This window comes from Calonectris borealis, chromosome 1 (genome assembly GCF_964195595.1).
Source record: "Calonectris borealis chromosome 1, bCalBor7.hap1.2, whole genome shotgun sequence".
Taxonomy (NCBI): domain Eukaryota; kingdom Metazoa; phylum Chordata; class Aves; order Procellariiformes; family Procellariidae; genus Calonectris; species Calonectris borealis.
The window spans coordinates 97,806,903-97,878,991 of NC_134312.1; the positions used below are offsets into that span (position 1 = coordinate 97,806,903).

The 72,089-nt window shown below is 39.1% G+C and overlaps 2 protein-coding genes across 3 annotated transcripts; one reads left to right on the forward strand and one right to left on the reverse strand.

Moving 5' to 3' along the window:
• Positions 1-24,011: 24,011 nt before the first annotated feature.
• TRAT1 (T cell receptor associated transmembrane adaptor 1) lies at positions 24,012-33,188 on the forward strand. 2 transcript variants are annotated; one of them, XM_075172066.1, is made up of 7 exons: positions 24,012-24,152; positions 24,681-24,815; positions 26,508-26,618; positions 28,251-28,287; positions 29,623-29,684; positions 30,959-31,017; positions 32,223-33,188. In XM_075172066.1, exons 3-7 carry the CDS (start codon positions 26,516-26,518, stop codon positions 32,487-32,489), a joined length of 528 nt encoding a protein of 175 aa, XP_075028167.1. In that variant the 5' UTR covers positions 24,012-24,152; positions 24,681-24,815; positions 26,508-26,515; the 3' UTR covers positions 32,490-33,188. The 2 variants fall into 2 exon arrangements, with proteins under 2 accessions (XP_075028167.1, XP_075028094.1); XM_075171993.1 differs by lacking the exon at positions 24,681-24,815.
• A 2,653-nt stretch (positions 33,189-35,841) lies between these two features.
• HJURP (Holliday junction recognition protein) lies at positions 35,842-59,513 on the reverse strand. The gene is made up of 13 exons (XM_075168968.1): positions 59,338-59,513; positions 57,979-58,045; positions 56,532-56,596; positions 55,327-55,354; positions 50,247-50,302; positions 48,633-48,672; positions 45,043-45,104; positions 43,879-43,977; positions 43,055-43,115; positions 40,510-42,095; positions 39,908-39,971; positions 38,629-38,716; positions 35,842-36,525 (listed from the first exon to the last, which is right to left on the reverse strand). The coding sequence occupies exons 1-13, from the start codon at positions 59,413-59,415 to the stop codon at positions 36,399-36,401; spliced, it is 2,421 nt and encodes an 806-aa protein (XP_075025069.1). The 5' UTR covers positions 59,416-59,513; the 3' UTR covers positions 35,842-36,398.
• Positions 59,514-72,089: the final 12,576 nt, after the last annotated feature.

The window sequence follows — 72,089 nt, forward strand, 5'->3', positions numbered from 1 at the left end:
TCTAGTAGTTTGATGGAGATAACCTACCTACACTCTCTTCATTTTAGTGTTTCACGTTGAGCTAATTAGCACTTTCTAATGCAACACTATTTCACAGCATTTGCATTCTAAGTGCTGGAGAGGGAACATCACCTTAGATGAACAGGTTTGAACATTAGTATATTCAAACTTTAGGAAATGTTTAAACATGAGGGGAAAAAAAGGTGCCATTTATAGGCTAGGTAGCTGTGCTGCTGAAGAAGACAAAGGTAACTAAAAGATACTTCAGCTTAATGCTTTCCCAAAAGAAGATCACTTGAAAATAGCTTAATAGATATTGTCTATGATCTCCATGAGCCCAAAACCTTTACTTAGTAGGGGGACAGAACACACAAAGGAATTATCTATTATCGGTTCATTTTTAGCTCTACCTACTGTGTGTCTGACACTTTGCAATCACAGATAAACGTAGTCCCTCCTCCAGGGTGCTTTTTGCCCTCAGAGAAAGGACACTACTGGGCAGAAAAAGCAGTAAGTTGTAACAGTAACAAGATTTTACATGAATATTATAGTAGTTGTGCATGTAAACAGCTGAGTTACCCTGGGAGCCTGACTCTGAGAATCGGAATGTGAAGAAATGAATATGTGTGTATACATGCATATGTCTGTATACATACACATATATGCATATGTATATATGCAAATGTATATTAGTCCAGAACACTTTAAGTGCAAAATAGTCACAGAGGTAGACTATGCAATATTTAGAATATATAAAAATTTTGTCCTTTATTCTTATTTTCATGTTTTCGCAGTAATGTTTGGCAAGCAATGTAATACTGATGGTCACTTAGGTATAGCATCTAGTTTTTGAAACAGCACTTCCCTTTTGGCATCTCAGGAACTTCAACATCCTTGCCTAAACTTTAGATGTAATAACTTAGTTACAACAAAGTCTAACTCCAAGTCTTTAAGATGTACCTTTACCACTGCAAGTACAAAATAATGCATTAAATAACTTAATGTTTCCTTTGTGTTCTTTCCAGCTTCAAAGAAAATCTCCATCTGCTAGATCACATTCACAGCCATCAAGAGATTCCTTGATATATGTGAACATGAATATTAGAAGACGGAGTAAGAAGAGTGAAAGAAGAATGACCTTGAACTAAAAAAATAATTATGTTCTCCTACTCTTCCTGTACCTTGCCAAGAAGTTACAGATGTAGTGCATTTTATATCAAAAAAACCTACTGATTTAGCACTGCATAGAAGTGGCATAAGCCTCACTTGTTTTTTCTTGAAAACCTTAGAATTTAATTTTGTACAGCAACTTGCAAGCCAGGCTTAGAGCCAACAGGGTACTTCAGTTTCCTGGAATTAAGGCAATCCCCAAGTTTTATGGATATAAAGGGACTAGTTATTTTATTGCAAACATTGACCTCCTTAGAATTATTTTGTAGATTTCACGATGTTTTTTGTTCTTTGGCCTCGACAAAAAAAGTTAATTCTCTTAACAAGCTATCAACAGTCCTTTATTTTCAATCAAAATAATGAAATCCCAAGCCAAACTCCTTAGACAATAAGGATGCAAATATCGACCATTCAGCTGATCCAGTGGGCACTTCTCATAGCAGCACATTTTTTTATACCTACCATTCCGGTCAAGTACTAGCTGGATGTTTGCTCTCAGTATGCCTCTATTCATTAATACTTTTGATTAGGTGCTATGTTCTTTTCCATTTGACTTCAAACAATATGTAGTACCTCTATGAAGGTATTACTGCTCTCAGAGATAGCTAAAAACCCAAAAGAAATACTCAGCAATTATGCACCAACCTCATAGCTCCTCGCATGACAATCCATTAACATGCAATAGTCACTGAACACTGCAAATCACTGCTTTTTCTTTCCCCGCCTGTTAAAATAATTTGTCGTTATTCACTGGCACCAGAAATAACTACTAGCTCCTATAATTCCTGTTAGTTTCATATTAGCCAGCATTTGTAAAAGTAGTCAGGAATTCACATACTGACCTGGACTCGATGGAGCTACCCTGCATATTCCATGCCATGGACTGTACTCCATACTAGCATCTTCCACGCAGGTTTGCTCTTGGATGTCACAAAGCAATGCCTGGTTCTCAGTCACTTGACCAGGAGCCATGACAGCCTAGGCACATTGCACACCATCTAGCATGATAACAGCTGACAGAGCAAGAGACAGGCAACTCTTTGGACCTGTTTAATTTCTATCCCTACCATGAAACAGGAGTTATGTCTCCCTCATATGTGGAAGGATTGGAATTTAACAGGTACAACAATCTACTGTTGCTAGCATGAACAACCTACTGAAAAGAGAGCTCTGCATGGAACTGCATTTTACTACACTCTGTAGAAATTTTTTATTTAGGATAGGAAGACTTTCAGAAAACTCAGGGTGACACAAAAATTTAAGCAAATAAGAGGAAGATGTTGTTGTTATTTGTCAGTCCAAGGAAGCTTCCCAAAAACATTGATAACTTTTAGTCCAAGGTAGCAAAACCTTTGAAATAAAGTTGTTTTGCACCAAAGCCTGAAACCTAGGCAAGAGTATTAAAATAGGATTTTTCATAAAACATTTTGAAGCCAGATGATCATGAAAACCAAGTTTTTCTCACAGTCATTTTCAGCACAGTGGCATTCTCCAATTTGCAGTGGTTTTGCCTGAAGTGAGGAAAAACAAACCCACCAAACTCAAAACCATGTACATACCTGATTGGTTTGTAAGTTAATTTCTGTTTGTAAGCTAGTTTTGTGAGCTAGTTCTGTGCTGAAGTGGCTTACAAAAGCTAGGTATTCAAAACAAATATGGATATGCACGTACTGAGAAGTCATCCAGGTTTTCAATTCTTCTTTGGACAGCCTTGCATGAGGAGGAATAAAAGAAGACACAGGAAGAAACAGGTTGTGTTACCCGCTTAAATTTCCAGTTACAAGGCAGCTATTTCTTGCAGAGCAGAAGGGGAGCAGATAAGGTAAACAAGCCGCTTCCTTCAGCCGGAGAACTTCCTAACTTTATCACTGCTCGGGTAACAAATTTGCACAATATCCAGAATTCATCTAGTACTGCCATTTTAACACGAGATTTTAGTATTTGTGTGATTTGATTTAGATGCATTTCCCCCCCCCTGCCTCCTTTTCCATGTATGTTTAGGCTTCAGACAAACTCTAGAAGTAAACCCAAGCATTCTCCAAATGCAACTCTGTTTCAAGATCGCTTGATGGTAAAAGCAAGAGTTTGCTCTTCATGCTCTCTCTTACAGTAGCACAGTACTGAAGCAAGTGCTAGAGCCAAGAGGAGCCGAGCTGGAAGTGTAGCTACAAGAATATACAGAACTGTTTTAAGAATAGTTAGGCCCCGGGTTACCAGCACTGACCAAATGATGAGAGCTCTTAATGGCCGAGTTCAACTGAAATTATAATACCTGCCCTAATATATGGTATTTCAGTGGATCACATCCCACCTTTTCTGGGTTCAAAACAGCTCACTGAAGGGGACATTCATTTGCCCCGATATGTCCTGCTCAAGCCGTCCAGGCGAAGGGTGTCCTGTCGTCCGTCCCCCTGGGCCGGCTCTGTTCACCACAAGCCAGCTTGCTTCTTCGTTACAAATCGTCATTCAAAATGAAAGCGTGGGTGAAGGAGGAAGCAGGATTCACATATTGTTCTCACAACCCGCCAGTAGTGAAGGACTTTTGAATTGGGTCCCTTTTTTAGCCTAGAATTGCCATGGTAACCCGTCTCTGTATGGATGTTGCCGGTATCTCCTCCAGCAGTTAGTTTGTGCACCCAGCAAGCGACTCCCCAAATCTTTTGTGCAGTTCCTGGTTAATGAGCCTGAGCTTGCTTTACTTGGAGCTCTTACAGTTGTTTTCTTCCTGACCCTCAAAAGGGAGCTGATTTCTCACTCTCTTCCCTGACCTAAATTACTCTTAGGAATTAAAAGGAGAAAGACTAAGGTGCAAGATACTGGCTGAGAGGTATTAATGTGGGGCCCATCCCCATAGGAACCATGCTGCCAAGACCCTCAGGAGGAAATTAATTTTCCAGGACACGACGTCTCCAGCCACACACTGCTTTTGCTATCAAAAGGACTGCTCAGCTACTGCTACAAGGAGTCTGCACGGTATGGTTAGCTAGCCTTTAATTTGTGCAGGAAACTTAAATACAGGCTTTAGCCTCACTTATTTCTAACAGAGCTGAAATAGGGGATAGGAGTAGAGGACTGAATTAAGATTTGAAGAGGGTATGCTGAATTGTATCACTTGAATTACAAATGGGCTTATCAGATGGTCAGGCAACCAAGATGAAGAAACTAGATTATTCACTATGCAGCAGCGCTGCTAACGAGGTTTGGGTATCATGAAAAGTCAATGACCTTTTCTCATACCTTTGGCATTTATCTTCTTAACCATTATCTAAGTCCTCTAAATTGCCCAGCTGCGTTAAATGCGTTGCGCAGAATCCGGCCTCACAGATCCCTTTGTGATTTCCGAGACACCGTTCTTGCCCATGGAGAGTCCCAGAGCCGTCCTCTGGAAGCTGGCCACTAGGCACATTACTTAATGCCCAAAGAAAAGCATCTTCCACTAGGGTGCTCTCAGGCTTGTTGAGGAACATTACCGTGCAGAGGCAGGCAGCATTTTGAACAGTGAGGAGGCAGCTGACACCCGTTCACTGAAGTCTTCAGCAGGTCACTTAACATCTCAACAGGGGCTAACCAGCTACGGTACATGCTAGCTGCTTGCTACAGGTAAGGAAAGGAAATGTTCCAGCCCCTGGAGAGCTTGCCCGAGCCTGCTTAAAGCACCAACAGATTTCCCTTTGCTTCCTCCACCCGCCTTCCTTTCCTATTCAATTCACCACAATCCTCTTTCCCCGCATCTCCTCACATCTCATTTCAACAACGATACAAATCCTTCTTTCCCTTTACTTTTGGGTCCTCTTTTTTTATAGGTGTCCCCTTTCATCCAGGTAACTTCAGTGCTATTCTTTGTTTGGCTATATATCTTTTGTTGCCCTAATTGCTGCTCCTTGCCACGTATTTTTCCACTTCCCTTACATTCATATATTATTTTTATTTCATAGCCTCATATCTCTTCAGTCCTTGTCCCATTTAGTGTTCTCATTTTCCCCTGTAGACCCACTCCAAGTAATAAATACTTGTTTTAACAGTAAACTCAGAGCAGCATTTGACTTACTTTCTTCCCAAGTCCTTTTACTAGAAACAGATTATGCATTTGTTGCAGTAGCAGCCAGACGGTGCCACTGAAATGAGGGTTTCTATAGTGCTAAGCACTGTAAAGGCACATTAGTCTGACTAGTTGTAGTCACAAAACTCTTTGTCCTTTGAAGAAGTTCAAGGTTTCTAAAAGCATTGACCCCAAAGGGGATAAGAAGTAAACTGTTTAAAATGAGATTCTGAAAGGTAAGTAGTATTTATCCACAATTGTTAAGGGAAGAAATATATTGTGAAATAGAGCTGAAACAAGGGAGCTTTCAAGAAATATTTGCTCAAGCTTTTCCAAAACGAAACATCAAAACAATTTTTAATGAAAATTTCAGATCTTATTTGAAGTGACCTTTTGGTGGAAAACTCTTACTGTAATTGTTGTTACCAACTCTAATTGTAAGCTTTCTAGGCAAGTTACTCAAACAGAAAAAGGTGCATATCGCCTTTCATATAGTCATTGGGTAAATATAAAATTGGGAAATATAAAATCTGACATCACAAAAGAATGGCATTATCATGGGTACCTACATCTATAAAAGTCATTTGTGCTAGACATGAGAGGCAAAGGGCTCTGCTCGGGCTCTGCCAGCCAGGAAATGAGCTGTTACTGCCTCTGCGTTCCACCAAAGGTTGTGGAGGACCTGCAAGAACTGGCTGCAGGGCAGCAATGACTCGTCCCAGGCAGAGCACGGTTGTGTCCCCTGCAGCACCCGTGCTGCCAGCCTGCCCTGGACATGGCCACAGGGCTCTGTGGAGGAGTCCAGGCCCCCACGGGAAGGTCAAACTGTCCCCACCAGGGACACATAGGGCAGAGATCAAGGATGTGTCACCGCAGCAGTACAGAAAGAGCTGGCAGTTGTTGAATGCCCATGGATTATACAGCCTAACTAAGGCACTGGTGTTCATGCAAAACATGGGCAGGCACTGGGGTCCTGCCTCCCCCATTGATCAGCTGTTGACTTCAGATGCAGAGATTTAATCTCTGCTTCGTCTGCGAGGGCCCCCACCATTCCCCCTCCCATCTTTGTGCCTGCATAGGCAGCTCAGGCATCCAACTAAAGAATCAGTCTTCCACAAACTTCATGTGTGGCAGCAACCAGAAATTCTTTGAGGCAGGGCTCATTTTATCTAGATGGCTTTTTTGGCCTTAGATACAAATAAAAATATCCATAAGAGTATTAGAATTGCTACTAAACAAACAAGCAACATTGAAACCAACACAACACATGAAGTCTCACTATCCTACATGTTCCCAAAACTTCCCAGGACTAGAATTACAATACAAGAAAAGTATTTCCTAGAGAAAACTCAAGTTTCAAGACAAAATTTTCAGTCTTGCAGACTCATTGGCATAGAGCAAATGACAAATACACAGCTAGAACACTTTTGTAGTTCTGATTAGCTTTACTTTGTTACAGTGTTATATCTTCCAGGTTAAATCTTTCCTTGCAGTTCAAGACCAAACCCCCAAATTCTACCAGAAGAAAGTGTCATGAAGCAGACTATTTCACACTGCTGTGCCTAAAGTATAATCTCTGCTGCAAGACCTGCCTGAGCTTCACACCTGAAGAAAGAGATATACAAAGTTCAAACACAAAGTGAAAACCCCCAAACAGAATGTGCTTTTTTTTTTTTTTTTTTTTAACCTACACACACTTTTTAGGATAATGAAACAGTTTTAAAAATTAAACTATATCATTATTTCCTGCCAGTCAGTGCGCAAGATACATTAGCTGCATTACTCATTGCAAAAAGCAATACAGAAATACAGATCACAAACACTTCTATCCAATCTAGAGACCAGTTTCTAGTCCTAAACACATTTTGTTGTGAAACGTTGAACTTTTCTAGCTATGGAAACTCTCACCAATTCTCCATTTGATTTTCTTTACTGGACAAAACAGTTACTACAACCAAGTTATTCAGTATAGAAAAAAGAAACAACAAAAAGTCTTCTTTCAATTCACTTGCTAAGTGAACAGGAAGTTGCAACAAAGTCTTACAATGAAACAAGAAAATAGCCTAAATAGAGCATAGAGCAAACAAATGATGCCTTTGTCTGGCAGGCTTTGGCAGATATTTGTCAGATAACTGTGACAAACTTAGAAAGTTTACACAGTTGTATCTCTGCATTTCCCCACTCTTAGATGAAAACCAAAGGGTATGATGATAGTCAATCTCCTGGTTTCGGCTGGAATAGAGTTAATTTTCCTCCTAGTAGCTGGTATAGTGCTGTGTTTTGGATTTAGGATGAGAATAATGTTGATAACACGCTGATGTTTTAGTTGTTGCTAAGTAGTGCTTACATAGCCAAGGACTTTTCAGCTTCCCATGCTCTGCCAGGTGCACAAGAAGCTGGGAGGGGGCACAGGCAGGACAGCTGACCCAAACTGGCCAAGGGGGTATTCCACACCATATGACGTCATGCTCAGCATATAGGCTGGGGGGTTGGCTGGGGAGGGGCGATTGCTGCTTGGAGACTGGCTGGGCATTGGTCAGCGGGTGGTGAGCAATTGCATTGTGCATCACTTATTTTGTATATTCTAATGTCATTATTATTATCATTATTTTCCCTTCCTTTTCTCTTCTGTTAGACTGTCTTTATCTCAATCCACGAATTTTACTTTTTTTTTTCTGATTCTCTCCCCCATCCCACTGGGCGGGGAGGGCAGTGAGCGAGCGGCTGTGTGGTGTTTGGCCGCCTGCCAGGTTAAACCACAACAGTCAAAAACAGGTCTAAACAGAGAATTATATAAGCATAAGGGCTGTTCCATAATAAGATATTAAGTATTTTTTGAACATCCTTCCCTTCACACTGAAATAAAAAGAGGCAGTGCTTTAATCAGCTTGATAGATTTTTATACTAGCTGAAGGTATTTAGGCCCTAGTCCCCCACTGATGCATGACTGCTCCGCACGTTGAATGAGAGGAGTCTCCATTTCCCCTATGCCCTGATCCCAAAGATCTTGCTGTCTTTCTGCAGCTGCCACCTCTGTACTCTGCTGTTTTCTACTACACATGGGTACCAGGCCAAGGAGGTTTTGGAGAGGACAACGAAGATTATTTGCACTCAGAACATTGCAATCAAAACATTTGGACATTGTCCAAACATTTAGAACCTCATGTGCCACAGACAACACTTTCCATTCCCTAGCGTTATGTAGGAAAGCTCTGTTCGGGTGGCCTGTGTGCACTCTTCCAGTATTGCTTTGGGGACTACCGTTTGCAAACAAGTATTAGCTGATCTGCACTTGGTTAAGAAGCGGCCATCAAATGCTATGTGCAACAATGAAGGAAATAGTCAGCTATGAAACACCTTGTGCTTCTATTCAAAGTGTCATATTTAAATATGTAAGGTGACAGAAATGTCAGCTGGTATGAGCTTACAATGCATAAAAGTCTCATGCGTTTCCTTTTGCTCATGTTTGTTTACAAGTAAGAGCAAGGTAAGGCAGCAGTAGTTTAATTTAAATCTTACATTCCCCTGACATCAAGAAGAAGATGTTCAAAATAGTTGAATGGTTCAGAATAGCTTTACCTGTCCCTTTTCCTCCTTTCCTCCCAGGAAAGGACATGCTTGATATTACTATGGTTCTGGATCTGTTTTTTTCCCTAGTTTAGAGATAATAGATATAAGCAAGAAAACAAACAAAAAAACCCCAGTCTCTTTTTCTAATCATCTGCACTAAACTGAACTCAACAGCTTGTTCTGTTTCTGTAAAACAAGGTTTGTAAGAAGAAAATCCCTCTTACTAAACCAGCTGATTAATGGAGGGGAAAAAAACCCAAGCTGGTAGCACTTCACTCTCCAGAAGTTCACTTTTGGGTTTTTCCCCCCACCACAATAACCAGTCTAAGATTTTCTCTCCCTTGTTTATGTTCTGACTTTATTCAATCTGTCCATATCCATTATAGGTCACAGAAACTTAGAGATGGAGAACATCCAGAATCTTTAAATTTGTAACAGCAACGGTTGCTGGATCTATAGTTTTGGAATTGACTGGCAAGGGGTGGCCCAAGAAATGAATCGTACCCTAGATTCCAGTGCATAAAGTGTGTACTTGACAGGTGTACTGCTAACAGTAGGAAAAGATGCTGCAAGCTGTATGAAGTGGGGCAGGGAGGGAAGAGAGAGCAAAGACAGAACAAAAACCAATTAGGTGCTCCCACAAACTTACCTCTAACACAAAGCCTCATGAACCTGGGCTTCACTTAGAAACTGAATACCGTCATGTATAAACTTATTTTTCCATTAGTGACCTCTGGAACATCTCAGCACTAAGTGGTGCTGGTGTACAACAAAAGAGGCAGCCTTGTGCTTCTGCAAAATAGGAAGCAAGGCCATGCTCCTTCTTCATATATCATCAGGCAGTAACAGGATAAAGAGATTACAACATATGAGACCCAGATATCTGTGAAGGTCTCATCGGTCCTCTCAGAGCTCACTTAAGGCAAACTTTTCAATCAGAAAGATTAAGGAACATCTTTAAATCTGAACTTTTTTTAGATCAAGGGTGAGGTACTCACCCTCCTCCCCAAAAAAGAGTACTCAGGCAAGTGCTTTAAATTCAGGAATTAGGGATTCTGAATGATTCAACCTCATGTCCATTCTGGCACTGAACAAGAGGTCCTGATGATGGAGAACCAGTCAGCGATGAGGACACAAGATTGAAAATACAGATACTCCTCCGTAGCAGAGGGGGGCAGGTCAGGCTGTCCGAGATCCAGAGAGGTGATGAGTACTGTAGAAACACTTGCCTCATTTTAAGACGATGCCAAATTTCTAAGGTGAGGACAGTGCGGTCTGCCTAGGAGCTGACAGCAAGACAACCCTCATGACCCACCCCCACACACAACAAGCTATGTCAGTATGAAGTTCCTGAAGTGTTTCCAGCATGGAGCACATAAAGCTGTCGGGTGAGGTTGTCACAAATCACTCAGCTTCCAGCCAGGAGGCTGAGGAGAGCTGGCATTGGAAAGAGACCGTGGCAATCTGTGGAAGCTCGACATGATTTTCTAAGACGATACTGAAAGAAACTGCCATGACGATAAGGATTAGGCAGGCAGCTGATATATTCAGCAGGCATATCTACGCATATCGAGGGTGCTAACTAGGCTCCTTCTTGCTGGGATTGCTGAGGGACAGAACAAACCATGTACGGATAAAACATCTTCTCTATCAGCACGATTAGCAAGGGGAGTCAATAGTTAAACCATCTTGCTACTGACAACCAAAATCCGGATTAAAGCCTGCATTCAGAAAGCCACCAACACCTTGACTAAGGAGAAGGAAAAGAAAAAAAGGCTTTGTATACAAATGGTTCATTTTCTTCTGCATCAGTAGATGGTGCTCTTTATATTCTATCGCAGGTTACTTCTGAGAATTAGCGCTTGCATGCCCGGGGGTGAAATCTTTTTCCACACGGCCCTCTTCATCTCCTTAAATTGCCAGACCTTCTTCCCTCTAAAGTGGCTGGACAATAATCATATTAGTGCTCAGTGGGTTCAACCAGGAACTTTAGATTAATCTGTCGTGGTAAATAATCAAAGGAGTCAGAGAACGTGTAGGATTTCTATGCCTCTCTGGAAGGCTACCACTCAGTAAATACTAATGTGATCCTTCCTTTGTGAGTGCCGCTGAAGGCATCTCTCCATGCTTCTGTCCATGGTTGTCCTGGCAGGAATGTGCTGAGCGGCAGAGTGACACCACGTCTGACAAAGCCCAAAGACAGTGCTTATGGGTGCACAGTGTTTAGAGCCAGCATATAAATTTGACACATCGGAGACACATCTAAACCGCCCTGCATGCTGCTGTAGCACCACTTACTCCTATTAGGCTACCAGAATCCCAAACACCCCAAACCGTCACATTCAGGTACAATTTCCAAGTGTAGAATGAAGGAGGACACATTCTGGGAAACCCACACGAATACCAGCCCCTTTTCTGATCCCCAGAACAGAGGCATCCATGGTCCAGCCACCGGCAGAACCAGCTGTCCTCATCTCCGCAGGCAGGCACAGATGCCCTTGTCCGCTGGAAATGGAGCATCTGGGCATTTGTTCCAGCGTACTCACTGTAACTCAGGCAGGTGATGGAATATCACGCAGGCTTTAAATAGCCTCAGAGGCATGACGAAACAGAATCAATTTCTGGGATAATAGGAGGAAAATAAGTCCAAATATACACACACATAAATCAAGCAAGTTGGCACACTTACATAGAAGTGCTATAAATGATGCAGTACTGTGCAGGACTCTCTGTCCTTTCCTAGTTGCCTTTTAAGTCTATAGCCTTCCACAGCTGGCATGCATTTTTTCATAGCTTCCTACTGAATCCGGCACTAGAAGTTGCTCTAAAGACAATGTGTTGTATGAAGTGACCTGGATTTATTAAAAAAGAATTAACCTATACCACAAAATGCATCCAGCCCACGACAATAACAGTCGCAAAGACCACAAACCGCAAACAGTGGCACTGGCACCACTGAAGTAGCAATACACTGCAGTGCTTGTCAATCAGCTTTCCCACCAGGGGAAAACCCCAAACCAAACCCAGAAATTGACCCAAAAGCCCAAGGAGGTATCTGTTACATTTACTACCACCTTAATTCCATAGCAAACCTGGTTGGGGTGTTACTCTTCAGAGGCCTGAGAATGAGTCTTTTCATCCCTGGCAGTGAAGATAACCCACAACAAACCACGTGGAGAGAACTAAGACTTCCTCAAGAATTTGCTCCTCCACAGCTGCTTCCTTTTTAAACCTAGAAAAGCTCCTCTGTTTGTTTGCTGGCTGTTAATCTTTTGCCTTGTGTACAGCGCTTGCTCTGTGCCCTCGGCAGGAGGTGGAGTATTTCCCCAGAGCAGGTGAGGGGGAGAAGTAAGTAGCTGGAACATGAGTCTCCTTCTCAAGTGGCAAGATTCAACACTTGCGCAGATTTTTCCACATAAATGGACAGGATTTGTATGTCCATTACCCACTTCCAACCTCCTGCCCCCCCACCTCCCCCGCCCAGCACGGTGCTTACGTCAGGACTCAGTTTCGCTCTTGCAGCAGGCCTCCCAAAGGTTTGGAGAAGGACACGTTAGCACCACCACCCAAGGCTCAATGCCTCTGGCTACTTTAAGGAAGCATAGCCCACATCATGGGAACCTTTATCTGTCCTTTACTGAAATGATTTGAGTTCTGCCCTGTGTCTTTCTCCCACATGCCTGTCTTTTTTCCTTACCTCTTCCTCATCTTAAGTCTTGCCTCTCTTTACCCTGCAGTATTACCCAGTTGCCCTTTTCAGCAAGACCCACACTCCCATTCAATCTTCGATGTTAACAGGTTCATCATTAAACTCAAGCATCCACAACCTGAGGAATTTCCTGAGAACAAAGGCATTCAACTTCAAAATGTGCTGCTGAAAAGTATGCACAGAGATTTAGGAACTTGCTGCCTCGGTCTGCATTTTCACAATTTCCTTCTGAGCTAGAATATTCACCTTGAGAAAGCGCTGAATATGGCATAAAAGATAAACACAGCTTTGGCACTCAGTGCACTCTGCTTTTTTGTTTGTCATTCTAATGAAGCAACACAAACCCCAGTACTTTTCTCCTGACAGAAGCCATGTATCTGATAGCCCAGAAAATCTCTTTCTGTACCTTAAACACCTGTCTCAGAAATGACACCCTGCTGTGGTAAACTGTGTTGGCCTGACGTTTACTGTACCTATATATTGGTTTGTTTTCACTCCATAGTCTACTCTCTCAAGATAAGCCACCCTTTGAACAGAGGTGGGAGGAGAAAATGGAAATGAAGGAGGATGAGACCATTCACTGGCACTGGGAAAAGACTCTAGCTCCTGCTGAGGGCATGGGACTGGTTTTGTGCTTAAAAGCAGAAAGATGAGGACAGAACACAACAGAGCTGGCCTGAAAGGAAAGAGCTTGAAGAGCTCTCCAAATTAACACCGGTGTCTGCTGGAAGGATCTGAAGTTCTGGCTGCTCAGCTTATCATCATAAGAAAGTCTTCACACAGGACAGATGGCTGTATCGACCGTTTTAAAATCCTCTAATTAAATTGTAGTTTGGGTTAAGATAGCAGAAAAGTCCTTATGCTTGCCAGAAATCACACACATTGGAAGTAAAGCAGCACAGTTATTGATTCCACTCCAGGATAACAAACATCTTCATCTCTGAGCTACAGCCAGGCAGCTGCCAATTAACTGGCAGTGTCAGCGTGCTGGTGAGGGGAGCAAGGGATATGGCTGATCTGTGCAAAATAACCCTGCAGTACAGTAAAATAGGATATCTCTGATCCCTGAAGAAACTGGTTCGCTCTAAGAAGTATTAATCGCATAGGTGACATCTCACCACTTGGCCAGCATTTTCTAAGTTTTAAAGATTTGCGTGCCCTTCCCTCCTCCTCCTAGGAGACATCAGTGACATGCTGCTAAAGGCTTATGCATGCAGACAAGCTCTGTCCTTTCTCCTGTTAGTGCTGCCAAGTCTCTCTTATGGAGTAAGACAACCCTGCCCAATTGTCTCCCATCACATGCTTCACTGTCTTTAGAGCTTTACTTCGTGAATCAGTGCAGGAGAGAAGCTCCAGCCCTGCACTGCAGCTAGGGAGGCAGGTTATGTCAGGAAAGACAGTGCCCAAAATGTAGCCTGCCGATAGCAAACTGCTAACTGTGCAGCCCAGGGCAGGAGTCCCTCATCCCCTCAGGACCCGTATGGTCAAGGCGGCAGGTGTCACATCGGGAAAGCAGAGACATACGAGGATGGTACTGTAAGCGCTGCTTGCCACACATTAGTGCAATTCCTTATAATAGTGCTCTGGTCCCCTCCTTTGCTTCTCCAAACTTAAAATTTAACCATCTAAATCATCAATACGACATCTTTAAAAACACTGGCATCAAAGCAAGAAGTACAGGTAGTATTTCATAGTTACTTTGTCAGGCTCTCTACAACGACAGGGAAATATTACTGAGTTGATACTTAAGTCATGTTATAAACCACAAGCCTGCTAGGTAGGGTAGAAACTCTCTCGCTCTAGGAATTTTAGAAGTCCTGGTATAATGCCCTTCCCGGAAACCTGGACACATTCAGCGTTAAATGCATTAAATCTCCAGATTTCTCCTGTGCTTAAATTAGGTGTGAATTAGTGCTCTCAGCAAGTCACTGGAGGTCTGAACTTGCAAATATAGTAGTGCTCAGGGGAAATTCACAGCCAAGACTCAGGACATCTACCATAGATCTGTTTGCACAAAGAGAAAATGTTGCTCCGGTATATGGAGGAAACAGTGTTACTACCTCTATTCAGGAGAAGCCAACCTGCGTTCCTCATTTGATGGCATCCTTCCATCACGGCTTCAAACAATCTCCCAGAGCTGCTGCTGGGTAAGAGGTGTATTCTGTATCAGCACTGACTGCAAATCATGTTGTGTTATGATGCACGGCATTTATTGATTTCACTTTATAAAGTGTTTTGATATGTTTCAAGGATAGACAGTACTGTAAGAAGTCTTCTATATTAAGCCTTAAAAAGCACTTCAATATAGATTCATTTCTGTATAGGTTCTCTCTGGATTTCAGCATTGCCTGAGCTGAGCAGATGGGCATGTTAACATACAGAATTCCATTATATGATAGCAGGGAAGAAAAGTTAGCAACAAGTGGCAGCATTAGTGTATGAATCATGCACAATTATACATGTTTAACCAGTGAAATAGAAACCTTTGTGAGCTACAAATGGCCTCAGTCAGAGACCTTTTCTCTCAATTAAAAAAAAAGCTATCAACGGTTTCTTTAAAAGAACCTCCTTAGCCTCTAGCTACGGAGAAAGGAACTCTGGGTTTTGCATGTCAGTCAAATGCTGCGCGTTTGTTCAACAGAGTTATCAGTGCAAATTTTTGATGTATACTGGACATTAATAATGTTTAAAAGAAAAGCAGTCTTATATACATATGGAGAAAATTCCAGCTTTTCTTTGCACTCTGCAGTTTTGTTACTGCTACTGAGTTGTAGCACAGCTCCAGGAAAACTGGTGCCGGGCAAGTCAGAACCTGCCACCGCTGTGCGATTAAATGACCCTCTGTGAACTGTCCCACGATGTAAAGTCATGATGTGTATGTTTCAAACATAGAATAAAAGCATTCAGCAGGAGAAAGCCGCAAACCAGAATGGTCGGCCTTTACCACAATTTTTTTCTCCCCAAGTAGCTGTAATACCCAGGTTGTGACTGTTCAGCTAAAACGGAGAATAGTTTCCAAGAATGACAGAAAATAACTTACACTTTTCTCTCCATTTTATCGTGGTGCTGTAACTCCTAAAATAAAGTTTCACTTCACGTAAAGGGTAGAGTGAGGTATTAAACCGATCCTTTATCCAGGATGCTTGGATCACAGCAAAGATGAACAGTTTTAAGCATGCACTTAGTTATGTACTGGGAAGAAAATAAGGTTCAGTGCACAAAGAACACATTTTCCTTGCTTGACTCGCTTCATTTTTAAGCTTCAGGGACGCTGGTATTTCTCCCCCCACCCCTCACTGAGGTGTGGCTACAGCGTACAATCTACCTCCCTATACCCCTTTACCCCCATACTACTTATTATGATATGCCACCTCTCTGTTAGGGAGGTGGAGGTAAGGTTGGAAAATGGCTTGCTCTGCCTGCCTCCTCCGCTTGAAGGGAATGCTGTCAAGTTTCTGAACTCCACTTAGAACAGCCTTTCCTTTCAGCAGCTGCAGAGCATGGCCTAAAGAGTATTCTACGAGCTACGTAGCTTTTAGCACACTTTCTGATAAACCCAGAAGTCGTTTTCAAGACAGAAATGCCATCTATTTCTGCAGTGCTCGCACAGAGGGATAGCACTGCTGGCAGCTTTGGTGTCATTCACTCCCATCCCAGTCACAATGTCTTTGCTCCACCTGGTCATATCTGACATAGAGAGCTGAACCTACACATACATGTACATCAATGGTGATGTAGAAGGATGTGCGATTTTCATCAGTGAAATCAGCATCTGAACAGAAATTTCTAAATAGCAATCAAATCACACAATTGCCTATCACCTTTAAATACTATGCAATTTTGTTCTTTAGATTACAAAAGGAGAAAAACCACTCATGCAAATATTTCTGCATCCCTGGACAGTGCTACAAATAAAGTAGTGACAATAGCAAGAATTTATTGGCACCAATAATAGCACACAGAGTAACTCTTTCCTAAGCATCAACTGTGGAAGTGGGAGCTGCACGCACACAAAAAAGATGACAAAAAATACTCCTAAGTAGCATATTTTCATAGAAGAGAAAAGCACCTTTCTTAAGTAGCCAAACAGACTCAAAATAAAAGTTATTAAGCACAGGTTATGAATAGAAAGACCATCGTACCCTAGATTAGAAACAAAGGAAAAATCAAAATAATGGGATTATTCTGCTAGTTTGTAAATCTGAAGTAGCAACAACAGAGCTTGCTTAGAGCCGATCAGTTTTTCAGCAGTGCCATACATCCGAGAGAACATGGGCTTGTTAGCCAGGACGCTTAGTGAAATGCGCCATGACACTTCTGTTGGGAAAACTACCTCCTGCTGAGGATCCAGCATTTGTGGGTGACAGCGTAAGGCCACTCATGGTACCTAACAGGGTCCATGACTGCATTTTTCTGCTATCATATGGAGACAGAAGTTCAGTCCATGTCCTGCCTTCTCCATGCAGAAACTTGAACCCAAGACTGCCATGTTCCAAGAAAACACCTTAAACATATATAATATTTATTTTGGCCTCTGAGAAATGCCAGGATGTGCATGTCAATGTAGAACAATCACTTTATGGCCTTACAACATTTTTGGGGACAAGACAGCCATTCTCCACGCACCTGTGCTCTTACTTTCTGCAAATGCTAACAAGTCACCGACAGTTTGTACTACAAGGAAACTAGCACACACTTTGCTGAGCCCAAATGCGCTGCTGAACAGGAAGTAGTAAGAAAACAATGTTTTAACAGCCGTAAATGTGGCGAGACGAGCACTTTTATCTGCTTACCAGGTATTTCTTTAAATAGAGATGCAACCACAACACTGTTAAGCTGAAAGATTCAGTAGATGAGTGATTCAGTTCAAATTCACTGCTCCAGTGCATCGCTGACCACTTTTCAAGAGTTAGCTTCACAGTCATTATTTCAAATCTTCATCTTAACCTACATGCACACTGAATAGATCTAAGCGGTCATTCAGCTGCACTGCAGAGATACCTTGGCTTATTGGTAAATATGGGCAATCACAGAGACTAAGCTGAGGCAGGCTCATGCATTTTTTTATTTCCTCGTCACTGTCTGTGACTTTGCAGACGTGAGCCTGAACACATCCCTAGACTCCCAGTGCTGTGGTTCTCCTGCTGCCCTCTGGCAACCGTGTCACCTTAGGGGAACAGTGTCCCTTGGGGATAAAATGCAGGAAGGATGTTAGGGGAGAAAACAAGGTAGTTCAAATACTTCTTACCTGCATTGTCATGGCAAAGGGAGGTGGGAGCAGACACATATACAGCAGAGTCTGGCTTCTAACAAGAACCCCCAAGAAGACAGCCTAGCCTAGGCCTCCAGCAGTTTTAAAGAGTTCAGAACTTCTGTGGTGTCCAGAAGAGGGATAGGCCAAAGTCCAGTTAAGAGCCAACATGAACCATGCTGTGATAACACAGGCTTGGAGAAGTGGTGGAAGAGGCTTAGAGTTCAAATGCAAAAATAGCAGCCTGAGTTGCGACAATTCATTAGCTGTGATACCAGTCATTCGCTAGAGCGCAGGTGTTTTTTTGCTTAAAGGAAGGGTTCTTTTAATTCGAAACTGTATTTGGGAATACTTCAGTCAAAGCAGAGCAAGTTGAACTCATTGCAACAGAGAGGACAAGCTTCTGATATTCTCCTAGCTAAACACTTAAGCTAGAGGCAGGGGATGAGAAAGCCCACTCTAAAGGCTAAGCTGGTTAAAGGACACACTGCAGAACGGGAATCGGCTTCATCACTTTAGCAATGAGCACAGTTGAGGAGTCAGGTTTATTAGCTCAGCCTTAGTGTTGTAGGAAGGGACTTACAGTGTTTGGGGAGATTCTCCACAAGGCTCCAAGCCCCATACACATGAGTTTGGGTTTTCTACACTAGCTTCAACTGAGCCACACGGACATGCTCGTGGTAGTCCCAAGCAACATTTAAAAGCACAAGCTCAGTATTTTAGGGACACTATCTCGCTCACAAATTCTTTGTGCACTTTGGTCAAGCAAAGTTGATAGAGTTGCAAGCTTGCTCCCAAGCACAGAGTGGGGCCCGCTGGCTTCACTAGGGTGTCTCACATGAGGAATAGTTGCAGGATCAGGTCTTTGGCTGCCCAGTGGAAAATATTTGCCCACACTCTTTGTATAAGTGCGTCAAGGGGGAATTACAAAAGTCCTAAAAGCAGGTAAGTGGATTATAGCAACTTTAATAGGAAATACATTTTTGTTGTGGCCTTTGAAAGAAATACCACTAGAGATTACATCTCTCAGGATACAGCATCTGTCTGAACAGAAGATAAAATCCACTGAAGTCAATGGAGAGACCACACTTTACTTCTGGAGGTTTTGCATGAAGTGACATCTGCTCTGTTTTCTCTTTGCTAGTCATGCAGAGACTGCTCAGCTACCTCACAGCACGCAACACAAAAAACCCCACCCAAAGCTGCGCAAGTGCGCAGTGCTAGCTTTCAATGGAAATTTTGACAGTGCAGAATTACCAAGATAAGAAGTTTTCTCTTTACAGTCCTTGATAATAAGCTTTTGTAGCATTCGGAAAAAAACCCTGTGGTTTCCCCACAGGAAACCCATGACATTGCTTGTAATAGCAGCCATCATTTCAGTTGATGAGATAGCATTGTGCTTAACAGTGGTTTAAGTAAAACAGTGAAATTCAGGACTTTGTCTACAATGTATAAATGACACTGATTGTTTTTTGAATTTTATCATCAACTACAAAATTCACTGCAGGAGTCAGAAGAGCTCTCTGCAGCATTTGAGGCTGGCTTGAAAGGCCTCACTCTTTCTGGCAGCTGTTTTAAGCCAACCTCTCTTCTGTAGCATTGTTGCTCATTTAAGTTCGCCACACAAGGAGCACCAGGTCTGCACCTGCAATCTAAGCAAAGAGCCACATGCTAAGCTTAAAAGAACAGTTGTTCTACTTCTCCGATATGTTTGTGAGATTAGAACCAGAGCAGACTCCACTTCAGCATAAGCTCCTCTCAAAGCATTTCTGCTGTAGTTACTTTTCCCAGCAAATCCTAGAAGATTCATGATTAAAAATATATTCCCACTTCAAACAGAAATGTAATTTACATCTTGCAGGAATGCCTACACTTTTCGATACTTTTACTACAGTCTCTTTTTCATTTTTTGCAAGGGGGTTTCCCCTACACCATTTAGCATTGAAAATGACATCATTTTTCAAAGAAAGGTTGTAATTTGAGTAGTGATAGAGAAAGTAGGCATTTGAGGCCTGATTCTGTTGTCAGCTGTGCAATTTATTTCCCCGTTAGGAAGCTAGAATAAACATGCATCCTGTGGTCTTAGAAAAGTACAGCTTGCTGGCAACATGCATGCATTGCAAAAATGTACCGAACTAATTGTCGTCTTAAGTAAATAAGAGATCCAGGTTTATCAAGTCAAATGCATTGGAGCCTTGTGCCAACTGCCTGTTAAATTTGCATTTTCTCCAACTAAACTTGAAAAATGTAATATTTAGTTTTAACACCCATTTTCTAAGAAACAGTTAAGGCAGTCCCCAGAAGACTTCTTTTAGTGGCATAGCAAAGACTTTCTTCTTTGAAAACAAAGAGGAAGGATTCAAGAGGGCTTTTTGATTTCTTGGGGTGAAAGAAAGGGAAAGTACAAACTCTGAAGTGACTTCAAGTCAATAAGGCTGAAAATTCTTTTCCCTTGAGGTTTCCAGTCACGTACAGCAAATTCCAGGCTTGGAAGAAACTGCTGGGAAGTGCTAAGGATTGTTACCTTTTTAAGTAACCATAGTAAAACATTCCATCCTGCCAAGGTTCATCCAGAACCAGAAAACCACTTTAAATATAAAAATTCTAGTAATGGTCTTGCTTCTGGAAACTTGCTGAACTCCTCTGTTGAGGTCTCAGCAATATTATAATCTTTCCTTGGTCAGCCACTGCCTTAGCTCCATGCTCTGTGGCAACAGTCTGCTATCTCATCATAGAAATTAGATATAGATATCTACCGTGTTTGGCTGCTGCCACATATCTGCTTCCTCAAAAATATGTGTAAACTTTCCAATTCCATGTACACCACAGATGCATAAAGATACAAGTTTAAGGAACTTCATGGTAAGTGTGAGTTACCATTTCCTAGACCATGAGTACTTAACACGGGCACTGCTAGGATTTCTAATTATTCCGTTCTGTAGGTAGCACCATGCATTTTTAAGACAAAAAACCCCTAACATCCATAATGTACTGCTTATTCTTTTTTTTTCTCTATACTAATATCAAGCTTAAGAAGACTCAGCTAAGCTCAAAGAAAGAAATTCAATATCCACCCTCTCCCTTCCTAAGTATGGCTTCTCTTCCAAATGTAAAGTTGTCTTTCATACCTACTTTAGGATTCTTCTGCTTGTCTTTCCCTAAAACAACGAACAAAATACTACTTTATAAGTGTTTTTTTCACTTTGTCAAGTGATCTCTCAGTCAGGTTCACTCGGTCATCCAAGTCTTCTGCCAAACAGTACTGTTTGTTTGATTCCATTTGAGCACAGACTTACTCCTTCGTATACACCTGTGCACATCAATATTTAATAGTACTCCATTTACCTTCTCCAAGAACTCAAATAGCAAGAGCTATTCCCAGCCAAGACAGACCTCCATTTGACATAGATTCTTATCTTGGAGACACCAGCAGCATACATTTACCAAAGATCACATAGGTAGCTAAGCAGTCAGAGATACTTCCCCAGAATATGCACCCAGCAGTTTATAGCTCGGGGACTTTCAAAAGAGGAGGAAACGTCTCTGTACACAATAGATGTGGATGGAGTAGCATTACCTTATGTCCTGTCTTTCTAAAATTAGGCAGGATTTGTCCTTGTCTTTATTATCCTGAATAACAGCACTTTAAGCAGACTACTGGTTCACTAAGTTTTTTAACGTAGCACCGATATAAAGGACAAGAAAGAAAAGTAAGAAGTCTTTTATACTCACAATGGATTTTAAAGCCTGCAGCGAATAATTCCTTGCTATCTAACAGAGCTGTCAGTCTGTTGCAGGCTGCCCAAAACAGTATACCAAGCTCATGTCCAACCCAATAGACTTCGCTTCTGCAGCCAATCAAAGCTGATGCTGTACAACAATCATTTGCTCTTGGAGAGCAGATTTATTAACACACCACCAGGACTACAAACCCAGAAATCCCCTGCTGCATTCTCAGTATTCACCTTTCCGTTATGCCCCTAATTATCTCCAAAGGAATTTATTCCTTGTAAGCTTCTTGTTCAGGCTGATAAGCATTTCATTCTGAATCCTGTGCAGATCTCAGATTTACTTCTCGTGCTTTTAGCTGAGAAACGAAGCAATTGTCTCCATTTTTGCAATACACGTCTCCCACACTCTCCAGCTTCTTTCTCAGTTCAGGATTCTTCTTTTTCTTAACAAGAGGCTTCCTCTTGAGATGCATACTGTCATCACATGGCCCTGGGACTCTTCTGTTCACTTGAGCCTACAACATGGAACTGCTAAATCCAGTCATCATAACTGGTCGAGACCTTCTCCTTCCCTAGGCTCATGACAAACCCTTTACTTTCAAACACATGAATTGCAGTCTCCACTTCACAAAACTGGATCTCTTCCCTGCTTAAAGCCACAGTTCAGACTACAGATCATAGAATGCATCACTTACTGAAAGGAGCTCTAGTTCTATATCCTGGTTTTCAGTGAAATGTGATGGACCTGTGCTTTTTGGTTTAACAGTAAGAAATTTTGATTCTACCCATATTTTTGAGTGGGGTGTCTAAACTCAGTTGCTGGCAAACGCCAAAGCTATGTCCACTTTAAAACAGTGTTGTTTTTAATGCAATTTTTCATCATGATAATTATAACCTCAAAAACAGTATAAAATGTAAGAATTCCCACCATTTTCAGTATTTTTATATTAATTTCTTCTCATCAACTCACTTTGGTATGATAAAGCTCTGAGTAGAAAAGAGTCTATTTCACCTTTGGACTCAAATGGAAGGGTGTGTTACATTAATCAAGACTAACCTGCTCCTTCATGTTCAAATAAGATGCTAATCCAGTGAATTATTTCTTAATCATTGATCTAAGGTAGCTAATATAAAAATAATATTCCAAAGTAATAACGACCCTGTCCTGGTTTTGGCTGGGATAGAGTTAATTTTCCTCCTAGTAGCGGGTATAGTGCTGTGTTTTGGATTTAGGATGAGAATAATGTTGATAACACACTGATGTTTTAGTTGTTGCTAAGTAGTGCTTACATAGCCAACGACTTTTCAGTCCTTTTTCCCATGCTCTGCCAGGTGCACAAGAAGCTGGGAGGGGGCACAACCAGGACAGCTGACCCAACTGGCCAACGGGGTATTCCATACCATATGACGTCATGCTCAGTATATAAACTGGGGGAGTTGGCTGGGGAGCAGCGATTGCTGCTGGGGGACTGGCTGGGCTTCGGTCGGCGGGTGGTAAGCAATTGCATTGTGCATCACTTATTTTGTATATTCTATCATCTCTATTATTATTTTCCCCTCCTTTTCTCTTCTATTAAACTGTCTTTATCGCAATCCATGAATTTTACTTTTTTTTCCGATTCTCTCCCCCATCCCACTGTGGGGCGGGGGGAGTGAGCGAGCGGCTGTGTGGTGTTTGGCCGCCTGCCGGGTTAAACCACAACAATCCTGAATAAACATACACTGCAAAGGACATTTTCTCACATAAGAGCCTTTCTCGAAGAGCAATGTTTTACATTGCTCGTTAGACTACACTGAGGGCTATTTTCAATGTACGTATTCCAAAAAGACAAAGGTAGTCACGTGATTCACTTTTTCTCTTAAGCAATCCTTCCTGCTTCTGCATTGTGCATAATTGGAAATAAAACCGTTTGCTCTGCAAAAAAAACCCCAAACCCTCAGAAGTTAACAGAAAGCTTCTTTGGCAGGGCTCAGAGTGCAAGCTTCCTCTGGAAGAAGCTACCCCGATTCTGAGAATAAAATGGCTTCTCTACCCAAGCACAGGCATATTTCATTAAATTTTAAAGATAAATACACACAGTAAGCTACATGCTGATTTACCCTCTCTTTCCACAACTATTCTGAATTGTGGGCCCAGATTCATAGACTTTAAAAGAATAGAGGAAGCATATTATGATATCCTAACCTGACCTTCTAGAGCTGGCAATGGTATAATTTCTGCATCCTATTTCAGCTAAACTGTAGGCTCTCTCAGTGATGGACTTTGAGACTTGGTTTAGAAACATCAAGGGATAAAGAGTCAAATAGTACTCCTAGGTAAAATAGTTCTGTAGTTTAGTTTAAGAGGTACCTAAATACTAATAGTCCTGTACGTGCCCTTCTGTGGCAAGACAGGTGGATAATGAATGCAAGTGCACACATAAATATTTTATTCCTCTCTTGGAGGCAAACAGTGAAGGAGACCGTCAGTTTGCTAGTGAGGTTGTAAAAGCCTGAACCACATTTCCTGTTTGTAAGAAAGCAGGTGAAAAAAAGGCTGGAGACCTTTAAGATAGACGGCAACTCTAGAGATAGATTCATGCTGCCAGGTCCAAAACAAAAGAGCATCCAAGGTCTGCCAACATAACTTGATTTCCTGTTGGATAAAGAGGCGGGGAGTATTCCTAAAAACAACAAAAACAGGTAAGCCTTATCTTTTCAGTATTACAAACTTGTAAACAAAGGAGCAGTAAAAACATACTATGGTAGATTACCAGTCTTCCAAGAAGGTTGCTCAGGGTTCTGAAGTCAAATTATTAATAGTAATCATGATGATGATGAGTCATCATCAACAGCTTAAACCTTCATTAATTAAGGTTTGTTAATGAAGACTAAACATTGGTGTTAGTTTTGTGCTTAAAATATTTACTGCGCTGAGGGCTTCTTATTTTACAATGTGCTGCCTCCCTTCTGAAGTATGAAGTTGATATCTTACAAAGCAGTTAGTTGTGCACTAATTAATTGCATTTTAAGGAATCCTTTCCGGAAAATTAATCCTGTCTTAAAAACTCACACAGGTGGAAGCATCTTTAATGTTAATTTAACATTCATCAGTCTCTTAACGGGTTTCTTTTTCTAAGGGTCATTAGTACAGAATATTATTTATCTCACCATGTAATTGGAGAGGAGGGAAAAAAAGCTAATTTTGTCTCATCTTTGACAAATTTGCAGACAGAAACAACAGGAAACAAACCGTTTTGTGCTCCAGATCATCATCTTAAATCTGGTAGTGACCAAAGTAATTAATCTGCTTCTATGAATGATGAGTCCATACCATAGATGGCATGTGCAGTTCTTGCTAGACAGGTATCTATATTCCCCACCTTGTGTTTCTTTTCAGTAGAAAAAACTGGTAGAAGTATGATATCTTCCTGTTATCCTTTGTGACGGATTCTCTAAACAAAATACATTAGAACAAGAAGGAACAAAACTTTGTATTTCTGCTACCTATTCTTATGCTGTTAGGAGGATAAACACCTACTTCTAGGCCCGAATGGTTAAATCTGCCCCCTTTCCCTGAAGGTAAGCACATGATTAGGTCCACTCCTTTGAGTTGCAATAACATTGAATTGCAGAAATTCATCCAGAAAAGATTAGAAGGTTTTGGGGGCTTTTGTTTGTTTGCTTATTTTTGTTATTTGCTTTTTCTCCTCCATCCCCCTCCAATTACAGTATAATGAACCCTGCAAAGAGAAAACCTAAGAAAAAGTGACCAAAAGTCTATTTATTCCCATGGCTGTCTCTGTTGGTGGAGAAAGTTGTTAATAGATTTAAAAAGGAGAAAAAGCACAATTAACTACGTCTTTAGAAAGTCTTTTGTTTGCTCGTATTTTGTTGTGTGAATATAGTACCTTTAGTTTATAGCAGCGTAAAATATACTAAGAGGAGGCGAATAACCCCATGCCTAAAGTCAGAAAAGTAAAAACTTTATCCAGATGGATTAAATTACCTAAGGTAGATGTTCTACTTGGATGCAACTCCAAGTTTGACCCTGTTTCCAAATAGAAATGAAAGAACAACAGAATAGGAAAGTATCATTAATACTAGAGAGATACTGGTATTAGGTATTCAAAATACTGTCATCTTTATAATGATTAAATATAGTACTTCCTCCACTCATACATCCCAACTTCTTCTGAAAATAAAATGAGAATTGTTGTCCTTCTCATGAAACCTTTGGATATACGATGAACTCTCTTCTTTCACAGAGGAGCTTTTTTTTCAAAGATATAACAAAACTTTTTAAAATACTCAATTTGACAGCAATTGAGTGCAAATGCTCCTGAACACAGTGCTACAAGTGCTTTGGGATAAATATGTAATATGTAAAAAAAAAAAAGTGGTTTTGCTACATTTGGCAGTAGATGACTTGAATGAGAATTAAAATTAGAGAATAGAATAAAAGACACTGTTTCAGAGCAGACTACAATTAGTCTAATAGACTTCTCTTTCTGTTTATTTCTCACTCTCCATCCACAGTCACCTTATCATTTTTTTGTCTTTAGCACAAGCAGGTAGCTGCCACAGGTTGCATCTGCTATTATACATATAGGGACAGCACTGTAGTTATCTGAGGAGACAAATTGTTCTTCACACAGGTATTCAGCTTTCCTTCTGCTGCTGCTGTTGTCAAAGTAGTAAATATTTAAATAATGCAGTTATAAATGTAGATAGCTAGAGTATTGGCAACAACTATGAGGGTAGTACAAGAAAAACCTGGGAAAGAGCATTTGCATTTTTACCGCATTTTACAGGCAAACCAATAGCCCAACCTTTGGCTGAATTGCTATGAAATAGTAGTTCTGCTAACAGTTTATTGATGTTGCTTTCTTATTATTTAGCATCTGGTTTTGATATTAATTATTTAGCTTCTATAGGAATGACTCTCACAGAGTAAACAACAAAATAGCAGCTTGAATTACAGAACGCAAAAATCAACCAACCACAAATACGGTAAAACTGTCAGACAACACAAACTATAAAATTATTTTCTTTCAGTTACAGAAATGGACTGCCATTTTTCTGTATGGGGCGTTTTGGCTTTTCTGAGTTTGGCTCTGGTTGTTTCGTTGATACTGAATATTTCACACTATATGAAAAAGCAGCAAGGTAAGTAATGTTGTGTCTCTGTAAGGAATGGAGTTTGAGTTCTTAAAGTGTCTGTAGAGAAAGCCGTCACTGCTAGGAAATGTCAAGCCAACAAATTGATTCTTCTGAATCTTTAAGAATGATTCTAGTTGAGAGGATGTAAGTTTTTAAATTTTTTAGGAGTGTCAGGTATGATTATAGCCCAAAAAAACCTGCTGCTAAAAACAACTATCTAAATCCATTCCCTGAAGACAAACCAACAGAACATGTACAAGGTCAAGAATTCGGTTCTGGCTAATTTTTTTTTTTAAAGTATCTTTTTAACATCGGTAATTTCCTTTTTTTAAGTGTACTTTTCACGTAACTGGTTATCATTCGTACTTTAATTTAAAAATTATTTTAAGTAGCTGCACTAATACAAAATACATTTGAGAAAATTTTCTCCTCCCAAAATTCCTGAATGCTTATTTGAATTTCAGATTTCATACACATTTTATGCTTAATCAGCTTATTTTGAAAAAAAGTTCTAATTGCTTTTCATCATGGGATCCTAATGTAGCTTTTAATCCAATGTGTCACTCACAATAAGGAACTGACTTGTTTAATTTATGTTAGAGGGTGACTACAGTCATACTCTGGTTTTGGTTAAAATTATCTATGACTTTTGTAACAGAATTCATTATGCCAGTGCAACCTCTCTTATGCACGCAATTCTATAGTTATTAAGTTGTACAATCCTCACCGCTCCCATTCAGGGAAAAATGGCCTTTACATCGAGAAAACTGCACCTGTGCTATACGCGTATGGGTGGGCAGGCAAACAGGATTCAAACATGTTAAACACACATACATACATAACCTACATAAACAGAAGGGCTATGCTTATAAACTGAACTCACCAAGTATAAGAGAATTAGATTATTACAGGATATTAAAAGAGGTGCTGGAGTGTTGAGGGAGGGGGTTGCCTTTTTGGTTTATTTTGTCTTTTAGTGCTACTAGGCAGATATTTCTATGATGAAAATCACAGTCATTTACAAAACTAACTTTCAGCAAAGTTTCGGTCAGATTGGCTGACGCTGCATTGTTCATGGAATTGGAGCTTACTGTGGTGAATTCTGGAGTCCTGGAGCAGAGGATAGAAAGTCAGGCATTCCTGAGTTATTAGTCAAGCTCTAGCAATAAATATCTTTGTAGCCATTGCCTCTCTGCTGTAGTTTCTTCCTCTGTGTGGATCACAGGATATCCCTCTTTCAGAGATACAGGCAACAGAACTAGTAAAATAAACGAACCCTTCACCTTGTAATATAAACACATGATGCACTTCCCTAGGCAGAGAAAAAGATGAGGTAGAAGCAGAAGGAGGAGGAAACAAGGAATTAATCGCATGTGTTGCAATACTTTTTCGGGGTCTTGTAGACTAACATAGACTTTGAAACCACAGCACAGAGTCATAACACGAGCATTTCTTGTATTAGTCAAAAGTATTTGAGAAAAGCAGGGGGACAACTGAAGGTCCTGAGAGCCAAGAGCTTTCAATTTTACTCTCTACAGTGAAATCAAAACCATGTCAGTTAAGACAATTATCTGAAGTGTTCTAAACTAGCACGTTTCATTTTCTCTTCACTTTATTTTTTTTCAACAAATTTTCCAGCTAAAATGTATAAAGACTATGAAGACAACAGTCCAAGGTAAGTTGGATAAAAAAAGTTTCTTTCTGGCAAGGGTGAAATAAGCAATAAATGATAACAGATGGCTTTGGAGGAATGGCATAGAGGAAAATCCAATATCTTATGCAGCCTGCCTGGAAATGTTGGAAAGCAGGTTTGAAAAAAAGTTTTCCAAAGAAAATAGGAAAAAAAATTCACGTGGGAGAAATGTACTCCAATCATTTTATCAACAATGAAATAATGGCATGCTAGTATGATAATTTTATATACTGAAGGAAGTGCAAGATACTGACCTAAAACACTATTTACTATCACTAAAACTCAAGAAATCTATAATAATTAGAAAGAACTCTCAGAAAACAATGATAAATTATAGTCTGATATTTAATACTTGTGGAGCAATAATTTATATGTATTTACATTTCATACCCTTCTTTTACACATGATATTCAAAAGCAATAACATGGAGCCTGTTTAGAGCTGCTGGATAGCTCATGATCTGTTACAAGTCTGTTTCTCTTATTCCATACAAAAAAACCCAAAACCACTTTAGAAAACAGAGATGGAAAGAGTCTCATCTCAACCCAATATAAAAGGCCCTTGAAATAAAAATACAAAAGCCTTCACTTGTTCCCCCAAACCAATTCTCAATTACAAATTTACCTGAAGTTGGGAAGTCTCTGTTTGTCTATTACTGCCTATCCAGTTGAAAAATACCACTGAAAAACTGGTGTTAGATTGCATTACTTCATTCCCTTGACGAGGCACAGTATAGGGGTGCAATAGGAACAAAATTACACAGTGCTTCCCACTAACAATTCCCATGTTTACAAACATGCTTAAAAATATTTCCAAGCAACACCAGGTAATGAAACACAGAATACCATTAAATATCCAAAGCTGAACTTTGCTTTGGTCTTCTCTAGTTGTGTCGACATAAGTATTTTAGTTGACTCAAGAGTGGACTTTTAAGAACACCTCCCCAAAAGACTCATTTAGCGCTTTAGTTTGTATTGCAAAATGGTCTCAGAGGACATGAACTGGGTTCCTTTCAGTGATCATTAATATTTCTAGAACTATATCAAACAGTAGCTTAGTAGTCTTGAGATTACCTTCATACTTAACTAAGTTATAGGAAAGAAGAGTTCAATTCTTGGCTAGATAACAAATCTCTCTTCAGAATATGGACATGGCCATTTCTTCCCCTTCTGCAAAACTGGTATTTCTGTCCCCCCATGATATTTTTGGTCTTGTTTTTTAGATCATAAGCATCTGTAAGATGTTTAGAGTAGAATAGTGGTGTCCTAAATAAAGCATATTCTGTGAATTAGAAGTATTTTTCCATTCCCCTTCTAGCTATGATGACTATTACACAGAAGATGACCCAGTTTATGGCAATCTCAATCAAGATATTTTAGGTAAGCTTCACTTTAAGAACATGTGTTTGTTCAGGGTCTATAATAAATGTATGGTTAAAAGCTGACTGACCAACAGTTTCTGTGTTTCTCAAATAGCAAACTTGACAATCCACGCCTTTTCAATTGCTATGTTAATATCTACTTGGGATAGAACTACAAACCATCATACTGCACTACTATTTGTAAGACCAGATCTCATACTGAATTTGATTTTTCACAGTCCAAATGGTCCTGTTCAGCCAAATATCTCTTTTCAGCTTTTCTACATGTAAAGCTACCAATTGAAATAACAGCTTGATCCATCTGTGTTAAAGCAACCTAAGACATATTACTCGCTGCCCAGAGTCAATGGTCCCACAGAAGCTGGCAGAAACAAACACATACCAGTTCTCTGCTGTGGCTATCCACAGATCATCAGCAACGTTGACAAATATGCTGAAACAAGCCCAATGGCTGAATGGCGGGCAGACATAGCTTTTCTCTGCTTTACTGGACTGAAGTTAATAATCCTTGGTAGAGAGATACCGCATTAAAGGCAGAAACATCATATAACTGCAGCTAGAGCTAGATATGTTGAGGGTATGTCTCTCAAAGCCCTTATGGCATTGAAGCAATATTTAAGTAACATGAACATAACTGTTTTGCTAGCCTTATTTGGGGTTAAGCAAAACTGAACTAGACTACTTGAACTGCGGGGGAAAAAAACCAAGCCCAACTTTTTCATATAGGGTCTGCGTAAATTTAACTAAGCCAACATGCAAATGCGTTGATACTACAAAAGCCTGAAAACTGTAAGGAAGTAATCTGTTTTACTGATGGCTAAAATGAGAAAATAACTTGCACCAAATTTACAGAAAACTGAAAGTAGAGTCAGGAATAGAATTTAATCACCAGCTGCTGCAACAGCCTCTTTCTCAGCCAAAGCAAAGATTGCCTATGCTGAAAAACACATCAGTATGTGGTTACCCCCTAATTGCAAGATGTCCTCCTAGCAGTCTAAAAGGATGCCGACTTAGTGAATAATGAGAAATTTCCCATCCATACAAACAGAAAATTATTTTCCTTTTCACAGTATGTGTGTCTGAATTTCTTAGCTATTTGCCCCTCTATAAATAGAGGAAGAGATCTGTGTGTGATTTCAAAACAAAACAAACTTCTACCAAAATAAGCTGGGTGGAGTTAGTTCTGTAACAGGGAGGATCTGTTGATCTGATCTTTTAAGACTCAGTAGTGTGTCTTAACTAAAACCTTTTTTTTACTTTGATAAATTATAGAGGAATGTTGTTACGAGCAGATGAAGTCCCAACCTCAAAGGCCAGTTAACCAACTACAGGTATCTTTAGTTTTAATTCTGGATTTCTGAATTAGGGTAATGTGGTCTTGAGTTCTTGTGTTTATCCCATGACAATACATAACAAAAATATATAACAAAAATCTTCACACTCATCATCACAAAAATTACCATGCATTAGTGTCTCAGTTCACCAGGGAATTTAAGCACAAACTTGACCCTTCGTTCAATCTGGGTCATTAATGAGGGAGCAGGAGAATTATAGACAGCTCATTTCCATCCATATGGCATGATAAAGCTCAGTCATAGGCATGCAGATCAGGCTAACTTAAGCCTGTGTCTACTGCTATGGCTTATGTAAAGAATTAATTTTATTTATTTTGGACATCAACCAAGTGAAAACACAAGCTGCATCACATGATACTCATGAGTTTGACTGGCTCTCTCCTGCCCAGCACAAAATCTATATGCCTTAACAAATGAAAGACAACTGTTTTTCTATTGATTTGTATTTTGTTGAGATACTTGGATGCCTAAAAGCATGCAAGCTTCAACTGAAATTTGTCTGTAATTGAAGCATTCCTAGCATCAATTTCCTGAGTTGATTTCCAGCCTCTCTCAGGATACTTCCAGGGGGTAGAAATACTCTTTTTTTCATCTAGACATTTGTTTTCATTAACTTCACAGAAACAGAATAATCTATGAAAATTCCAACGTCAAAAGTGCTTGACAATTTGTCTTGAAAAACACAGAGAGGTGAGGAAAAACATACAAAGCATACATTTTGCACTGGAAATGAGATTATATATACAGACAAGAATCACCCATCTTTGGTTTCCTGCACAGACAAAGCCTGTGAAAAATGTTGTTACTAATAACTGGATTCTAATTTGAAATAAAAAGTGGGAAGAAAAACAGATCAAATAATGTCTTGCATGCCAAAGAACTTGGACTGATTATATAAGCGATCCTCATTCCCATAGAGAATCTTTCCAATATACCTTGATGAATTTTTCCTTAATGCCACTACCCTAAGAACATGAGTCATTTACCATTATGTTATGTTGGTCTGTTTTCTGTGCTGCCACAGCTTAACCATTTGTACTTTTAATGAGTTCATTTACAGCTAATTTGAGTAAACTTCAGCTACTATTATGATTGCAGTGTAGACATACTCAGTGTCTTAGACATAATTTTAAAGCAGGCATAACTACTGAATGTTAAATATACAGTGAATTTCCTTCTAGGTGGAGTCTGCCAATCAGATGTGCTATGCTTCACTTGATCACAGCGTCAAGGGAAAACGCAGAAAACCAAGGAGAAAAAAAGACCCTTCATTAGAGGAGGATGAAGAAGAAAGATCATCTAACCCCACCATGATGGCTTCCAAAGTTAGCATTTACCTCAACAGCGAGCAGCTGGCTGCTGAAAACACGGCAAACATAGAAGCCGTTCATGATGATCCCATCAGATTAATGGGTTTGATTCATACTACAAAAGGAGAGAACATTTGAAGTGGCTTCACGAACCAAATACGTAATCATAAAGTGAGGTCTGCTTGTTCATTCTGGAGGAACAGTGAATGATTAGAGATAATATCCTGGCAAACTATGTAACAAGCAATGGTATAAAATGGGTAAGTTAAGTGTTCCAAAGTGTCTTCCAAGCACATTTACGGACTAAGCAAGAAATAAGATCCAAACTGCCACTTTGAAGGACCTGCCCTTCTGAAGACATTTTGAAAGGGAGTTGTAGAAGCTGGTATCTCAGCATTCACATGGTATTAATTCCAGTAAAAATGAATCCTTTGTTTAAAACAACCATCAACTTTCAAACAGTCCCGAAAGACCCACTCTGTTGTCTGTAGAGCTCTAGCAGAGTATAACGATTCTTCCATATAGGTTTTACCAGTACTTTTGGAAGGAAATCGTGTTTCATACTTGCACACTTAATGATTTAGTTGTTTTCCCAATTAAAAACTGATCTGTTGTTCAACATTGTGTACTTTCCCACTGTGACTGGTCTATGGTAATAACACAATATATCTAAAGCTAATTGAAGAATAACTTAACAGCTTGTATAAAGTAGTAATTGTACATCTCACAAGATTTAACAATATCCTTATATACCTTTAGTTTCCTTCTGTGAGCAATACCAGAATCCATCTCAAATCTCAATTCCTCTACTAACATAATGTTGTATCCAGCCGTATTCAAGAGTCCACAAAGATATTGGCAGATGATCTGTAACAATAAATCTCCTAGGAAGGATTTTGTCCTTCTAATATTCTATATGATGTTTAAATTCCTATTGGGTTTTACATTGTCATTGTTATCAACTATTTTACAAAAGTAGAAAGAGTTTTTTATTTCCCCAAATAATTCACAACTGTGTATACATTCATCTTAAGAGTTTAAACTCATCAGATGGTGAGCTTTTATAGAGTGGGGATTTATTTTTATATTCTGGGAGTCATTATGTAGTAATAGCAGGAAACAGTAAGGCACGTTGATGTAATATGCCTACCTCTAGGTGTCAGACAGTTCTGCCTTCTCAAAAAAAAAGGATATTAGTGCCTTTAAAATTCACACAGAGCACAGTGTCAAGGAGTTTGAAACTCTCAAGCACATACAGAGCCCTGCAAGTGTTTCAGGTCCTGAAGGAGATAGTCCTGAAAGCAGTTACAAAAACCAAAACAAACAAAAAGCCCATAGTACAAAGAACCAACACCTCTTCTAAAAGCAGAAGTGGATGGACATGTCCAGAGATAGGACAAATTTATGAAGAGGGAAAAAGAAAAAAATCAATGTAAAAGAAAAAGTTCTTTGTCAGCCTGGTTCATGTTTAGTTTAGCTCACAGTTAATGAGCCTCTTTAACATGCTTTAACTTCCATGCTAGACCAAAAGGGGCCAAGCCCTGCAGCCAAAGCTGCCCAGTGTCACAGCCTGTCTTGTGCTAGCACTTGCTTTTGTGTGCAGAAATCAAGTCAATATATGTTTGGCTGTTACACCTCAGAAACAAGACAGACTTGGAATTAAAGTGCCTGTGTCACCACGGTCTTAGACCAACTACCATTGGATAAGCAAAAATAAATACTGTTGAAGAATCGATAAAAAACACTTTGATGGAGAACCATATTAAACGATGACCCTGACTAAGATCCTAAGGGGAGAAAAGAGGAAGCCAAAGATCCAAAGCCAAAAGATCCAAAGCCAAAGATCCAGATATCAGCACATGAAGTACTAACTTAATTTGATTAGATTGGAAGGAATCATACTTTGTTCCATAGTAGGAACAAAATAAGTAATAAAATACATATCAGCATACTCTTACTTAGACTTATATATCAAAATCGTTTGAATAGCTTTAATATGTGAAATATTTATATAAAATATTTCAATTTAGCTGGCACCAATCAGATGCAATACTCAGCCCTCTGAGATGATTAAAAGAGAAGGCTTTCTTAAAGAGTCTCTCAAGGAAATAAGCACAGGCCCAAGAGTCTATTTGTTACTTTTTTTCAACATACACATGAAACAAGGGTTGCTGTATTTTCATTTAATACAATTTGTGTACACTTTGTACAAAAGTTGCTATTTCCCAGTTTTCTCACAGCATTTGCACTCTTGATTATGCCTTTCCTCTAAAAATTCCAAAGTCAAAGAACGTCTATGAGTTACCTAAATTCAACCTTTCATTTCAGCCTGATCATTAATTTAATGGAAATGAAGTACACACTTCTCTCATTGAGTGTACGTGTAATAATAAGTCCACTTCGTGGGATTTAAGTACATCTAGTTTCCTCTGTATTCTTAGTCTTCATTGTTTAGTCCAGCTATTCATTTATGCCAGTTTTCAGCAGCTGCTTTCCCTTGCAAAATAACTTGCTAGAAGAGCAGGGCACTTTTGTAAGTATTCTCCTTCAATATATACTTCCTTTCCACATCACTGATTCCATGAAATTACTCACTGCTGTTCTCACAGACTCCACTTTAGGATCATCTTTAATGGCCTATCAACTGTTTCCAAGGCACTTCTAATGCTGCCACAGTCCAGATTTAGCTTTATTCCTCCAGCTCTTTACCCTCCGTTTGCTTAAATAAGCAACTGAATGACCTGTATTTTTAATGACTTTTTGGGATAGTTATCAAATGACTACTAATTCTTACGTGAAAGAGCATGTTCAATATTGCTCCATCTTCAAGCTGTTAGAGAAAAACCTATATAAACTATCATATATTAGTTAAACCCTTTATGTATAAAGAAAGTTTCAACTAATTACAGCAAAATAAGAAAAGGAGATGCTAGGTCTAGGTTTATAGCGTCTCAGTAACCTGGCCTGTTTTTCCAGTGTTCGTTACAAAATTTTGAAGCAGAAGGAAGCAGTGTAAAGCTGTTTTTATTAACAGTAAGCTTAGCATTCAAGTATCAGTTCAATGGAACAGTGAAGAAAGAGTAAACAAGAGGAAATATGGTGGAAGAAGCAAAACTGTTTGGAAGGGAAGAAGAATAGAACTCAAAACAGAAGAGAGATCAAGTAGCACCATGAAATCTTTGCAAGTCTGGGACACTTATACTCCAGTAGTCATTATAGCATCTGACAATCACTGCAGATGCATCTGCTTAAACAGTATTGCTGTTGCCTGTAAAACAGTGTGTGCTTGACCTAACACTTACCACTAAAACAATCTCCTTGCCAAGAAAGATGACAGCAATGAAAACCTGTGGGACCCTGACACATCATTCTCATGTATTTGCTGTAGGTATACAAACTCCTCCTGAGAATTCACATACCTGAAATAAAATGTTGAAAGCAGGTATTTGTTCAGAATAGGTTTTTATTTAGAATATATATTGTGTCAGGTAGAATTTTGTCAGAACACAGAATATAACTATCAAATCCACTAAAAATTATAAAATTTTATTGAACAATCAACTTTGGTGAGCTACTTAGAAAATTTAACATTAAAATTACATAGCAGGCATATTACAAGTCACAGCATATAATACTGCATTTGGATCGTCCAGCCCAGTTTAGATTTTTTCATTCATTTAGTGCCGATACATCTATAAAGCATGAATAGGCAGGAAATCAGCAGAAAGAGCTTGTTACTTATCTTATTACTAATACGTTAAGAATCAAATCTTATCAGCAGATAAAAAGATAATTCAGATCACATTCTGTTATTATAAACACTACTAAATACATAATTTAAACTTCGCCGTAGAAAGGAATCCTGATTCCCTGCAATACCTGATGAAGCCAAAGGACTAAGAAGTGCCCTGTCAGAAGGGATGAACCAGTTCCTGAAGACATATATTACAGGGAAGTATAAATCAGGACTAATTGTATATTACATGCATATAATACATCCTTGATTCTTGGAAGAAGAAAAAAAAACAAACAAAACAAAACCAAACTTTATAAAACAGTGTTTTCTCTGTAGCAGTCCATGAATGCTCCTTGGTGAGTTTTGACCAGGAGGTCGTCCAAGGGATTGCTAGGATTTTGGTCTTTCCCATCAGTGTAGCTTAGTTTTCTGGATACCCTATAGAAAAGAATTGTTTAGATGATAAAGTAAATTACACAAAAATACCATGCTTGCTGAAACTCCGATGAACAGAATGAAATTGAAACAAATCGCCAAAGCAAGATATCTGAACATCTTGACTGTGAACAGCAGCAGGACTCCTTGTCTGCATTCCTATGTGCTTTCAGCTGGAGAGGAAACTTTTCATCCTATGTCATTTTAATGTCTCATTAACCTAAATTATACAATATCTATTAAACTTTGAGATGTAATCTTTGAATGTATTCACAAATAGCTAAAAATGAAAGATACAAGTGAGAATACAATTATTTCCTTGCATATTACTTACGAAATGGCATAATTTTTTTTCTAATATCTATTTTAAACTATTTTGGTTTACATCTGACAATTAAGTATAGCAGTATAGCTGTAGGACAGCATTCACACAGAGCTGTAGAAAAGTTTATTAGTTATGAACACTTCCTTTTCTGAAATATCTCTTTCATAATCATCTTCTAGATAAAGGCAATCAAGTTCCAGAGAGGAAAACAATATTCCTTTTCTTTCCACAACCATTCATTACAACATACAGCATTTTGCCACATGGCTTAGCCATAAAACTTCTGAGGGCTCTGAAGCCATTAAAGAGCAGCTTCACTCCTGGGAACCATAGAAGGCTAACAATATCACACCACAGGCCTAAGGAAGCTTGCCAGCTGACAGTCCATTTTGGCTATAAATCAGCAAACATGCATTTGTGTAATTAAGGAACAAAGAAACGGATTTTATTCCAGATGGCTTGGCAAGAAAGCACTCCATGAAATCCTGATTTCCTACTCTTTCTCAAACATCTCTACTTACATGCAGTAAGGAAAGGAAAACCTTTTCCTTCAGAACAATTATTAATCTCATAGGGAGGGCTATTTTGTAGGGAGTCAAGAAAGAAGGGAGGGAAAAAAAGAGGGAATCCAAGAATGGAGCAGAAATTTACTCAGCTAAGTGGACATACTCATCACAGAAACATCCTTGTATACTCATCAGCTTCCCTCCAATCTTCTATTATATCAAAAATAATCCAAATACAATCTTTATCAATATTGTTATATATTTATAATACAAGCCTTTATGTTTTAATTCCATCTTTGCTTAAACTGAAACTTTTTTATTTAAATCATGCAGCCTCTTTTCCAGTTAAGTTCTCCATGCAAATACTTTAAAAATGCATTCAGGTTTCCTTTGAATTTTTAATTCTAACATTGTCAGAAAAATTTTATATTAGCTGTACGATCATCTCGAACATAGTGAAAATATTTCTTGACTGAGTTTGGGAAGGCAGCATATCTTGTGGTGCCAAATTAGACCAAATCAGTGCCAAAAAGCCTATCAAAAATGTTCTGGAAAATAAAATGAGAGACTGTTTAGAGAACTTTTAAAGCTTTTTAATCCTGCTGCCTATTAAATTAGTTTGTAATTAAAAATCCAAGAGATCTGAAACTTGAGAATCCTTTAAAAGTCACATATTTTCTAAGAAAAGCAGATGTAGTAGGCCAGTATCCAGGGAGCTGGAAGGAGTGTTCTCCTTCCAGAGATCTAAATACACTGCCAATAATGATAACAGCAGGAGGAGAGTATTTCAGATATTTTCCAAACAGAGCCACTGCTTGTGTACATAGAGCTAAAATGCAGGTAGCTATGCCCAATCGTACAGAAGCTAACTTTTGAAAGTCCTTTTAAATAGCAATATACTGCACTCTCCACAGCCTAAGGATTGAGAGGACTTGTTAGCTCAAACACACAGCCAAAATCAAAACAATTCTATTGTTATGTCTGAAAGAATAAATGCCTCTATAATGAACACAAAAGAAGGACTAAAATAGCTATTCAGTTAGGCCCTCTAACTTGTGTTCACTGGCCATCCATGCTGGAGTCTGGCTAGTTTTGTCCACAGACACTTGCCTCCCAGTGTTCAATCTGCAGGTTTGATTAGCTTGGGTTCTCCCAAGCATCCATGCTGATTTTCATTCTAGAAATATGCATGTAAGCAACAACCTCCATATCTTTAATATAGATGTAGAGCAGCAAGAATTTATTTTGAAATTTCTTTTCTCAAAAGGCACTTACCTTTGGTGACACTTCTGTGCATTTTCGGGACAGCTGTAATTCTTCATTGCCCTAGGCCAACCAGAGTGGGGATCTGCAATCCCAGATTCTGGTGATGAAAAACAGTAGTATGAAAAGGGTAAGAACAATGCTGAGTAGCATGGACATTAGCGTATGTTGTTAATATATTAGCCTATTAAGACATTGGAAATACTTCATTGGCATACTTCAATGAGCAAATTTCCTTATGAAAATATTCTAACGCAAAAGGTTCTGGCAAAACTTAATCTCAAATACATTTTATACACTGAATATATTTAAGTATAAGCTAGGTTTCTTCAAAATGCTTATAATTTATCACCATTAGAAAAAGGTAGAAGTAGAAGAAAATGTTGATACCATAAAAAATGTAATACATAAAGTATGAGTTAAAATTTGAGGGAAGCAAAATAAGACAGATTGGATAAGTCCACCTCAAATAATCAAATTCCTTGCAATTAATCAGTAATGCAACAAGGCAAGAACCATGCAAACAAGTGCATTTCTTCTGTTATTTTCTTCTTGTATACCAGTTGACAATATCTCAAGCCACCTTCTTCAATATTTTCCTTTACATGTTACTTAGTTATCTTGATGACAAGGTGCATAAAAATAAAATATGGAAAATAAACATTGGTGATTTTACTTAGCAGGAAAAGAGTTCAGGTTATGTTATAAACATGCTTTAACCAAAATCAGATTTTTAAAAGGAAATTAAAAGATTAGCATCTAAAATCTTAAACTAATGTAGTTTGGGTTTTTTTTTTAATAATAAAATTCTACTGGCCTGAATTGGCAAAAGTCTTTTTATCCAGATTAATAATCTAATTCACCTAAGCAAGTGACAGTAGTCATGCAACGACTCAATTGCAAGTTTTTGTAAAGCTGAAGAATCCAAACAAAAGCACTTGGTTATTCAAGTGTAGAATTAACAAACTATGCATTTGCTGCTGAACATTTGGATACAGAAAGTAAAAGCAACAGCAAACTTTAAATAAAATAAAAAAAGGAAGAGAGAAAACCAGCAGATAGTAAGCAACACTTCAGTAGGAAAAGTCCTAGTTAATCTAAAGAAAAGCTTCTTAAATAGCTGTTAACATGCGATTCAGGAACCCATTTCTGTATAGATTCCTTACTTAAAGGAATACTTAAACATACCCAATTACTACTGAGGAAGAAATGCTGTCACCTAGACAGTGGTCTATTGAGATCTGTAGATTTACTCTTTGAAGATGTAATTCATAAAGTCTCTGAAACTAACCTTGCAGGGAAGTACCAGGAATACCAAGAAAAGTTTTATCTGAAGAAGCATGAAATCCAGAGTCCTGAAAATAAAGCATCAACAGATTACACTGATGGAAAAACTCACTTCTTATTTCACAGCTTGCCTCAGAAGAAATGAGGGCCTGATTTAATATTTAAATCACCAAATATAATGATTCCAATGGTACCTAGTAAACTTAATTTGTTTACCTCACCTTGTCCATCTATAAAACGAATAAAACGTCATCATTTCAGAAGGACAGCACCTTAATTAACCGGGTCACTGCTTAAGATTATTTTAACCAGTGACGCAGTCTATTAAAATGTAACAAAATCTTTTATTGAACATTTTATAACAATTTTCAAGATTATTAAATATAGTGAGCTTCCTCACATGATCCAGGAGACCTGATACAACTTACATTTTAGCAAATAAAAATCCCCAAGACCCCAAACCTGTAAAACAACCCTACTAACCAAATAGCAGCAGAAGTATGCTGTCACTAGATTAAACAGCTTTCAGCTCTAATCCATTTTTAAGCCCTTCTCTAAATATCAACAAAGAGTGCACAATCATTTTTTTACAAGGTCCTTAAGTACCTGATTCTGACAGCTGTGACTGTCAAAAAAGCTGGGGCTACTGCCATTGTATGTGCTCAAAAAATCCATGCCAACTGTCTGAGGATTAACATTTTTTGTGTGAGAAATCTGTTGACATTTTGTTGAAGGAAAATAACGTTCTGGTATATTTTTCAGTCGCTTTACTGGTGAACAAAGAAGATCATTTTGAAAATTTCCTAGTCTTTTAACTCTGGGAATTGCAGATAAAGTTCGAACAGGTGAGTTAACAAGAGCATTTACAGTTTCAGACACCTGTATTCCTTCATATTTCCTTAAATTTGAAGCTCTCTGAAACCCAGGAAGTTTTGGCACAGCCTCACTACACAATTGCTCATAGATTCTGTCAAATTCTCTATCATACTGTGTATCGGACCTCACAGAATCACTTAAATTACTCTTCACTAATCTTCCTTTCTCTTCAAGGTTCTGTGAATTTGAAAGAGGTCTTGTCAATGTCAAAGGCTTTTGGATTTCTTTGGAACACAGTTTGTAGTAGAGTTTTTCAAATGCATCTTCGTATTTCTGAGGCATCTTTGAAGGACTCTGCTTCATGGACAATGAGGAAAATGAGTGTTTGCGCTGGAAAGAAATTCGTCTTTCAGAAATTATTTTTTCAGGATTTATGAGCAAAGTATTTGATGGTCTTGCAAGAGAACAGTTTGTGACAGGTATAAAAGTGTTATTATTGCCATAGGAACTGCAAGTAGATGAACACAACTCTGAGGTATCACCACAAGGAAAGTCAATTTTTTGAGTTTTATTCTCTTTTACCAGATGAAGCACTGTTGACCCTGAACTGGCAGTAGGTGTTATACAACGGTATTCTGAGGAACATTTGTAAGCCAATTTTTCACTTTCTTTGCATTTCTTCAGTAGGACAGCAGTCTGTAACTCATCTTCAGCTAGAAATGTCTCTCCCATTCTAGCCATAACATTAGGAAAAACAGTCGGTTTGGAGACTTTTTGACCTTTTCCAGATACAAAATGATGTTCTAAACTTGAGTCAGAGTAGTCCATTTTGATTTCATTTGTATCAATGCAAGAATAAGGTACCAGACCAGAGAAATTATTAATGGAACACTTGTCATCACAAAGTTCTCTGTTCTCATTTCCAAAAGTTTGATTCTGGATGTCTTCACTTCTACTGCTGCATTTGCTGGGTAGCGCTTGCTTCAGTTTAAGAGGTCTGAACCCTCTTATTTTGTCTACAGTGACATTGAGCTTTGGTCTTCTAGAATGCCATCTTTTGTGCCTTGAGTGCCCAAACATGTATTTTAACTCTTTTCTCCAAGACTTTGTCATGAGCCTTTTAAGTATCTGGACCATCGCTGGATACAAGTCTGCAAGAGTTACATTGCTCCAGGAGCATTCCTCATCTGCAGACTGGTATTCTTCCAAGATACTATCATAGCAAGTTTTATTCAGTTCTGGAGAAGGTTGATGCCTGGGTATGGTTATTGTGTTTAGTGAAATGGGAAGACCAGAAAATTGTAACTGTAGAGGTCTGGATGAAGAACATTCATTTGACAAATCTAGTTTCTTTCTGTAAATGGTGGCTGGGGTGCCTATTCAAAAAAACAAATGAATCACAAAACAAAACCAGAAGAAAGAAAAACCCGCAAACCTATTAGGGCACTTCCAGTAATGTATTACATGACTTAGAAACAATTGCATGTGGTACAGACAATCTTACTGTAATGGCATATTTCATTAAGCTTTTTTTGCCAGGCTAAATGGATGATTAACATACAATCCATTAGGAAAAAAGTGAAAGGTTTTTCCTAACCCTATTGAGTTAGCAGACTATAGAAGACAGAAATTAAATGTGTTGGAAAAAAAAAACTATTTTAAAATAGCTTAATACATAGATATAAAATATTTTCATTGTAGAGGCAAACTGCTTTGCTCTTTGTGATTTCTGACCAGGAGGAACAGTCTTATGCTACAGGTTTTGTTACTTGATTTCCATATTACTTGAAAACTTTGTACTTAGCTAGTACCAGTGCAGCTTTGCTTGCCATAAAGCAAAGATAATGATGAAGATAATGCCTTTTTAGTTGTTAGGCTTGAAATATTTACACCAAAATTAGGTTTGCATCAAATCTGGAGAGCTTCTGAAGAAAAAGTTTACTAGTGAACTACCACTTTGAATACCTGTTACCAGCAGACCCAAAGCCATTCGTTACATTCCTTGAGTTTCAAATAAGCAGAACCAAAAAATTACTTTCATTTAATTGAGCTTAATGCTGCTGAATTTTGTAACTATGCATTTTTTTCCTGGGGCTATTTAAGAAAAGCTGGGTTTATGTATACAAGTTATTTATTTTCTATTTTTCAAATACATTTTGCCATAAGCAAAATCATGTCTCACTTCTCTTCAAGAATCCAGCCTACTGAACTTTTCTGTTGGATAAATAGTGCTTCTGTGTTATCAATAAATTAAATATTTATTTCTAATAAATTTTAATAAAAACACATTTTGTAACTAATATATTTGACCAACACCCAAAAGATTTAGTTTTACCAATCAGATCTCGCACTGGCGAAGCTAAATGAAGACCTTCCGATGAACCTTGAGGTGCTATCTGAAAAGCAAGGAAAAAGAAAAGACACATAATCTAATATCCTGAATTTTTTGCACGTTAAAGATAACATCAAAACCTTATTGGTGACTCCTTCTACTCTCTCCTTACTATACTAGGTCCTGTACAGAGTTATGGTCCTAAGGGGCTTAGTAAATTTCAGACAAGGAGGAAAAAGTCTAGTCTAAGACTTCAGTAAGAATTTTTAAGAGTTACCAGTTTAATCTTGGAAAGCTATTTATCATCTTTGCAACTTCTACATTATGTATCATATTTTAATCCCTTTCCCAAATATATGAATTTATACATGGATATATATACCTGGATAATCTATACATCTCTGGCAATTCCAGTAGGAAACAGAAGCCATACCTTGTAACATAAGCCTTTGCCCCCAATCCCCCTCACCCCATAAAACCAAAATAAAGCTAAAACTCCTTTTTTCTCTACAAAACTCAAATTTAGGCTTTTCAGAAAACTTACTGAAGTAAAAATCAACTTGCACATCAGGGTTCAAAGAACAAAGTATAAACGTAAAAAAAAAAAAAAAAAAAAAGAAGTATTTGGATATCATCTGCTCCGTTTCTTACAAATCATTGCTGTGAAAGACCTGAGATACTGCGATATTTACGTAGACAGCAAGCAGCAGAGAAACAATGACGGAACAGCAGAGAAGTATTAGAATTCATTGTGCTGCACAGTTAGAGAGTTCTTATTTTATTCTAATTAGCTAATAACTTAGAACAGAACAGGAGAAGTATGTTACCGTAATCCACTTGGGAATTTTTCTAGCATAATCTTGTACTATCACATCCACTTGAACTTTTACTTTCTCCTGAATTTTCTCATTATCTACATACAGATTCTTAGAGGGCAGGAAAAAAAAAAAAGAATTCATTAAAACACATAGAAGTTATTGACACTGACAAACCCAAACATATTACTTCGATTTGTTTCAAACTAGTGTTATTCAGATGAGGATATCCAAACAGCATAAACTTATTTTTAATGTATACATTTTATGCCAACCCCCGCCCCCGAGAAGGAACTGTATGTGAAGACATATATAAAGAGATAACTAGCTAGTTTACTGATGCAGGGAAAAGCATACACTGCCTCAGAAGACACACTGATAAAACCAAACCAAACCAAAAAAAAAAGCCCTAGTGTTAGGTTATAAAGCAATGGTAATTATGGCTGCAAATCTTTACATGTATTATTAACATCCCACAAATTCATATACAAATTAAGATCTACTCTGTAACACATCTCTAAATAAAATCTAAAAGTATTTGGTGATAAATGGCAAACTTTTTTCATTAGTGAAACTAATTAATTAGTGAAATTAAATTTTTGGTAATTGTATTTGAGCAAGCAGAACACAAGATTAGAATGGCTGCACACACAGAGTGTGTGTTGTACTTTTCTTCATCAATTCAACTACTCTGGGTACCCATAATCTAGTTTGGGAAACAACAGCAGAAGACTTCTGTCTGCTTTTCTTATAGTAGCCATTATTTCAGTTTTACTTTCTTTTTTTTAAATCATGTTACCTGTTTATGCTAGACTCTCAGGTGAATGATCATATTTTTAAAAGTGTTTTCACTTTGTGATTCATCTGGTTATTCTTTTTCCATACCTATAATAGCCTTTCTCAGGGTTGCCTGTTCTATGCATTACATTGTATGGCTTTCTCTGATATACTAATAATACCAAGACATAATATTACTTCATATTGGTCTTCATGACATTATTTACCGAACCTCTCATTTGCTATACTTACTAAAAATGTGCATTAAGACACAGACTACATAGAGTCTTCGGCTGATGGGGCATCATCTCATCAGGCACGTGTAAGCTATTCAAATAGTTCAATCATTTCTATTGAACACAAAATTATTCCATTACATTAGACATCAGAAATTTTTACCTGGAAGTGAATGTCTTCAAATTTTCTTCTTACTGAAACTATATCGGCATCACTTTCTTCATCTACAATTTGAAGATAAATGCTAAATAAAATCTAGTTAAACTTAAAATCAAAAGGGAAATGTTTTTAAACACACACTGTATAACTTACTGACTAAACTGGTTTCATTTTAGAAAATGGTTTTCTATACTAAAACTTTTTATCTGTATTCCATTTCCATTTCAAGTCCAATTGAAAAGTATGGTTTATAAGTTCATAAATGACTTGAGGGGAACAAAGAAGAGTGCAGATAACTTGCTTGTAACCAGTTCTTCAAGATTTATGCTAACCATTTCAGAGACTAAAATATTTTCAAAGCACTGCTCTGCAAGATTCACTATTCATTAATGTATCATTCCCACTTATTTCCCACTACATTCCTAAATATCCCAATGAAAATAGTAAGAACCATCTACCACGCTTCCTTTTCTTAGTTTCTTATTGTCAAGACTGCCTTAGAACTGCTAAGGTGAGAAATAAGACAGACTTGAGAATATTAAAAATTAAGTCCAAATCTTCCAACTCAATTTTTAGGTATTCTATGGGTATTTTTGTGAATGAAACTCAACAAAACATTTTTTTGCTAGATGTAGCCAGACCTTCCAACTCATCATTAGCTAAAGCCTCAGTCTTTCACGATCATAAAACATGTGACTGCATTGTAAAGCCTGATTTCTGAATTTCCCTGTCTGTCATATCTTTGTCCCACGATCGTGTTCACCACAGGGAGGGAAAAAGTAGAGGAGAATAACTCTGAAAAGGAAAACAATGAGTGAAAAAATCTTGGTTATGATACCTACCACATCACTGCCTCTTTATACTATTCTTAAATTACTAAAAACAGAATGAAAATCTTTTCCAGCTAATGCCATCTTCCTTTTTTGTTCCCTGTCAGTGCAATCATCACCTAAAGCTCTGTGGACAGCTGCTGCCGTAGAGCTAGGATAAAGATACATATGAAAGAAATGCTATCTTTGTGGGAGACAACACAATTTCACATCTTCTGGTGAAAATGTTGAGCAATCAGAGGGTTGGCTTTGACAGTCTACCTGGCCCTAGTAGAATTATTTTATTAGAACTGAAACCCATACCTGTCAGTTTCTTCCCACATGACTAACGGAAGACAAAGTTGTGGTCACTTTATCCACAGGAAATCAGTTACTAAGCATCAACAGCGGAAGAAGCAGTAAGAATGTTAATGTTTTAATCCGGAAAAGTTTCAGCTCCAGTTTCTGTTGTAACAGCTGACACTCTCTTTCTGCCATACAGTCATCTTCCTCCGGTAGAATTGGGCACAAAACTAGCAGACTGTTCCCTAAATGGTCACTGAGATGACCAAACTAGAGTGCTACAAAAATGGGAGGTTCTTGAGATAAAGGTAACAACTCGTGTCCAGGAATGATTGACTCCATCACGCCAATTACAAATTATTAGAAAATAGCTTGTATCATAGAATGAATTGAGCTGTATACAAGTTGAATACTCTTCTAGGTGTGAAACCTCACAGAAGTGTAATTTTAGTATGTCTTCAATGTATTGTCAATCATACTTCAAATCACTGGAACATTAATTATTAGCAGAGGACCATGGCACAGCACAGAACAGAAAAAAGTGAAGTATCTTCTCCCAGGAACCTTAATGTTTTTTTAAGGACCAAAAGGGAAATTCAGGAACACCTTTGTTCCTCAAGTGCAGAAGAGAGGAAAAATGAAAACTCCCACCTTCCTCTCTGGAAAATTTGACCTATAATACAGGACGTTATTTCACTGGAGATGCACTCAATACACTATCGTTACCTAAAAAATGTATCTTATTTAAAAGATGAACATGTTAGTAAGGGGGTTACTGTAAATTTTAAGTCTTGACTTTGATGTGATCTTCTAAACTTAAATACACTTAGATAAATATACAATTCAGATTGAACTTTCCCCTTTCTCTTCAAATAAATTCATTTTTCTGTGATACTATCCTAATAGATACAAGAAATTGTTCAGATACCACTCTACTTTGCCATGCTACTTCCTGTGAAACCAAAGAAGGTAGACCTAATAATTTTCCCTATTAAGGACAGACCAATACTTGCAGGTACAGGTGAGAGCTGTTTCACTTTATTTATACCTGTTATTGATAGGCTTTGCATACTTTTAGAACAAAAATACTGTATAATACCTGGAAGAAACACTGTCTTCACTGAGAAGTGTGAAGCATTCTATATGAATACTAAAGATGGAAAAAACCTGCTAAAGTTTTAGCTAAGGCAGCTAAAGATACACTTTTTTCTTAAGTTAGCATGCCCTATTGCTAACTTTTTATATATTAAAAAAAAACAAAACAAAAAAAAACCAAAAAAAACCCCAAGACGCCTAGGTGAATTCCATTTTTAAGTGAGGAATCCAATCCCACATCTCTAAGAAGCTAATTTCTAGGTCTTACTGTATTTCGAGACAGCTGGGACTCACCAAGGCTGCTATAAATCCTCTCCAGTCTCTTCCTAGAATATTCACAAGAGAAGGAGGAGGAGTGGATAATCATATTATTGTACGCTGCTACGAAGATACCAGAGTCTGAACTGCATCACTCATTTATCCCATGAGTGCAAAAGACACAAAGAACACTTATAGAAGCTAAGCTACAGATGCCTCTGAAATTTGTTTCCTATATTTCATTGCACAGGTTGAGAAAAAATGAAGTCACATTTTCTAAATTTGCAGAAATTATTTTATCATTCAAACAGATATTTGAAATTATCCTCTCAAATGACAGGAGGACAAAGTCCAGATTGCTATTTTCTATTTTCCCTCAACAGAGAAGTAATCATCTGCGGTGGAGACAGCTATGTGTATGAAGCACGTAATTTATACCAGAGTATTTAAACACCAGCTAACCATATTTTGCTGCTCTTTTAATCATTAAATGCTGGTTACCACCAAGCCATAGCTTAATTTATGCAAAAGAGTAAGTTTTTATATGCTCAAGAATCAAAAGATCTTGAGTAATATAAGTTTTAAGTATTTTAAAAACAGTCATTCAAAGATTGTTACCACTAATTAATACAATCAAATAATTATTTGAGAATACAAGGTCAAAACCACCCTAAACCTTGCAGACAGGCCACAAGACTGATGCTGAACTGTTAGAAACACTACTGAAGATGTATTGTTGCAGCTGAATGCAATATTTGCGTTTACCAGACCACTAGAAACTAATGTATATATTCTAATTATTAATAAAACTTCCATTGCCACTTATGCCAAAGTTTTGATTTCACTGTTCCTTTCTTTATTAAGAAAAGGCAACTGAACATATTCCACATTCACTTTCCAACGTATCAGGGATTCAGGACTGAGATTTTAAAGAGGAATGTGGATATTGATTTCATAGTACTACCAGTACTTCAATCTCTTGTTATTCCTGTTGTCTACTTTCTGAAAGCGTACTGAACACATATTAAAATTATTTTCACTATATTAGAAAATTATGGAAAAGGTATTTGCAATCTTTTTCAAAAAGTTAAAAAAAAAGGTAGCTAAAAAGTAAATTAAAAAACCCACCTACGTCAGATGTATCCACACGAGAGTTCTCAGGAGATTCCTTAAAAGCACATGAAAGGAATTTTAAGACCTGGTAGCATAAGCTATATTAACTAGTCTGTAGAATTTTCTGCTCTCACTACTTGCTCAATTTTGTGTGTGTGTGTGTGTGTGTGAGAAACAAACCCAGTCATATTCACACACTATGTCCAAATGACACCATCTTTATTAACAAATCTGTACACAAATTTGGCTTGATTCACATCTGATTACTCAATGGGGAAAACCATTTTCTTTCCAGTCATTCTATATTCAGACAAATAATGCAAGGAGAAGCTATTATATAACAAGAGCAAAAAAACAGTTGACAGATGAATTCTAATCACCAAATCTTTATCAGTATGTACTGGGGACTTTTTTCTGTGTTCCAATGTATAAGGAAAGTTTCTTAACTGCCCACTTTAAACAATTCTTAATTGCCTACTTCAAACTATCTATATATACTTCAAATAGTTTTTTTTGCTCTATTTTGTAGAAGTCTTGATAGTTGCATAAAAAGCTCATTTATATGTATAAGGAGCCTTTTCTAAATGTTTACAATCTACATCTGACATCTTGTTCTTCAGAATTTCTTTTAAATGAAATCTAAATTTATTCTGTCTAGTTCAATCATGCAATTAGTGTATTGTGGGTTAAAATGACATCAATCAAATGAGACAATCCTACCTACCATCTATGTAGAACAAATAATTAGGAGTGACCAGTGAGATGGCCCATATCACACTTCAAATGCTGAATATTTTCTCCTTAAAAAGATAAGGAGTCAAAAGAAGATATTCTAGACAACCACAGATTTTACAATAATAATTTAAAAAGTTAGACACACATATTGCCTAACTAAAAAGACACTTGATGGTTTAAAGCCTATGTCCAACTGCTCTATCTCCCTTTAAATAAACTTAAAAGAGTAGAACTTAGCTGAAACCCATGGCTGATATCATGGCTGTTATTCGATACTCCAAATATCACATTGGGAGTGAGGATATGTAATTATACAAAACATATGTAAAGCCTACCACATAAACAACATGCATAGGAACGTAGTGAAAATAAAAAAATAAATTGCATGAATCCACCATCACAAAATGTATTAGACCACCACATATAGAAATCCAGAACTTGAATTCATCACCATCTCAAAGCACAGAACCTATCGGGGCAGGAAACAATCAGGGGAAGCATACTAGATGATCAACACTAACCAGAACATGAAGATTTTAATTTTACATGAACATGTACCTGGTAAGTAAAGACACATCTTTCCTAAAATAATGCAACTACAAATGGGAAACTACATGAGGGGAAATATAAAGCAATTGTTTAATAAGATACCTGAATTTTGAAGAACTGCAAGGAAAGAACGGCAGCAAAATACTTTAAGCCCTCAATTTTTTCAGAAGTACTTTTTTAAGGAGAACGAAGTGATTCAATTCAGCAATTAGTAGGTCTTTAAAATCTAACTTTATAGCTATGGTACAGAACCACCTGCTCATGATTAATTTCTTAGCTTTTGACTACATAAATACGTTTTTCCAAAGAGGCTTTATAATAGTAGATGCAATGTTGTGCCCATACCTGATGTGTTGTTGAATGTCCATCTTCAAAATCACTGGTCTGTTGCTTTGACATATCTTAGCATGCATGGGAAGAAGAAAATAATTCTATTTCAATTTGATAGGTCCCAGATCAATGTTGTACCTGAACTCATTAATTCTTCATTTATATATACTTTTATTTATTTTGAAAAATATTTAACACAAACATTTAACAAATGGAGAACATACACAGGACTGAAACAAAGAATAGACAAGTGACAGAACAACGTTCTAGTCAAATATAGCAGACATTCAGATCAGAGATGTATATCTACCATATTATGTTTTCTTCTTAACCCATGAAGCACCACAGAAAATAAAATTTGCCCCTTTATCAGGTGGTATCACTTGTAGAAAAGGAAGACAACTGCAAACTTTTTGTGCATTTTTCTTTGCATATGTTGAAAAGGATAACAAAAAGACTAACTACTCCTGAAGCCTGAGCGTAGAGCCCCAAACCTCTATTGCATCTTTTTAATGATTTTTGGCAAGGGAGCCTTCCAAAACTGCTATGCCTGTCTTCCTGCACAGATAGACCCACACACAATCTTTGTGTTCCCCCCTCCCCCATTTATTTCATAAGAAGCAGAAGAAATATAAAGAGTGCAAGAGCTGTCTAATTTAGCAGAGCTCTCCCCTTTTCACATTTCAATCTATACTTTGCTCATTAGCTATCGCAAGTCAAACGGATTTAAATAAAGCCCAAAATGTACTAGACCCCCAGAGAAGTAGCTATCTTCAAATAAACGTGACTTCCACATAAACTTATTTCACTTAGCCTCTAAGCTAGATATTGTTGCTATTAAGATTACTCAGACTGAAAACTGTTTTGATGTCGCCGAAAAAAGTTACATTTCTAACCATCGCCTTGTTAGATTTAAAAAAGTTATCTATAACAAGCTACAACCTCTCAAGTCTGTATACAGTGCATATGATTATGATGTGCATATAAAAATTATTGCCTAAAGCTATTGTTAATACTCATAAATTACCGAAATTTAATCTTTCCCCAAAAAGATGATCTGTATCTCCAAACACATGACTCTGCTGGTACTAGTGCTGTAGTGGGAATTCTCATGATTGGATGCATGCAATAGACTTAGACTTAAATAATAAAAATAATACATGTACTTTAGCAGATATGTTTATCCTACTCAAGACTGTCATTAAACAAGTTTCTGTTTTATACAGAATTTGTTGTCCTTGCTCTTTTCTGCATTTTTGTTTCCAGATAAATTGATGTCAAACATCACAAGTGATTTACTTTTTGGTTAAATGGTGAGAAAACTCATCTTGTACCTAACTTGGGCACAGAGGTATTATTTACTCCTATAAACACTTCATGTTATTTAATAGTGCCGAGCATACATCTAAAGATTTCCAGTTTTCTAAAGGCTCACAGCATATGGAAAGGAATCCAAAGGTGTCATCTATTCCTTCTTCCATTTTAAAACAGGAACAACTATACATAACTTACCTCTAGAAGTCTAACCCATTCTTAAGAGCAACTCCATAATCTAAGAAGCGTATTTCAGGACCTCCTTACGTTTACATTTGGAAAGCTTTTCTAATATTTAACCTAGAGGCTCTCTTCTGTTCTTTTTTTCCGCTCCACTTAAGTCCTATCACCAGTGGCTCTAGTAATTTTTTTATTTTTCTGACTCACTCCAGCTAGTCAAGCTACTATCAAATACAAAACAAAGTACTCCACCGCAAGTTTTATCATTGTTGAACAGTACAGAAAAACTGTTTTGTGTGCTTTACATGCTAGGCACCTGTGCATATCTTCTAGCACAGTGTGCACTATTTTCACAACAGAGTGATATTCTTGGTTGGCTCAACCAGCCTTCAAAATTGCCTCTTCCTGCGATTGATTATTCCTACATAAGTCTATTTTGGGCCCCTCACTACAAGAAGGACATTGAGGTGCTGGAGCATGTCCAGAGGACAGCAACGAAGCTGATGAAGCTTGGAGCTCAAGTCTTATGAGAAGCGGCTGAGGGAACTGGGGTTGTTTAGTTTGGAGAAGAGGAGGCTGAGCGGAGACCTCATCGCGCTCTACAACTACCTGAAAGGAGGTTGTAGCGAGGTGGGTGTTGGTCTCTTCTCCCAAGTAACTAGCGATAGGACGAGAGGAAATGGCCTCAAGTTGCGCCAAGGGAGGTTTAGACTGGACATTAGGAGAAATTTCTTTACTGAAAGAGTGGTCAGGCCTTGGAACAGGCTGCCCAGGGAAGTGGTGGAGTCACCATCCCTGGAAGTATTTAAAAGACGTGTGGATGAGGCGCTTAGGGACATGGTGTAGTGGGTATGGTGTGTTGGGTTGATGGTTGGACTGGATGATCTCAGAGGTCTTTTCCAACCTTAATGATTCTATGATTCTATGATTCTATTCCTTTGAACTTCTCTGCATGAAATTACACAAAGTTTACTTTAAGTTTTAGCCCCAGTTTGTCAGACCATCTTTCACAGTGGTCATCCCTACTTGGTATCATCTGCGAGTTAATTAAGGGTATCGCCTCTTTCACTATTTACTTAATGAAAGTATAAACTAGTAATTTGCTCAGGACAAGTCCTGGAAAAAATCCTTCATGTTTCCCTTCAGTTTGGACACAGGCCATTGGTAACTATTCTAAGCACAGTTTTCCAACCAGTAGGAAACAAGGCTATAAAACCACTCTCTCATATAAAGTTAATGCAGCATATTATATAATACAAGGCTCTGGCTTCAGCTTGTAACCTTCTCAGGAAATTTATGTTCATTATTTTGCAAAAAACTGCAGTAATGCTTCCTCTGGAATATATTAGCAATGCTCTTTTTTTTTTTTTTTTTTTTTTTTTTTTTTTTTTTACAAACTGAATAAAGCATTTTCCAAATCCAATCCATTTCGGGATTGGGAACACAGGAAATCAGAATAACACAGTAATGTCCCATTGAAATCCCTTACTGAGCAAGATCATTGAAACACCACAGAGGGTGTTTTGTTTCAAAAAAATTTCTCAAGGAAAGAAAGAATTTTATGTGGCTAATCTATGACAGAAATATTGCTCCTCTTGGAGATTGAAATTTAACATACGTGGTCCTCCCATGCTCAGAAGTGCCATATATTAAAAAAAACACTCAAAGGATTGTCATTTTGCCCAGTAAAACTTCATAGACGTACTGGACATTGTATCCAAGTAGTAAAAATAGATTCTAGCAAAATTCAGAATTGCGAGTTGGAAAAAAATAACACAAGTTATATTCCAAGGGAAGGGGTTCATTAATAAGTATTTGGGTTTTAAAAAGATATTTTAAATGTTCGCACTTAATAGCACAGAACTTTATGTATCCTAATTGAAAACACATATCAGGCCCACCTAAGAGCATAGAACAAGAATAGGTAAAATTTGCACTCAGCTTTAATAATCTGTTGCCAGAAGCAGCTTTTTTTGTTGTTGTTGTTGTAGTTGTTTTTTGGTTTTTTGGGTTTTTTTGGTTTTTTTAAGGGTAACACCAACCACAACCAGCCAGTTCAAATGCTTACTCCATGTAGTTTTGTGTTTCAAATAAAAAAGTCAGTGCAAGATATAATTTGCTTAAATTGAACAAAATCCACGAGATTCTATCTTTTATAGCATATATATACACATATAAATATAAATCTGTAAAAGCAGGTTTTTCCTTATAACAAAAGCTATTAACACTAGTGCTATTCCCCCACCTTCAATATTTAGTTAAATATTTCTTCCCCAGGGTAACTTAAAACATAACTACATAACAAAGACTTTGCTCATGTTATATTAAAAGTTGAAAAAAATATGTACTGTATCAATTTTTCTGCTTTTCTACCTCATCTGTAATGCAGTACATTAAATTTAAAAATAATTAGATCAAGCCTTTGTAGCATTAAAGAAACTCCAAATAAATTCCTTCAATAAGAACTTCTAAGGCTTTCAGACCCTAGGTCAAAACACAAAGATTAACAAAAAACTACTTCTAAAAGACTTCAAATACTGTATCTTTTAAAAAACTAATTACTAGATCCTCTTTCTTTCTGAGCTTTACTGCAGATTGTAACCAGTTATTTTCTGTACTATTCAAACCCATCAGCATATATTTTATAAAAATCAGAGGCAAACATCTGGACCATCTGAATCTTTGTGTCAGACCCTTATTTCCCAGCTCAACATTTTAATTTCATAGGCTGATTCAAAGTCTGAACACCTGAACCCTGTATGGGCAATTTTTTTGGTAGGATTGTAGAGGGAGAGAAACACTAGGTTGTGTTTTGTCCTCAGACGTTCAGCATAAAAGTTTCTCAGATGAATGTCATAAAATAAGCAACACTAAAAAAGCAACACTAAAAAAGCCACCTCAAAACCTTAAGAAAATAAAGCCCAACATACCTTCTCTGTACTACAGATCATAATTTCCCCCCCATCATTTATCCTAGTAAAACCATGTATTTTATTGGAACATACAGCTCCTTTTCAGAACAGTGAGAAAATCTTCAGATTCATATGTCTCCCTAAGTACTATCAGAATTACACTTCAACATCCAGTATATTTATATATGCTTGATTTGACTTCCATCATAATACTTGATCTCTAATGAAATAACTATACACTACTTTTTCCCGCAGGCAGCCTGATTCATTCAGTATACAAAACAATCTGCTGAATTTTTGATAGCTTATCATGCAACTTCATGAGATTCTTTTAACACATTTTTTTAATATGACTACTTATCTAGTTATTTTCAAAAAGCTAGCAACTTCCAAATTTCTCCACTTGTACACCCACATAAGTCAGGGTTGGAATTTTTAGATTCAGTGAACATCTGACAAAACCAACAAATATAACAAAAAGCAATTATTTTAATCAATTTGTGATGATAGCAACATCAATTATAATGTATTTACTCATCTTAAACATTTTAAACTACATTTCTGAATCCTTATGAACATAAGTATTGTATCCTAAAGAGTCTGACATAAAACCAGGACGTCTTCTATTAAGTCAAGACTCTTTGGAGAAGATAATTTATAGCACTTTTTTTTTTTTTTAAACACTTTACCTGCATTCCTTTGACTTCCTCTATTACGCTGCAATTAGAAATAGAAAAAAGAAAAGATGAATCTTAGAATAGTAAAGTTATTTTAACTGATGTCTTTATTTACTTTGGTATATCTCACAACAAGGCACTTCCTAAATAACCATTCAGTTTCCTTCAGGTTTCTTATGGCCTGACAAAGAAGCCACAAATACATGGTAAAACTTACCTGATCATTCACTTCTTGCCATACTGTTGCTGCTAAAATCACTACAAGAACATAAGGTAAAGCTACCTTGGCCCACATAAGAGGCTAAGACAGAGAATTCCTCTTACAGTCCTCAATGGATTTAGTTTGTAAAGTTGTGCAGCAATGCTTAGTAGACGATGCACAAGGTATTATCAGGAGTGGAAAAGGAGAGTGGAAAAGGAAAGGGAAATACAGCTCCTTTTCTGTCTCCATTAAATCCACTCTTGCTCCCCAAGACTGAATTTCACTCCTCATCCCCTCTGTGGGGTTCAGAACAGCTTCTGTGTTAACTACCAAGGCACACTACACAACTTAGCTTTTCAGACAGATATTAGGAATGTAGTACCAAGGTGACTTTTGACAGATATGTGAGAAACACTGAGATTTTGATGAAATTCACTGTTGAGTTCTTATAGGGGAGTTTAGGAAATAAAAAGAGAAGTGACTGCTTGTTTAATGTAGGTACTCAGAATAAAAAAATACAGAACATATACCCACAACAGTAATGACTTTAGCCTGGCACAGACAGCAAGTGCTGAGACTGCAAAGATACTTTAATTACTCTAGCATTATTTTACAGAAAAAAAAAAATCTAAACATGAAAGCCCTTCGGAATTGAAAAGCTGATTACCTGAACCAAGATAAATTGATTCAATGCATGTTAACTTCAATGACAATATTCTGATGAGATCCAAAAGTATGTGTCCCCATCAGACAGCATTTAAAAAAAAAAATATTTTTCTGGGTTCACCAGTTGTGCTAACCACTGGTAAATGGTCATCTGTTTTAGTCTTATCTGACAGTCTTAACCAATCTATCTAAAACCCTATTTTAAAGCAGATGTTGAATTCATTGATTAATACCTCTTGCAAATATTAAATGGCATAGCAAGATTAGAATGTATTCCTATATATATTATATATATTAAAAAAAATATTGCTACATTTTGACTGCATAGTAGGACTATATCATTAGATACCTCAAGTACTTCCTTCTTCCATTTTTTAAGCTTCTTGGTTGACACATCCCCCCATTGCTTTGGTCCTAGAAATAACAAAAGATATCAATATAAACATAGCTTTTCTTATAACACTATCTATACCAAGTGTTGTTCTAACAAGCATAAACATCTAGGAAGAACATATTACATAGTAACAAAACATTATCAAATCTGAACAGCCTCCAATACAATTGCTGAAACACAAACTTATACGAAAACAAACCAAGAGAATATTGTAATTTCAAGTTAATTGAGAAGTCAGGCAAAAAAAAAAAAAAATCACATGCTGAGTCTAATAACACTGAGCTAAAATCCAAAGAGCATTACAGCCCTAGATGCTAAGAAGAGGGGAAAAAAAGCAAGTTATTTTACTTTTAAAATTTTATTTAATGCATACAGACTACATGGTATCTGAGGTTACCTAAAGCCATAATTAAGGCTTTACAGGACTGAGATCCATATTCATTCCATATTGAATAGAGGTTACTAAACCAAAAGCATAATCAAGCCTTTACAAATCCAAGACTGTATTACAGTGCTGTATGCATGTTTCTTCTTTCTTCCAATGGACAACATATATAAAATGCTATAAAATGCCAACTTCCCAGTCTTTAAGAAGTAAATCATATTTGGTGCAACGATTACATTGGGCTTGACACTGTAGTAGTACTTCTTGTGTATGTCCAGTAAGTTCTTCCTTACGAGAATTGATATGGCAATTTATATGTCATAATCCTCACTTCAGTGATGATAAAAACTGGCAGAACATTTCGTTTCCCAGTAAAGCCACCAAGATATTAAGTCACTAAGTCCCATTAAAACCCTGAGCAATTTATTTTAGAACAGCAGGGTTTTTTCCACAGTAAGTTCTCCGTAAGCATTATCAACTCTATAATGGATCGACAGTTATAATGAAACACCGGAAAAATATGACATGGCATAATGTGGTATAGATTTACGCTAATCACACGAACATTCAATGAAAAGTTAAAGAGACTATCTACCCAGTCCACCCTGACGTTTGACATAACAGAAATTTATCAGAGCAGCCTTCAGGAAGGAAGCTATACAATCCATTCATGCGTATCAACTTCCTGCTAATACCTCCATTCCTTTGATTCCCCTCAGTCTTCTCCATTTTGATTCTTCTTACAAGACATCCAAATATTAACCATTGTTATTCTGAACTTTGCTAATAACTCTTTTCTGTTGTCTAAAACAGCACGCAATGGACTAAAATGGTGCATATAAATAAACTCTCCAGGTATTATGTGCATGTATCAAAGCTTACATATGAAATGACATACCTAAGTGGACAATAGTCAGTATCTGTTGCAATTAAATGTTATATAACTGCCAACAGTTGCATGCTTCACCAAGTCTAAATATACAGCATGTAAATATTGAAGCTTTAAGAAGTTCTTACCGTCAGGAGTATTGTAAGTGAGAGTTTCCATGGAAATAAGTAAATCATCTTCAAAAGGATGATTATACTAAATAAAAAGGACCATTAAAGATTAGAATAAATGATTAAAACAATTTTTTTAACATGCATTTTAAGTATTGTTTTTATACAATTTTGTTTTGACCAAAACGTGAAATTATCAGTATGTTGTTTTATTGGCTGAAGTTAGAAGTCAGCAATCTGGAAATATTAATTCCTGAAGGAAACACATATATTTTAAGCAGGCATGTAAGTCATTCAATTTCAAGGCATTTTGCCAGTCACTGACAAAATGGGGCTTCAGAGAGTTTTCCAAAGTAGTTAAGTTACTCTATGACAGAGTTTTTTCTAAACTTCCTCTGTAGTAAGTAGCCACTTAGCATAGACTTACAGCTCATGACATATAAAAATACCCAATCTAATGCTAGATGAGAAAAATGCTCTAGAACCAGACTTAGCCTTATGCCAGTACCTAGACATTAGCACAAAACATTTCCCTGAACAGCAAATCTGACAACCCTGAATAAATACATGCATCTCTGGACGGAGATGTGCTGTTCCCACATCTTTAAACACAAAATGTCTCTAAAGTAAGGAGGGTTTGTGGAGGGAGTCTCCCGCTTCTTTTGTAGTTTCATTGAAAATACCTCATCTAATGCTAGCTAATTTGGGTTAAGGGCACTATAAAGACAACTCAGACTTATATTTAAGTAAGTTATTTAGTACTGGCAACCCCAGATCTAAGTTTTATGGACGTATTCAAGGAACTGTCTCTTTACTAGCTTACTCATGTCAAGGCATAGGAGTGCATGGCTCAGCATAAACTGCAAAGCTGCATGAGGCCCTGGGTGACAGCTGCTTTTGGTAGCCAGGAAAAATAGGAGCATGTGACACCACAAGTAATTAATTGATGAAGAGAATTCAATGTCAATGGCTGCAAATTAGTGCACAGAAGGAAAGTTGAACCTGTCAATACTGACACACCAGGACTTAGAGGTGGTCAGGAAGGAGGGGAGCAGAGAGCGCTGCCACTGCCTAAGGCGAGGCGGGCAGAGGGCCGCGCTGCCTAGCAGCCTTCCAGAGGCGGTCAGAGGGACGCACTAGGGCGGCCAGGCCCGGCCAAGCCACGCCACACGCCATTTCGGCAAGAGAAACCGTCAGCGGACTGCGCTCCCGAGACAGGCAGGAGTGAGGCAGGGCGGCGGCAGCCTGGAGGCCCCGCGGAGCACGGCGGCGCAGGTGACAGAGCTTCCCCGCCGCCCCCGCCTCAGGATGGCGACGAAAGCCCCTGCCCACGGCCCCTGCCCAACGGCCGGGGCGGCGCCCGAGTGCGGCCCTCACCCGCTCCAAGATGCGGTTGATGGAGGCCACGAAGCGGGCGTTGCTCTGCCGCAGCCGCTCGTCCAGGTCCAAGGCCATGGCGCGCGGGCTGCTCTCCTCCGTGTCGCCGGGGGACGGCGGGCGGGCGCCCCGCACACACGCGCTCCAGCCCCGACCACCACCGCAGCCAGGCGCTTCTGTCCCGCCCCACGCCAATTCAAACTGCGCGCCACCCTCCCTCCCCCCCCCGCCTCTGTCCCGCTTCCCACCTCTGATTGGGCCTTGCTCAAGTCAGTTCAGGCGCCGCAGCCCATCCGAGTACGCAATGGGGAGCCTTTCTCATCCTGATTGGCTGCTAGAGCTACCGAGCGCCCATTCCCTCCTCACAGTCAAAGTCCTCCCATTGGGTAGGGGGCTCGCAGCGGGTTCGGGGTTGGACGCGGCGCAAGGTCGCTATTCTACCTAGCAACAGTGGCCTGAGAACCGTGAGTTCCCATTGGCTGCGGCGTCAGCCGCCGGCACAGGCCGCCGAGCTCTGTGCTTGCGGTGACCGGTGGCGGCCGCAGGCTCCTCCCGCCGGGTGCGGCTGGGAGCCACGTCGCCCCTTCGGGCGGCCGCTGCCGCTTTCCGGCCGTGGACCGCGTCGGGTCGGGTACCCCGAGGAGAGCTCCCTCAGCGGGGGCGCTGCTGGAGTGAACATGGCGGCATGGAGTGAAGGCAGCCGCGGGTGCCGGGGCTGGGGAAGCAGGGTGCTGCCCTGGCGTCGGCAAAAAGCCAATATTTAAAAAATAGTATGAGCCGCTTCATGTAAAATAGACACCTTTTTTTTTGTTGTTGTTGTTTTTAAGCCTGCTTTTGCCAGGGCTCCCTGGGGCTGGGCTTCCTTGGGGCTGCAGGCCGTGCCACACCCCCGCCGGGGAGCGGTGCAGGCCGGGGAGCTCCAGGCGAAGCTATATGGAATATAACTTTCCTGTTGGATTCAGCAGAAACGGTCAGAGGAGTAAGGACTGGAGAATTTGATGCTGCCGTGAGTCATGCCCTGTCCAGTCATTCTCCAACTGCAGGCCTGAGGCCACTGAGGAGGAGGGCTGGAACTGGCACCGCCAAAAGCGTTACCTGCCCACCGGTACTGATATTTTGGATATCAACCCATTCCTCTCCAATATTCTTCAAGCAACCACTCCTTTTCTATAAATAATGATTAAAAAAAAATGCTATCACCACATCAAGTTCCCTGGAACCTCCCATTACAAAAACATTTGCCATTTTGCCAACATAAAGACATAGATGAATTTTTCATAATGGCTTCTTGTCTAAAGCTGATTTGTATTTATCTACTTGCTGTTTATTAGTTCAGTTGTAGTAAATCTTATTTTTTAAATGGCAGAAGTAAAGAAAAATATGTTTCATCCATTTTTAAGCATTCCTACTATTATTGTAGGTTGTGAAGTTTCCACAGCTGAGAAGTTCTGCATTAAGGCCTTACCCTGTTTCTGGCAGGTCTCTCCCTTTTTTCTGGTTCTGCATTAAGGCCTTACCCTTTTTCAAGATACGATTTTTCTGCCATCGCTGCATGATCTGTGCTCAGGAGTTAAAATCACATGTGTGTGGTGAGCAAGCAAGTTACAGGAGTAGTAAAGTTGATTTTTGGCTAGCAGGATGAGAAGGGACAAGTGTGGTAATTCAAAGCTGACAAACGAGATCCCACTCCTAGATTTGTCACTCTCCTCCCACTGGGATGAATGCAGGACAAATCATATAAAAACCAGAATCTCACTGATGATAACCTAACTGCATATTCATTTTCTTGCTACCCACCTGGGAGTGTATTTGCAGAAGTTCTCAGCACTTTCTTTTGCTATTCATTTTGATGGAAGCTATGCTTTGAATATATAAAAGCTTATATAAACTTCCTAAGATTAAAAAAAAGTGTAAATACTCTGAATAAACTAGATTCTATGTATCTCAGACTGAGTTGACAAAATTGATGGGCACTCAGTAGTTTGTACCAAGTCCCTACAATCTTCTCTTTCCCGTGGGTAGAAGAGGAATACTGCTACTACTTTCACTTCCGTGGATACAGGAAAAATAAATTCTGTGATACTTCCAACATAGTCATATTGGAATAGGTCAGAATATTAGTAGGAAGACAAGTAAGTCTATATATGTTCAGGGCAAGCTTTAGATGATGTGCAGTAAAAAATATCTGAAGCCCCACGCTTAAAGAAGGATAAAAGGAAGTACTGAAAAAACTAACTATTCAGTTCTTTCAACAAAGTGCTATTCCCATGGAAAAAAAAGCATCATAAAGTCTGATTTTTCACTCTAGGGTTTAGGGTCATCATGGCCTTCATTGTGGGGTTTTGTGATCCCCTTGCAGTGCTTTGATAATTAAAGATTGAAATACAGTGCACACATAGGATGAGATTAATTACTTTCCCCTGACATTCCCTAGCTTAGGAGTCACTCACTTTACAACCTTAATGTCTTCTAATTTCTTGATATGTAATTTTATACTAGAAATAATAGAAATAGCCCCAGACTTATTTTATATTTGAGGTAATCACTAACCTAGGAAAATAAAGAGTATGTTTCTGTTATTTCAGTCTTACTGATAGAAGATCAGTCTTTCAGCCAGTCTAAGCAGTAGTTACTTTTGGCCGTTTTGAATTCATGGTACACTTCACTAGAGTGACAGGAGCACTCAATTGCAAAGAATTTCTTCTACCACCCCTGTGAGAAAATGAGTGGCATTCAGCAGTTGTGCGTGAAAACTATCTTATAGCAGTAGTAACTGGTATATTTGATAAGGTATAACCAAAAATTTCAAACTCCTTGACCTTAGGAATCACAAAGTCAACAAATGTTAGCTAATGCTTTTGCCCAGAGGATGCATTTATGCAGACTGCAAAACAAGCTAGTGCATCAAACTGTAAACAAACAAAAGAAAGGAAACAAGGGAAAACCATAACGTTAAAACCTTGATGTTAAGGTCCCTATAGGAAACAGCAGCTGTCGTTTGTCTTGTGTGACCAGAGAACGGCCTATCTTTTCTCAGTGCTCCTCTGTACTTCTTTTCGTGTCTGCTGCTTGCTGTCCCTTGCTTAATTATCGAGATTGTAAATTAACAGGTACTACCCATTTGCCTTGTGTTTACGCAGCATCTAGCGTAACGAAGTCCTTGTCTTAGGTTCAATTCCAATAAAGATACTTAAATCATTAAAACTGTTTCTGAAGTCACGAATAAGCTGAGTACTGGGAGGAGCGGTTTGCAGTCCTCATTTGAGTGGGAGTGGCTGGGTTGTAAAGGTGTGATTGCGCTATGTGCCATGAGGAAGCATAGGTCTTGGACAGTACCAGCGGAGAGATGAAAATGTCCTGGTCCTGCAGCCCGTACACAGCCAGACTTCTGAGGCTTTGCTCTTAGACAGGTTCTCACTCTTGCTCTGCCACTGGGAAAGGCCATGCTGATGTCAGCAGGAAATTTCCTATGGTATGAAGACAGCCAGCATCTTCTTAATATTATAATCAAGTAAACAATGAACATTGTGCCATTTTTTGCTATAAAAGACAATATTGTTAATTAACACGATGCAGAAACACAGACATTTCAAGAAGAACACTTCTTTGGTGCCTGTATAGTGCTTGAAGCTCGTCCTCTGTTCTGTCCAAGCTCCACATCTTCTGCAATTCTATTGAGTAGGTCTATGCAGAAATGTTTGACAGAAGATTTAACCTCATTTTCCCGTTGATTAGTTTGGCTTATAGAAGAATAATTTGTGGGACTGAGTCGTGTGTGCCATTGCTTACCCCGTGGTATGCTGCCATATGTAATTGTTTTATTCTTGGTGTTTATTAATATTTGGAGAGGGCTGTGTCCTCTCTACTCATCAGTTAGCCCAGCCTCAAGCTGTATTTTATCCCTTTAATCTTTTTATCACTTTTTTTATAAAACAAAACATCTGCACTAAGTGATCATTTTTACTATTCTGCTCTGAACTCTCTCCAGTCAGTCAATATCTTTGAGTATGTAGGCATCTGGAATAGTAAATCATTTTCTGAAAGCAACTTCTGAAGAACCATATAAAAAGCGATTTACACATCTATGCTCTGTAAATGTTGATCTTCAGATACAGCCAAAACATCATACTGACTATCGAAATGACAAACTCATGTCTCTTCAGTATATTTCTTCGGGATTGCATGCTGCTCTCACTCTTTGTACAAGGGAGTATGAAAGCATAAAATAACTGCTCTTTTCCAGAAACCCTTGCACAGCTCAGCTTGTGTCAACTCAGTGAATATAATTAGAGATTCAGAGACTGTGAAAAACCACAGAGAAGTGTGGAGGGGGGAGTAGCTGTAGGCATGCAGAAGAGCTGGCTGCCTGTGGAAGAGGGAGCGTGAGCATCCCCGGAAAACACTACAGTGATTTAGTCAGCACAGGCCAGGTGCTGCAGCAGGCGCTGTGTACCATCGCCTCTGTGAGGAGCCCTGCCTTCCCTGCTCTCCTAGAGGTAGGACAGAAAATGGTATTTTACTCCTCCTTACTCACAACTCTATCTAAAGTCACAAATTCATTCCTTCACATAAGGCAGTCCCTACACGAGTGTCTATTAAAGAGGCAACTGTTTCCAAACCTTATCATAATTAAACACACCCAACCACTCCATAACTCTGCTTATATAAAACATAAAACAAAACAAAACAAAAAACCAACCACAGTTGGCCATCAGGAAGCCATCAAAAATCTTGCCCGTCAAGCCAAATACTTTGCTGAGCTCCCAAACACAGTACTGGGCTGAGTAACATTATTTAGCTCCCTACTTGTGACCATTGTGTGCAGGCCTGCTGGAAGAGAGTCGGAGCAAGCTCTAAGGCTGCCCTTGCTGGGTCGCTTGTTCTCTGAAGGTTGTTTACTGCCCTCAGTTGTCCAAGAGCATATTTAATTTTGTGGGGGAGTAATTTAATCAGTTCCAGTATAATCAGTCCTCTGCCAGAATGGGACTTTGCTATTTTCATTTCTTTCCTGGAGTACTGGCTCTGGGCGGGATGGAGCTAACTTTCTTCATAGCAGCCCTGTGGTGCTGTGTTTTGGGTTTGTGGCTAAAACAGTGTTGGTAAGACGTTAATTATGTGGCTATTGCTGAATAGTGCTTGCAAGTACCAGGCTTTCTCTTTTTTCCTTCTCTGCTGCCTCCCCCCTGCCAGTGAGTGTGAGTAGGCTGGGGCTGTGCAAGAAATTGGGAGGAGACACAGCAGAACAGCTGACCTGAATTGACCAAAGGGATATTCCATACCATATGACGTTATGCTCAGCGATAAAAGCTGGGGTAGAGGAAGAAGAAGGTGAAGGTTTTTTTCTTCCATGTTGGCCATTGCTCAAAGACCTCTGCTTGTGGGAGGTAGTGAGTCATTGCCTTTGCATCCCTTGGGTTTTGTAGGTTTTTTTTTCCCCCTCTTTCCTTCACCTGCTCAACTGTCTTCATCTTGACTCATGAATTTTCTTGCATTTGCTCTCCCTGTTCTCTCCCCTGTCCCACTGGGGTGTGTGGGGGTGCTTGGCTGCTGGTGGGGCTCAACTCACAGCAACTGGTTACTTCTGAAGCCTTATGATCACTGAAATATGTCCGACTGTAAGCTCATTTATAAAGGCAGGTCCCAAGTTCAACCACCATGTCTGTGAATAGAGGGACAAGCAATTACTAGGACAGCCATTATCTTGAAATGGTCAATCCTCTTTTCCATCACATATGGAAATGGAGAAGTGAAAACAAAAGTCACTTTTTATCATTTAGGACTCAGGGCATAAAGGTCAGGAATCAGAGCTAGTAGGATTGTACTACCGTTGAAGTAAAGAATGAGAGTTTCCTTAAAAAGGAATGAGCAATTCTTGCCCCTTTCACTATTCACCACTTTCCCCAATTTCTCAGCATCAGCTGAAACTGTCTGGATTGACTTTTGCTCCAAACCTTTCCCTCCCTCTGGCATTTTGTAGAAGTAGCTCCTGCCTGGATTGGCAAAGAACTGAGTGTCACCAATGTGCTGAACGAATGCCACAACTCAACAGTCACATCACGCCTCTCTTGCATCAAACCTCTCGAGTTTCTGTCAAACTGTTTCACAAAACATAGTAAGAATTATTAACCTTGCTTGATAGATAGAAAACCCAAGGCACAGAGCTAAGTGATTTGCCCAAGGTTATACACATGCTGTTGGCAGATCAGAGAATAGGCTGTAGGCACATCCTAAATTCTGGTCTAGCAACCCTCTGCTTGACAGTATTAACATCTAAGCAATCGTAGTCAATTCCCCTGAGCGCTTTCACACACAGCAGGATGGAAGGCTGAGGGGCTATCCCCAGTATGCTAGTCCTCCTGAGGAATGCGTGACTACCTGTCGTGTCCCTTTAGGTCTTCCTTTGAAAGAAAGGAAGAAACCATTCTGCATGACCCCATCCGTTCCTGCCAGCTTGCACAGATGAATGATTGCAGTCGGATACATTGGAGGTGATACCAAAGCATATTCATCTGTAATAGGCCACTAAAAGATGTGCTGTAATCAGCATGGCTACCTAACCTCTGTCCTGCCTGAGCAGATTAAATTGTTTTAAAATGTTTGAACACAGCGCTCATTGTGATCAATGTCATTCTGTTGATCAGATCAGCGGGAGTGAAAAATAGAACCACATTTACTCAACAACAAATATTGGCAGTGCTTCTGAAACAGGCCAAGGGCTTATTGAAAAGAATATTGATTGAGCCAAGAAAACATCAAGCATTTATAAAAGTTTAATCATATTCTCATTCAAGCCTGCCTTCAGTGCCAGGAATTAAAATTCTCCCATCTCCTGAGAACGGAAGATACATTTCCATAATGTTCTGTAACTTCCAACACTCTGCATCTGTACTGAATGCTGGAATTATTCATTGCAAATGATTTAGCTGAGATACATAGCCCTTTCTACTGTGAGTGTACAAATTATGCATAAACGAGCTATGATTTTTTGAATGTTTCTCATTTGCAATTGTTTAACAAAGAGCTGGGCAAACCAGAGTTAGCCCACAGGGTATTTTTGAAGTGGTCAAAATAAATATTTGGTCTGCATGATTCAACAACATATGCCTGGTCGCTCGAACCAGATGAAACTGTAACGGTTCCTCAGCTAGAAAAGATTCATTTCATTAAAAGGATGTGTCCATGTCCTTATTAGAAAACTGCTCATAAACCTTTGCAGTTGCCTGAGAGAACTGCTGTATGGAAAGAGTGAAAGGCTATTTTGAGAATGGCATATTTTGGCACAAGCGCTGTGGCAGTGTCTGGTTATAGAAGCTGTATGTGGTTTAAGAGCACAGAAGAAGTTAGTGCTTGCCAGGAGAAAACAGGAAATGGTTTTTCTGGGCTGCAGTTGTGAAGATTCACACCTTTCTAAGCTAGAGTCGCTGCTGTGGAGAACAAAAAGCAAACAGAGGTATGTCTGAGCTATTATTTCCCCTCATCTTTCAACCCTCTGCTTCTCTTACTTAGCTTTATGGAAGTCAAGTGTGTTGGGTCTATCCTGCAAGGGGAGATGTGAACGTAGCAGGGGCAGCAGTATCTCAGCTGGCTTCCAAATAGCTGGGATTGTAGCATTAGCAAGAGCAGGAGGGTTGTGCAGGGCATGGACTCCCCCTGTACACACCTGGGAGCCCTCAAACATGCTGCTGTATTCTCAAAGTTTTTTGTGTAGCAGGAACCTCGCTAAGTCAGAGTTTTATGGCATGTATTCCTGTGTTGTACGATTCACTAATATCCTACTCAAAATAAGGTATGGTGGGCATCCTTCCCCAATTACAAAGCTCATAAGAATTCATGGCTACGAATGGGGTCAGTGGGCAGCATAGCTTTACAGACACATCCTGCTTGTCTCAAACCTCTGACTTCTGACCACCGTGGATGGCTAAGCAAGGAGTTAAAGACTTCTAGACATGTAGGCTTCGATTTTCTTCAGGTGGTTTATCATTTCTGAGGCGCAAAGGGCAGTTGCATTGGTGCGTGGAGTTCTGAATTTCTGACCTTCCTCTTTCTTGCCCTCTACCCTTCTTCTGTGGGCTCTCTTCAAGAAAGTGGGAAGAAATTTTATACATGAAGAAGGCTTGAAAATTAAAATGGGGTGAAGTTGGCTGAAGGATTGGGTTGCAGAAGAAAAATCAAAGGGGATGGATAAAGACTTGGTAGCAAAGTGCTGGGTAGAAAATAAAAAATTGTGATGCATTGATGGGGGTAGCTTAGGTGGAGGTGGGTACAAATAGGAGCAGGGTCAAGAGGAACAGGGAAAGCCTGGAAAACTTTCTTGAACCATCAACAGATGCACACAACGTGGATGCTTGGAGGCCCTTTTCTCAGGACAGTGAGGAGGAACTACATCATCCCACATAAAAAAATACAACAGGAAGATTTAGATCAATTCTTTTCCCAATTTATCTGGGAAGGAAACAGTCAAAGTGACATGTGCAGAGCACAGGGCTCTGCAGAGCTGCTGTGTCCTGAGGCATCTGTGGCACCTGAGGCACCACGTGTCTGATCTGGCATCTAACACTCACGGATTTGTAGTAGAGTACCCCTAGCTCCAGCTACACCCGTTACACAAGCCAGGACAGTGCTTCCTAATGGCACCTATGCTTAAAAATGCCCCATTCAAAGACTACACATGCCCCAGTCTACACTGGTATACTGTGGTCCTTCACACATCATCAGTACCCCTAGCTACCTGTGCTTATTGCGTGACTCTGAGCTGTATGTGTGTTCATCAGGTTGCTTTGACAAGCTGAATGCTGTGCTCTCCATCACTTAACCCAATATTTAGAGCATCACGCATCACCATACTGGGTTAAACAGAAAGTTTACATCTGCCTTTTGGCAGAATATACCCAAATAATTTAGAAAGAAAAAGGAAGTACTGCTTTGCATTAATTTTCTGCCTTACTCTTATGATGCACAAGGTTAACAATTATTTGCTTAGACATTTCTCTGCGTTTAGAGAAGGTCTGGTAAGGTCATCTATATTGTGAGGTGGGGGTAGGATCATCTCAACAAGGAGATGGGTGCTGGGAGGGAGCAAAGGAACTGCTAGTGAAGGGGTTGTATCTCTTGCTTATATGTTTTAAAAGCGATACCACACATAGATTAGCAGCATGTGGGAAAACAAAAGCTGATCAGGAATCATTTACAGATATAGATTAGGATTACTTTTAGAGTGGAAATTTGAGCTGGATTTATATAGCTCACTGTATCTGGTCACCATACTATTACAGAGGTTATAGTGAAATTGTTTCTCAACAAAACCTCCTTTAAGAAAATTTTGTGTTTATTCGGGCTTCTCTATCTCTGCACTCTTTTTGGTATCACAGAAACATGTGGAGATAGATCTGTAGCCAAATACTAATCTCATAAACTCCACAAACACTAACTAACACCATCTGTGGCAATTTTTACTGCAAATTACCACAACGTGCGAAATGCTTCTCTCAGTCTGATAAGCAGAGCCTTGTCATGGGAATAGTTTCACAAGGCCTCCTTGCACTGTGGCTCTCATTCCCAGATGTCTCTGGTTTAGATATATGGGAAAAGATGCTTTATTATATCTCTCCAGGAAACAGGAAAGTTCATCTTCTCAATGCGCCTTGAATGTCAATGCAAAGCAGAAATGAAAGAAATCAAAATAAGCAGCAGAGGTAGCACATCTGTGAGTAAACAGTTTTCTCCAGCCCAAAGCTACTCCCCAGATGCCGGAAAGCCATTTTTATCTGTCCTCTCCTGCTTGTTCTCAAGCTCTGACTCTCTCTCTCCCTCGAGCTTCCAGTAGCACTTTGGGCAAGTAGAAAAAAACACAAAGAATTTGGAGGGGAAAAAACCATAGTTCAGCCAGCAGCAGACCAAAACAGTGGGAATAGGAAAATAAACATGGAGAAACAACCCATCATACTCTGTTCATATCCAATTTGCTTGCTCTTCACATAAAATATTCCTTCCTGCCAGCAGCAGACTGTTTTGCCTCAAACATACTTTGCCATCGCCATTTTCAGGGAAAACTCTTGGGGCTAGGAGGATTTTGCTTTGAGGATTTCTCTTCCATGTGAAACAATGATATAGTTTAGTTGTTGAACCATCTCCCCCTAGCTTTGGTACCTGCAAGACAGTAATTTCTTGCACGTCCACCCTCACTTTGGGCTGTCTTGAGGTCATTGGTCAGCACTTGCCTTTAGTCCTGGGAATAGCTTCTTGCCTGTTGTGCGCATCTGGCTTCTGTTCAGAGGCCTGGCAGCATTTGGCACTGTTCTGGACAGGAGGCAGAGAAGGAGGCAGCAGAACACATCCTGTATCTGAGTGGGCACAAATGTGCATTCTGCAACAATCAAAATCACCAGGAAGTACTAAGTTAAGATTTATAATCGTGTTCTCCAGGCGCATTTACTAACCCTGGCAGGCAGAACACATCATTTTTGTGAAGAAACACTGTTTCGATTTGCAACCAGTAGGATCATTGACTTATAGGGGACCACAAGCAGTCCATAAGTCCACATTCATTTATCATTCTGAATGTACTTTGAGTTTTCCAAGAAAGGTGGAGTTTAAAAGATCTGTAATTTTTATGTATATTCAAAAAGCCAGACGACTAGATGGCTCATGGGATAGGAGAATGGGATACCAACCATTTTCTCTTTAGATCAGTTCCTTAGACTCAGTTGTGAAAAACAGTGCGTGAGTATCATTGCCATTCAGAGGGTGTTTAGTGACCTGTGGGGGAAGAACTGTGTTTCCTAAATAAACAGTTTTCCACAGCATGCAAAATTCTGCATGAACAATACACCTCTTGGTACCTTACTAACTTGTACAGCTGATGAAAATAATATGGAGAGGAACAACAAAAGATATGTTTGTTTTGCTGGGCTGTTAAACATCCTATGTGAAGAAACAGAAGACATCTTGAGTGGTTAATTCCCTTGGTATTTGAGAAACAGCAGTAGTGCCCCAGCACTATCCTCAGGTAGAAAAAACAGATTATCACTATTTCAGATTCCTTATATGTAACATTACTAATCCGATTCCTTCTGAATGCTAGACAATCTCAGAAGGTAATTTTGGTTTGTACCTTTGTGCAGGAGATGATAGGCATATACAGGGTAGTGTGTATGACCTCTTTTGGGCTTTCTTCAACAGTGCATTGTTGGAAAAATTTTCTGATTCCATTAGGGCAGCAAGGAGAGCCAAAGCTCAACAGAGTCTCAGATGAAATACTATATACTTTCTGTTTAAGGCTTCGTTGAGCACTTGTAGAAGCAATTCAGTTGTCAAGTATCGTCTGAGGCACAGAGCCTTCACAACATGAACATGCCTTTTCATAGCCTTAGTCTTTTCTCCTTTCCTCTTTTCCATACTTTGACATTTGGACTTCCTCTAGAGCATGTCCCTTAGGGCCAGAGATTGTCACACCATGATGTCCCTTTCTTGGGGCCTGATCTCCCCTACCTCCTCTCCCTCTTCAGGTTTCTTCCTCTGCTTCTTTCTCCCCCATGGTCTTTTTGGGTGTCTGTGGCTCACTCCCGTCCGCCCTCCCAGTCTCTCCAGTATTCTGCATGGGACATAGGTTAGTCCACGTTTTTTGTAAGTAGTGCAGCTTTAAATGAGATGAGAAGTTCAGGCCTTACCAAAGCAACTAGGCATTCAAACAGGAGCCAGTAGTATTTGATGGTTTAGCAATTCAAAAGGAATTCCAGCCACTCCAGCCAGTAAGACAGCTTCATCGGGGACCCAACATAAATGCCTCTATGCAAACACACGTAGCATGGGGAATAAACAAGAGGAGTTAGAGACGTGCGCACGCCTGCAGGGCTGTGATCTTATTGGCATCACAGAGACGTGGTGGGATGGCTGCTATGACTGGAGTGTTGGGATGGAGGGATACAGGCTCTCTGGGAAGGACAGGCAGGGGAGACAAGGAGGGGGTGTCGCCCTCTATGACAATGACCAGCTGGAGTGCATGGAGCTCCACCTGGGGATGGATAAGGAGCCAACTGAGAGCTTATGGGTCAGGACTAAAGGGAGGGCAGGGACAGGTGACATTATAGTGGGTGTCTGCTACAGGCCACCCGACCAGAAAGACCGAGCAGATGAGGCCCCTCTGTAGACAGATAGGAGCAGCCTCACATTCACGAGCCGTGGTCCTCCACCCCAATATCTGTTGGAGGAATAACACAGCAGGTATAAGCAATCCAGGAGGAACCTGGAATGCATCGATGATAACTTCCTTCTCCAAGTCATAGAAGAGCCAATGAGGAGAAGTGCTATGCCGGACCTTGTTCTCACCAAAAGGAGGGGCTGGTGGGGAATGTGAAGCTCAGGGTCAGCCTTGGCTGCAGTGACCATGAAATGGTGGAGTTCAAGATCCTTAGGGCACCAAGGAGAACGCACAGCAAGCTCACTACCCCGGACTTCAGGAGAGCAGACTTTGGCCTCTTCAGGGATCTGCTTGGTAGAATACTATGGGATAAAGTCCTGGAGGGAAGAGGGGCCCAAGAAAGCTGGTTAATATTCAAGGATCACCTCCTCCAAGCTCAGGAGTGATGCATCCCAACAAAGAGGAGGTCAGGCAGAAACACCAAGAGGCCTGCATGGATGAACAAGGAGCTCCTGGAGAAACTCAGACACAAAAAGGGAGCCTACAGAGGGTGGAAGCAAGGACAGGTAGCCTGGGAGGAATACAGTGAAATTGTCCGAGCAGCCAGGGATCAGGT

Bases quoted from the DNA above. Each gene is read 5' to 3' on its own strand.
- HJURP (XM_075168968.1), bottom strand. From the start codon at position 59,415: ATGGCCTTGGACCTGGACGAGCGGCTGCGGCAGAGCAACGCCCGCTTC. The intron at 55,355-56,531 runs GTATCTAATGAT...TTCTAATTGCAG, and splicing joins GGAAGAAGGAAGTACTTGAG to CGTAATAGAGGAAGTCAAAG. The intron at 36,526-38,628 runs GTAAGTGCCTTT...TCTTTTCTATAG, and splicing joins GCACAGAAGTGTCACCAAAG to GGTATCCAGAAAACTAAGCT.
- TRAT1 (XM_075172066.1), top strand. From the start codon at position 26,516: ATGGACTGCCATTTTTCTGTATGGGGCGTTTTGGCTTTTCTGAGTTTG. The intron at 29,685-30,958 runs GTAAGCTTCACT...GATAAATTATAG, and splicing joins TCTCAATCAAGATATTTTAG to AGGAATGTTGTTACGAGCAG. The intron at 31,018-32,222 runs GTATCTTTAGTT...ATTTCCTTCTAG, and splicing joins GGCCAGTTAACCAACTACAG to GTGGAGTCTGCCAATCAGAT.